Source organism: Crinia signifera, chromosome 6 (assembly GCF_055691185.1).
Source record: "Crinia signifera chromosome 6, ASM5569118v1, whole genome shotgun sequence".
In the NCBI taxonomy this organism is placed as follows: domain Eukaryota; kingdom Metazoa; phylum Chordata; class Amphibia; order Anura; family Myobatrachidae; genus Crinia; species Crinia signifera.
Window position 1 is genome coordinate 37,367,479 of NC_139222.1, and position 72,089 is coordinate 37,439,567.

Sequence of the window (72,089 nt, forward strand, 5' to 3'; positions counted from 1 at the left end):
GGCGTTCGCTCTTATGCGTTATCTGTAGGGGTGGTCTGGAGGTGGCGGTGGCGGCCGCCTGTTTTGTGTCCGAAATGCATGGTGCTTTCGCCAATCAAGCGGTAGTAGCACCGTACATTTTTTGTGCATGCCCATGTTTTGTGTACGCCCATGTTTACGCCCAGTTTCCCTCATTATTTCGTCCGCTCCCCTCAACACACCCATATGCCACTCACAATGACCGTACTCTTGCGGACAGGTTTTTTCGCACGGAAAGACCCATCCGTGAGCATTGTGGAGTCGTCGCGCCTGCGCATTACGGAAGGTACGCATGCGCAGATAAAAAAAAAAGGAACGTACGCTTACGGCCCAGCCGCCCGAACCAGAATAAACTCCTCAATCACTGAAATAATCGTGATCGCTAACAATGCAGTATATGTACACACTAAAAGGCAGCACAAAAATGTATATGCTGAACTTAAACGTGTAAAGAGTGATCAGTAGTGAGATAATCAATAGCACTAATCACAAACTGAAACAGCAGGCAAATTACAAGGCTCATATAACTATTAACCCCATTCTGAGGAAAATAACTTACCATCAGTAGAGATAGACTATTTGAGATAAAATATGTGCAGCTGTAATTGTGCTTAGTGACCACAAGAGGTCAGCAGATCAAAAAAAGACCCCGTATGATATCTGTATATTCTGAATACCCTGCTACATAAACTGTTACAAAATAAACAGTAACAATAATCTCAGGGGAGAAGTATCCAAATGTATGAATAATACAACAGACACAGTTCTGGACATTATGTCATTTATTTGAAACAGTGTATTACTCAATACTAGAAGAAGAGGAACAGAGCTATATTATTATTGTGTAGCTAACAGTAAAGCTGGGTACACATATGTACAATTTCCTTTTTCTTGCGACCGTTCGATCGACCGAATACACGTTCGGCCGTCCAAAACATACGACCGTTCTGCGCGTACACATATGTACAATTTTACTTGCGACGTCCGATGTACTCCCGTCCAAACAATCGCAAGAAGAAGTATATGAGAGACCCTGTAACCCTTTGCCTGCTGTTTTAACTAATGTCTGTTTAATGCCTCACTGCTCAACACTTTAGACGCATCACTTTAAGACATTAATCAATGTTGAAGTTTTAATAGAGTGGGCTGGAAGCTCTTTTCAGGGCACCATAAAACACTATTAAAACTTCAACATTGATTAATGTCTTAAAGTGATGCGTCTAAAGTGTTGAGCAGTGAGACATTAAACACACATTAGTTAAAACAGCAGGCAAAGGGTTACATGGTCTCTCATAATGCAGCATACCACCGTGCTTTGTCAAACTGTCAAGCATATCGATCGAAGGTGTGTACACACTTCACTTTTGTTCCGATATGGAGCCGTCCTGTCGGATGAAATATTAAGCAGCAAAGAACCTTCGACCGACCGACCGTGGACGGCCAAGAGCGTTTTTGGCCGTTTATCGGTCGCACAGCAGCAATTGGGACAGCGTACACACCTATACAATCGAACGGCCGTTTGCCCCCAGATTGGAAGAACGGCCCGACGATTGTATATATGTGTACCCAGCTTTAGACATAGAATTCAAGACCTAGTTTTAATCTTTACACACACCTTTTCATTCTTCATAAAGTGCCGTAACGGCACGTCACATTATATGTATGTTCGTCTTACGTGTGTCCTAATAATTTTAACCCCTTAAAAATTTCACAACAAATAAGGTGGGACATTATCCGTGAACCTATACATTAAAAGAACACGGACAAAACTCCCCCTTATCTTTTAAACGAATTAAACAATAAAGTACCAAATCCTTTAAAAAAATTCTTAGGTGTGCATCCACAGCGCAATTTATTTTCTTCTTCTTCATATACTATACACAGTTTCCACATCTGTCCCCTTTATAAATGGACCCACCTCAAACAGAGGCCCTCTATGCCTCAAAAGGTATCTTTGTATTCCTCCTTAATCGGGATATCACAGACACTCGATGTCAAGACTCCATCTGTAAAAAAAGGTGATTTATTCCACATGAAAAATACATACATGGTACATCAAAACGAGTATATAACATCCAAAAAATTATCAAAAATAAAAAACACCAAATGTTGTAGAGATACTACTGAACTCCACCTGTATCCGGAGAAGCATGAGACAGTCCTAGATGGAAAAAGGTAGGTCTCAAACAACATGTTTTGGGCATTCAAATAGCCCCTTTTCAAGGTGTAGAGGGTGTATCCCAAGTGCTGTTATTTATACCAGATAGCAAACCCATGGGTGTAAGCAGTGCCAGATTAAGCCTACAGGGGGCCCAGAGTACTTTAGACAGGGGGCCCCCTTGCACTTGTCATTACTGGCCGCAAACTGCATGCTGGAATATTACACTGTCAAAACACAGAGTAAAAGGCAGTATAAACTTGGTCAATGGGTAACTGCAGGGGATATACGGTACGGTACGCGTCCTCCGACCTTTTCATACCCCCACTATCCACATCGGCGTGGAGTTGAGAATAGAATAGTGTGGCGAGCGCAGCGAGCCACCGAGCCCGAAGCGTGGCGAGCGCAGCGAGCCCCGCGCGGGGACGCGGATACCTTCACCGGTAAATGCATCCCTTCGCGGGCTTCACAGGTATCCGCTGCGCTCGCCACGCTTCGGGCTCGGTGGCTCGCTGCGCTCGCCACACTAATCTATTCTCAACTCCACGCCGACGTGGATAGTGGGGGTATGAAAAGGTCGGAGGACGCGTACCGCCGCCCCTCGCGGGCTCGCTGCGCTCGACACGCTTTGGGTTGACGTTGATCTTGGGGTGGCGTTAACTATTTTTGGGGGGCCATTTCACTGGTCAGCGGGGTTTTTGGGGTTCTCTGGCCCATTTAACATTGTTCCCTATGTTGATTTGGTTAAATTGAGGCATTTTACATTGTTCCCTATGGGAAATCGCGGGCATCGCGTCGGTACCATCTTATGCTTTTTTTGGCCGCATACGATGCGACCGACGCGATTTTGACTTTTTCAATGCATTTCAATGGGAAATCGCGGGCATCGCGTCAGTCGCATCGTGGACCATTAAAAATTACCCGCGATTGTGGCCGTGCTAGGAAACAAGTACCGAAAACGTTTTTAAAAATGGGTCAGACAGCCTTAACCCCTTTCACACCGCATATCTTAAACGGTATATTACCTGTTTAAGTGCGGTCTGAAAGGGGTATTACCTTTTCAATGCTTTTCTGTCCCATCACATTACACAGGGACACGGAAACGGGTAGGACCCTGCTTTTTAACTGTTTTGAATTACCAGTTTTCTTGAACTGGTAAATTCAAAACGGACCTTTCACACTGCACATATTACCGTTTTGAAATTGTAAAAAAAATGCATTTTATCCGGTAAAAAGTGCGGTCTGAAAGGGGTATGTGTGATTTTATAAAAACATTTAAGTTCAAATCTTTGGGTTCAATGGTTTTTAATTCATTTTTTTCATTTCTGTAGTCTTTTTTTCTCTGTCATTGACCTTCGAGTTGTTTGCTATGGTTCTAATCCCACAGAAATATGAAATATGTTTCATATCACTATCGTGTGATTTTTTAAAGTGACATGACAAATTATGTGACTCCACCCCCTTTTTATGTTGCGACAATGTTTGCCTAGTCAGATTTTCAAAGATCTAATGGTCTTGCCGACATATTGTTTTTTTACACGTGTTCTAAAATATATATATACTAAATTTCATGTGACAAGTCATAAACTCATACTATACACTCTTCCAGTTTGTGCAGACTTATATTGGTGTACCACTGCTTCATCATTTTTACATAGGATTGGATTTTATGGGGTTATGTATAGTGGGTGTGTTTATGGCGCTTCTTACAATCTTACAATCCTGTATAAAAATCTGGGTTTAGTATCCAGATATTTATTAAACGTTGGTGTTTTAATATCCCTCAGTATTTTTTTACTCATCACCCACATTGCCTCCACTAATGACAGTCCCTGGTTGGATCCCCTGGGGATGGTTGTTGCCATCTCTGTTCAGCCGTGACCGGCTCTTGTGCCTCCACCTCTTGTGTCCCTGCCGAGTTGGGCATTACGGCATGCGGCATAATGTGTAATGGGAAATATGGTGTGCTGCAATGTGTTATGGCATTATGTTGTGCAACAATATGTAATGGGCATTATGGTGTGTGTCATAATGTGTAATGGGCAATACAGTGTGCTGCATAATGTGTAATGGGCATTTAGATGTGCGGCATAATGTGTATTGGGCATAAGTTGTGCAACAATATGTAATATGCATTATGGTGTGCGACATAATGGTGTGCAGCATAATTTGCATTGGGCATTACAGTGTGCTGCATAATGTGTAATGGGCACTACAGTGTGTGGCATAATGTATAATGGGTACTGCAGTGTGGGACAATGTGTAATGGGCATTACAGTGTGCATAAACCTGGTGCAGTGTGTCTAAAGAGCTCTTTCAGATCGATAAGCGGGGTTGGACACTTTCACACTAAACCCGTGTCACCCATTTTACGGATTTAACCCTTCTTATAACCTGGGTTGGTCTACCCTGGTTATTCAATTTGGTGCTTTCACATTGCACCTCGACCTGCTAATAACCAAGGTTAAAAATGCGATCTGAAAAGGGTATAAGGGGCTCTACCTGGCGCAATGTGTAAAAATTACACTACTATATGGTGTAATGTGAATAATGGACACTACTGTGACACTATTATGTGTCCACACCACTTTCCAAAAACGCAATGCCCTAAATTTTTGGTGCCCACCTTCAGCGCACACTGCTCCTCTTTTGAGTATGGGGAGGGCCGAAGCATATTATTGTACCTGGGCCCACAACTCGCTAGTTTCGCCTCTGGGTTAATTTCAACCTCATTTCAAGTGAATGCACCACGTATTTATTGCAGTGTCCCACCCAAAGCTTCTTAAGGAATAGCAGTGTTGCTTGACTCAATTGTAACTATATGGAGGAGTAATGGTATTGTCATAATTTATCATTTATGCCAACTGGATTAAGAATCATATAAACCTAAACCTCCTGTGGCTAATACTGGCAGAAGAAAGGAAAGTTGCCATTCAGTGGTATAGTATACTAGCCCATCTGATCCCATGTTACGGTGTCTGAGAAACTAAATCTCATAGGGCGGGATGTACAAAAGGGAAAATGCGGTAAAAGTTGGGAGTCCCCCATGCCACATGCTGAGCAGTGCTAAATAGATGCTATTACCGCAGCCAGAGGGGCCTCTGGGCCATGCCCCCACAGCATCAAAATGGGGGCATGGCCTCACGGGAAGATACGCTTATATAGGCCATGCACCCTAATTTCGGCGATACGTTTGTCCCTTTTCCCTGTACCTGGAAATTGGCAGGTATGCAGATCTGTTGATTCACTGTCTGACATTCACAGTACTTCAGACCGGAAGGTCAATGTTTAAAAGGAACAGAATAAAGCAAAGTGATTAATTACTTTTGTCTTCATTTGGAGTACGAGCACATACCCGATAACAACCTCTCTGCGAAAACATTAAAGGAATCACCAGTAAGAAAGAACTACAGTAAGTAGTGCTTTATTTAAGGGTGTCAAATATGCTTCAAGTTTTTGTTTAAAGTTTAAACCAATTAAAAGTATGATGTGGCCCTAAGGTATGGGGACACTCGTAACAGTGTGTTCTGTAAATAACAGCTGATATCATCACCTGAAATCAATTGTGACAGGTATCTAGGCAATATGGGTAAGACATGTAATAAGGCTGTACTGTTAAATAAGGGGCATACTTTATGTAATAGGGTGCGAGCTGCAGGCTGTACAGGAATCCAAGTTTGATTTGCCTTGTAAATGATTGCAGCTTAAGAAATCTGTCCAGACTCCCAGAATTCCTGCACAGCCTGACCGTACATAGGGGCTCATTCAGACCAACTTTACTCCAACCATCCAACTAGTTGCTTGGATGGAATAAAAATATGGTACTGGATGGGAGAAAATGTAATATTTACTTACAAGATCTGTAAAAGGACAAAAACTGTCGCTCAGACACGGTACTGTAGTTCAACCTGTTTGATTTAAACAAATTGACTGAATGTTTTTGTCCATTTTCCTGGGTTTGTGAGCACATTTCTGATTGTCCTTTGCCCCCATACAGTACTATATTTTTATTCCATCCAAACAACTAGTTGGATGGTTGGAGGAAAGTTGGTCTGATGTATATGTAACCCTTGGTTACCAAGTATATAGAAATATATATAGCGTTATGTATAGCATCACCTGTGTACTAGCTGACTTTATCGGTTTTATGTAATTTTATATATCTTAACGGTTTTTGTAATATAATACAATGCTTATTGCCTGTATTCTCTGTTAATGCTATGGTATATGTTTATGGATTCATTCATATATGGAAGGGCTCATGGAAAGGAGAAGGCTGAGAATAAGAGGATGTAACAGCCCAGAATGTTGTATAGTGTTCATACAGCTGGGACTAATAAAGCTTTGTATCCCCTTGGAAATGGAGCAGCCAGTTTCCCTGAGGGGAGAGTCTGAGGTAACTGTCAGCAAGGCTGGAGCCCACACCATCGGCTCCAGAGTTCCCCCAAATAGTAGGTGCTGGTAAATGGATTGAGTCCCATCAGTATTACCTGGGCAGGAGAGGAAGTGATGCTGATCACAGCAGGAAGCCTTCCCCCATTTCCACAGCAGCCCCAGAGAAGCAGTTCAGGCATACCTCCCAACTTTTGTCCGTATGAAATAGGGACACTCGCGCCCGAAAAGGGGGCGGGGCGTATGCAAATGAGGGTGCGGCTTATGCTAATTAGCCGCGACCTCATTTTCATACGAGAATAGACGCTGTGCGCATGCGTACAGCGTCTACTCTACTAGATTGGGGGTCTCCCAACTGTCACCCCCCGCAGCGGGACAATGCCTGCCACGGGTGGGACAGCGGGACAGTACCCGAAAATCGGGACTGTCCCTCTAAAATCGTGACAGTTGGGAGGTATGGTTCAGGTGACAGCTAGCAGCTGGGGGAGAGGGCCTATGTGGGACTGCAGATCACCCATTCTGTGACAGAGTACAAGTCCAGCTAGTGACACTATCTATGTAAATAAGACAGCAGGGAGTGACTGGAGGGGATTACAAGGAGGTAAAGGAACAGACTGAGGGTGCTGGAAAACATAAAGACTCCAAAGCTAGCGCTTGTGAGTTTGATGAATTCAATGACAGACTTTATTGTACAAAGGAGAAAATATATTTATATATAGTTAGCATCCCAGTGTTACAAAGAAGCAGTTACTGACTGGAGCGGCTATGACCAGGAGTGACAGGCAGCATCCTCACAGTCTGCAGTAGCAGATTAACAAGGCTATAGTCCGTGCAGCGGACCAGACAGTGTATAGCATACCTCAGAGACTATTTATATCTATAAAAGCTCATTCGCTGAGGAACTATAGTGAGGAGTAAATACTGCAGGAGTTCTGGTATTTACACTACAGAGATTGCAGATACTACAGAAACAATTTGTAACAGGTGGACAGATTGGCTAAGAGGACACAAATTATATAACCCTCATTAATCCGGTATCATATAGTAGCCAACCCAACACCTCTCCCTATACCCTTTGAGGAAAGGTTATCTAGGGGAAGAGCACCAGTTATACCCCCTGAGAGTAGAAATTATTATTTTCTCTGTCAAGATTACCATATTACTCAGTACCAAAAGACTGTGGATAGTATTGCTGTGGGCAGAAATTCACTTTCCTCCCTGCCTGAGAGGAAATCTCTATAACCTGTGGTAGACGGTAGCAGATTGAGTATCCCTGCTGCAGCCAGGGCCGGCAACAGAAATCTTGGGGCCCTGTACAATGTTATTTCTGGGGCCCCCCACCTAATCCCAAATCCACACAATGCTCTTCTGCATGAGCCTTAACCTTTCGCTGCTCCAGATCCTGCTTTCAGGTGCGGTCTTCTCTCTTTCTCAGTCCTGCTGGCTCCGGCTGCTGCTGGCCTGTACAGGAGCCAGAGACTGAGGCTTCAGCACCAGCGGTGGGTTAGGCTGTGCGCCTGCGGCACCAGGCCGTGTGCACACACAGAGTAGATGGCTCTGAGCGCCAAGTGGCAGGGCCCACACACAGTAGATGGCAGTGGCACACAGTGATTCAGTCAGACTCAGCCAAAAACAGATGGTAAACAGTAGACGGCCAGCCCGCAAGGGTCACTGACAAGTCAGCTTGTACAGACAGTGGCCGTACCCAGGCATGGAAGCTCTGGGGCCCTTTATATCTCTGGGGCCCGTCACACTTGTCCCCCTTGACCCCCCCCTGTCGCCTGCCCTGGCTGCAGCCACCAGCAAGATTGTATATTCATCTGAAAGAATAAGTACGGTAGCCTGGAGTAACCTGCAGCAGATTTATTCACTACCAAGTGTAGGGCTAGGGAAATAGACTATTAACCCTCTGTGAGCATCATCGGCAGGAGTTGTACACTAAAGTCTTCTTTACCTTATTGGAGCGGATTACAAATACTTTATCCTGACATTTTATATAAAGAGTCACTGTGCTCCCCAGCACACTTAACTTACAGGACTCAGGTCTGAACTGTTGTTGGCAAGGAGCATTACATAGTGGCACTAACAGGAATCCTAAAGAACAAGACACACATACAAGCGCTTTACCTTGACTAGTCAACTTTAGACATATTGTGCACAAGGTTAATGTATATATTATTGCGCAATAATAATTCTGAAAAGAACCCCTTCCTTTTGGTGGGTCTGTAGGGTAATTTATGATAAAAAAGTGAGGAGTTTAAGTTGAGTTGAATTTAATCTATACTATGGTTATTGGTTGCATCCATATACTGTAAGGTGGTATTACTTTTAAAGGCATAAGTATACCCGTCATGACCAACCTTGACATTGTAGTGTGAAATATACTGTGATTATTATCTACTTAGATAAAAATATATTGTTCAAGAGTGTATGTTTAATGAATATCATTACAGGTGATTCCCCAAGCTCACCCATATGGCTCTCATCCGCTATAAATATTAAATTCTAATCCGTTATTTCATTAATTGCTTGGGGTGGAGGCACTGAACCATCATATATTCTGACACGTGGAACCAGACAGCGTTACATATAGCCAGCATAAGTGCCGGTTGGGGACCCATTAAGTGGGCAGCAACATGTCTTTTTGGGGGGCGCATTCAGAAAAAACAGATGCGTGTCTGTCCGGTACTTTTTTTGGGTCAGGTCATGGTGTCTCTGTGTTATCACCTGCAGTGGCTGCAAGGGGAAAAATGGCGGCCCGGTGACTTCCTTCGCAACTAGGCTGCGCAGGCAGGGAGCTTCCCTAAAGAGGCAAGCACTTCTCCGAAGAGGTTGCAACGTTCCGATGCAATTGCAAAATTTTGCAATCATATCGTGGGTTGGGACCCGGCATGTGGGTTGGCCCTGCCCTTTGCTATGAGGCCCCCCCAGCATCCTGGAGGAAGCAGTTTTCCGGTCTCTCGCAAAACTACAGATGAACCTGAATCAGGCCCAATAGTTTCCATATGCATGCAGACAAGTGGATGCACAATCATATTCACATTACACCATATGCCCACAGTAGTAGTGCCCAGAGGCAGAACTCTGGGAGGCAATGAAGTCATCTGCCGCCGGGCTCCTGCTCTCAAGGGGGCACCTCTCTACCACTGCCAGTTTAAATCCATTAATTGAAAGCCATCAAAATCGCTTCTGTGGCTGAGTTCTGAAATATATATATGTGTTCTCCCTCTCTTTCTGTATATACATACAGTATATAATATATTTCATAACAGACTATATATATTTTGAATAACGTTGTGTTTGTGGGGTGGGCACCAATATTCATCTTGCCTCTGGGCAACTGGGACAAACTTACGCCACTGGTAGTGCCGCTTATACACATAATTTCCACAGCAGTAGTATCCATTACACAAAACATCCAGAGTAATAGTGCACCGTATACACCTAATGACTACAGTAGTAGTGCCCCTTATACACATAATGCCACAGTAGTTCCCCTTATACACATCTGTATATTTTACTCCAGCAGCTCATGGCCTTTGTGTCTCCAGCAGCTTCCTCACCTATCTGCGTCCTCTAACCTTGTCTTCAGTATGCGCAGAGCCTGTTCCTCTTAGTGGCACTTTTTCACTTCAGAGGCGGTGATGGCATGACATCACATACGCCGTGGCAGAAAAGGAAGCCACTGGGACAGGCGTTTCTGTTGGAATTACCATGCAGGGCTGTGGTGGAGATGGAGCTAGTTTCCCCTACCATTGAACTCAGGTCCACCCCATTCATTACCCACTTTAACCCCTGGACAGAGGGTATGTCAGAGACAGAGTGGTGTGGTGCATTAGATCAACACGCAAAGGATGGACATGGTAGAAAAGATCAACATGATTTTTCTCCCCTTTTTTTTGGCAATGCCGACAGCTGAGCACGTGGAACCCTAATCAGTGTACCACGTCCCCTCGCATGGCTCACTTCTCTCACCATACTTTGGGCTAATTCTTAGTCCACGTGAATGAAAAAGTAAAAAAAAAAACACACCTCCTGTTGACATTTTCACGTCAACTGTTTGCTTGTGTCGACCTTTTTTGTTTGTGTTGATCATATGCATGTTGAGCATCTTGTGTTGACCTTTTGACCCAAACATTGTAGCCCAACCATCTGGATGCAACAAAAGCTCTACAAGAGGTAATTGTGCTTCTTTATTTAATTGACACCGGGCAATAGGTATCAATAAAATACTACGGACCAGGTACTCTAAGCTTCAAAAGTGATAACATGGACAGTGATAAACAGCCAGCCAATCAGCTTCTGCTTGACATTTTTCAAATGCAGTCTGTGACATGGCAGGTAGGAGCTGATTGGCTGGCTGCTTATCACTCTACATTTTATCACCTTTGAAGCTTAGAGAATCTGGCTCTACATGTGTTATGCAATCTTTACTAATTAACTGCTAATAATACAATGATATAAAATAAGTGGCCACCTGTTAAAAATTTCCCGTGATTATAAATGGACTTTCAGGGATCAAAGTGCACCAATATCATAAACGCTTAAGACAAGAGGTGAGTGTATATAATTGCTCTTGCGTGGATTACTCCCAGCATGTGTGGCTAGATCAGCGGCCCTCTGTCAGTGGCTCCTTCTTGGTACAGACGTGAGGGCGTGTCCGGAGTGCACAGTCTTCGGCCCTCTGGCTGGACCGGTGTCGCACAGCTGCCTCAAATTGGAAATGATAGCTCACCGCACTGGTCGGCTCCTCCCCCTCGTCCCAGGACAGTTGAAATATAGCAAGCCTACAAAGGATGTAGATCTCTGTATTGGTATACCAATGGGTCAAACATAGGATGCTGCAAGAGCAACTGACGCGTTTCGGATTAGCCTCCAGCACTTTAGTTGAATTGTTTTTCCTATTGGTCCCCATAGAGAGACGCAAGTGTCCAATTTCACCACAGATAATTACACATTAATCTAAAATAATGTCTTTATTACTGAGAACCATTCAGGTAAAAATCCCATAATCTGGGTTTTTACCACATTTTGGTATGCAGGAAAACCCGCATGCCAGGTTTTCGCTGCAGGGGTATAGCCAGCAAAAGCTGGCAATACCCCATAGAAGCCTCTGGGCTTCTTTTCACGACCTGCCACCGCCCAGCACGGACCACCCCCCCCTCCACCCCGCACAGACCCTCACTGCTCCTCCCTCACCTGTGTCCGGGAAGCCTCTTCCTGTGTTACCTCCTCCCTAGCCCTGAACATCCCCTTCATGGTGCAGGGAGGAGGAGGAGGAGCAGCCGGGTAGGAGGAGGGAGGAGAGCTGCCCGGGACCCGCTCACCCCCGCTAGCTGCTTCGCAAAGGGCAGCTCTTATCGCAAGTGCTGCCCATTGCGATACTAATCGCATATGATAGAGCATGTGGGATTAGTATCGCTGCGGAGGCCAGCAGAGGGGGGCGGTAATGGCAGCGGTTGTTAGTGCATCCCGCCCATGGTGATATATTGGCTATGGCTGATTGTGACTATGAGATTTCCCCTTGAATTGCACGTCGATTGTGTTTATATGCAGTTGCAATTTTGACTATGTGCGATTTCGGCTATGGCCAAATATATATTGTATGCGATACAGTAATATATTGCTTTGCCCGCACAGTCTATTTTTACTCACCGGCCCCGCAGACCACGCATCGGTAATGCAAGCAGTAAACTGTGTGATTTTGCCTAACTTTTCTCATGATTTAGACTATATAGTCAAAAACGTAAGCCAAAATTGTACCGCATGTATGAAAAACTGTAAAGATTCAAATCAATTACGGAAAAGGTGCAAAAGTGACTGTACGCAAGACTTTGACCTACTGTAAAGTAATAAAACTTCAGTAGTTCAAAGTCTTGCTTTTGACGTTTTTTACATTGTGTTCATATTATATCCTGTTCCGTAAACCCATAAAAGGGGCATAGAGAATGTATACACTCTGTTCCTTATTCTGGTTGCTTCGCAATCGCCTGGCCTTTGCACAGGGACCAGTGGCGTAACTACCGATGGTGCAGGGGGCGCAGCTGCTATCAGGCCCGAGCAGTCCCCAGGGCTGGCAGATTCCCCCCTGCACCCAGTCACACCACTATCAAGACACGATGTCAGTCACTGACCTCAGGCACTTATATGTCAAACTGGCCGGCGGCCGCAGCAGCAGCACAAGTAGAGGAAATGAGTGCTCGGTGCCTTAGGGAGGAGGCACGGCTATATACAAAACATTGCTCATATGCTCAAAGCCCCTCCCATTTGCGTGTTGTCTCATAAGCCCCGCCTACCAGCGGCCCATGAAGCCCCGGCCACCCAATGCCCGTGAAGCCCCGCTTACCTGCCCGTGAAGCCTCACGTCCATGAAGTCCAAGGGCGTAACTACCATAGGTGCAAGGGGTGCAGCTGCTATGGGGCCCAGATCTGCAGGGGGCCCATCTTTGCTGTTTAAGTAATATGTTTTACATAGATTTATCAACATCAGTTGCTAAATAGCCCACACACTGTCCCCATAGCCGCACCCTGTCCCCATAGCCACACACTGTCCCCATAGCCGCACACGCACACTGTCCCCATAGCCCACCCTGTCCCCATAGCCGCACACGCACACTGTCCCCATAGCCACACACTGTCCCCATAGCCACACACTGTCCCCATAGCCGCACACTGTCCCCATAGCTGCACCCTGTCCCCATAGCCGCACACGCACACTGTCCCCATAGCCGCACCCTGTCCCCATAGCCGCACCCGGTCCCCATAGCCACACACTGTCCCCATAGCCGCACACGCACACTGTCCCCATAGCCCACCCTGTCCCCATAGCCGCACACGCACACTGTCCCCATAGCTACACACTGTCCCCATAGCCGCACACTATCCCAATAGCCGCACACGCACACAGTCCCCATAGCCGCAAACTGTCCCCATAAACGCACACTGTCCCCATAGCCTCACACTGTCCACATAGACGCACACTGTACCCAAAGCCGCACACGCACACTGTCCCCATAGCCGCGCACTGTCCCCATAGCCACACACTGTCCACATAGACGCACACTGTCCCCATAGACGCACACAAGGGGGGGGGGTGGCTTTCAATATTTTGCTATGGGGCCCACAAAGAACTAGTTACACCCCTGATGGGGAGCGATGGTCACGCTGTGCATACGGCATATGGGAACGCCCAGCATTCTATGGGCATTCCCATGAGAACGCTGGGTGTTCTCATGCTAATACGGCTGTGATTGACATGCAGGGGGCGGGCAGCTGACATCACTGAAACATTGAACTTTAAGGATTTTTTATCATTTGTTTCCTTATTTTTATGGCCTTTTTTTATTTACATACCTTTATACCTTTACATACCTTTATACTTATGTACTGTACTTGCTCCATTACACATTACAAAGTATAAAAGGGCAGCATTAGTGGTTAGCATTACTGTCTCACAGCACTGAGGTCATGGGTACGATTCCCACCATGGCCGTCTCTGTGTGGCGTTTGTATGTTCTCCCTGTGTTTGCGTGTGTTTCCTCTGGGTACTCCGTTTTCCTCCCATAACCCAAAAATATACATATAGGTTAATTGGCTCCACCCAAAAACTAACTATAGCATGAATACGTGTACATGTGGTAGGGAATATAGATTGTAAGCTCCACTGGGGAATTGTGAAATATTACCTGCAGAATATGTGTGTGCTATATAATAAACTAGTAATAAACAATAATAAAACAAACAGTACCTGCCAAAATGGCCGCATGTGCCCAGAGGCCCCACAACCCCCTGGAGACACTAATTTAAATGCCTGAATTCGTGGCTCTTCAGGGAGGGGGCGGGGTTAATATGATTTGCATCATTTTGCATCATCCGCGTCGTCCGTTCCCGCTCCCCCGATGTGTGGTATCTCGTCTCCTCTCCGCGTGTCTCTCAGAGAGCCACAATCAAAGTTGAGCAACTATGCAATAAAATAAAAGTAATAATACACAGACAAGCGACTTAAGCGGATAGTTATTTCCTTACTGTTGCAAGAGGGAGCGCTACCCACTGTTAGGAAAGACTGTAGTATTATGTAGTATTATGTAATTTGAAAAGGTAATAAAAATGCTGCCACAGTATAAAGGACAGCACTTCATATGAGGGGAACTTCAGGACTTATATCATACTCCAAGCAACCAATAAGATACAGTACTACATATTATCCTTTAGAAGGTGGTAAATAAATAAGAAGTATAATCTGATTGGTTGCTATGTCCAACATCCCATCTTTAATAGAGCGCCCATCTTAATAAATGTACCCGAGTGTCAAATGGTTCACTGCTGTATGGAAACATCTACAGTATCTTAAGCTTGGTACACGCTATATGATATACGGCACTGATGATGTCATTAACGGTATAGGCGGTGCCGCTAAACGAATGCTCTATCGGTCAGTGATGTCACCCAGCACTCTGATGCGGTCGCTGCGGATATAGTCAGATTTGACTGCATGTTCGGATGACAGGGGGGATCGTTAAAGATTGCGCATCATTATCGATATAGTGGGTATAGTGTGACAGAGGCAGCATTGTTCCACATGAATCAAGGACAACAGGATCAAAATTTAAAACAGCAGTGGGACTGATTAGATCCAGTCTGGGTTTCCTAATATCTATTGAGAGTCACTGTCTGCCAATTAACCTGTGGTTTCCTGTTATATGTTTGTTCAGAACAGAGGTTCAGGGTTCCCAATGCCTTTTAGTGGCTGGGCAATAGGCTGGGGGAATGTGGGGATAATGCTAGGGATCGCTGGAGTGTACCCGCATTGTGAAACCTATTTGTTGTCTGCTGGAAAACCTGCCATGCTGTAACCGGAGAATTGCCAAGTTGTTAACCTTGTATGCTGTCTACCTGCTACAAATAAAGAACCAGCATCTATTCCTGCAGGCAGAGGGGCAGCAGTGCAAAAACAGGGGTGTGAAGGCTACGCCCTTTCTCGTGAGGCCACGCCCCCAAATGTTGGGCGAGCAATGGTCCCACTACAGCGGAATACAAATTTGGGAGGTACGCAAACATTAAAGACCCGCGGGACAGCTCATCATTATCAATAAAGTGAGTAATATACAGGTGACTACTACTGATAGCGCCTTTCTGCAGTCAGAGAGAGCACTGCCCACTGGGATGAAAGATTGTAGCAATATGCCAGCTGACGAGGTAATAAAACTATACAATAGCATATAGGACAGGTGTATATGAGGGAAGCTTCAGGCTTAGATCATATACAGAAAGAGTGTCAGAAGGTTCTCACCGTAAGTAACTACCTACATTACTATAACTTATAGGCAATAACATGTCTCTATCTCTGTAGTGTATCCAGCTACATACAGTGCACTGTATTTATGGTCATCTCTAATTGTGTGTCTATAATTCTATTACTATGACAGGTTTGTGTCTAATAGAAGGTTGGTAAATTATACGGTCTGCGGTCTGTAAGTTAAACGATAATTCAGTAAAATCATCTAATCGTAGGTGTGCGCACATTGAGTGTTAGGGGTGCACAGACACCCCCCTAATGCTGTTCCTACCCTTATGAGCACCTCCCTGCCGTTAGCAATACCTTTTACCAAAGACTTTTGCATTTGAGGACTGTATTCCATTCAAAGAAGCGCCCATCAATCAATGTGTGTTTTGCCATGTTACTTGTACTAGACCATTGTCATATACCTGCGTCACCCATATCACTACGTACCTGCGTCACCCATATCACTACACACCTGCATCATCCATATCACTACATACCTGCGTCACCCATATCACTACACACCTGCGTCATCCATATCACTACATACCTGCGTCACCCATATCACTACATACCTGCATCATCCATATCACTACATACCTGCGTCATCCATATCACTACACACCTGCGTCACCCATATCACTACACACCTGCGTCACCCATATTACTACATACCTGCATCACCCGTATCACTACACACCTGCGTCACCCATATCACTACATACCTGCGTCACCCATATCATTACATACCTGCGTCATCCATATCACTACACACCTGCGTCATCCATATCACTACATACCTGCGTCATCCATATCACTACACACCTGCGTCATCCATATCACTACATACCTGCGTCATCCATATCACTACATACCTGCGTCACCCATATCACTACACACCTGCGTCACCCATATCACTACACACCTGCGTCATCCATATCACCACATACCTGCGTCATCCATATTACTACATACCTGCATCACCCGTATCACTACACACCTGCGTCACCCATATCACTACATACCTGCGTCACCCATATCATTACATACCTGCGTCATCCATATCACTACACACCTGCGTCATCCATATCACTACATACCTGCGTCATCCATATCACTACATACCTGCGTCACCCATATCACTACACACCTGCGTCACCCATATCACTACACACCTGCGTCACCCATATCACTACATACCTGCGTCACCCATATCATTACATACCTGCGTCATCCATATCACTACACACCTGCGTCAGCCATATCACTACATACCTGCGTCACCCATATCATTACATACCTGCGTCATCCATATCACTGCATACCTGCGTCACCCATATCGCTACATACCTGCGTCATCCATATCCCTACATACCTGCGTCATCCATATCACTACACACCTGCGTCATCCATATCACTACACACCTGCGTCATCCATATCACTACATACCTGCGTCATCCATATCACTACACACCTGCGTCACCCATATCACTACACACCTGCGTCATCCATATCACCACATACCTGCGTCACCCATATCACCACATACCTGCGTCATCCATATCACTACATACCTGCGTCACCCATATCACTACACACCTGCGTCACCCATATCACCACATACCTGCGTCATCCATATCACCACATACCTGCGTCATCCATATCACCACACACCTGCGTCTCCCATATCACTACACACCTGCGTCATCCATATCACTACACACCTGCGTCTCCCATATCACTACATACCTGCGTCATCCATATCACTACACACCTGTGTCATCCATATCACTACACACCTGCGTCATCCATATCACTACACACCTGCGTCATCCATATCACTACACACCTGCGTCATCCATATCACTACACACCTGCGTCATCCATATCACTACACACCTGCGTCATCCATATCACTACACACCTGCGTCTCCCATATCACTACATACCTGCGTCATCCATATCACTACACACCTGCGTCATCCATATCACTGCATACCTGCGTCACCCATATCACTACATACCTGCGTCATCCATATCACTACATACCTGTGTCACCCATATCACTACACACCTGCATCATCCATATCACTACATACTTGAGTCATCCATATCACTACACACCTGCGTCACCCATATCACTACACACCTGCGTCACCCATATCACTACATACCTGCGTCATCCATATCACTACACACATGCGTCATCCATATCACAACACACCGGCGTCATCCATATCACTACATACCTGCGTCATCCATATCACTACACACCTGCGTCATCCATATCACTACACACCTGCGTCACCCATATCACTACACACCTGCGTCACCCATATCACTACATACCTGCGTCATCCATATCACTACACACCTGCGTCATCCATATCACTACACACCTGCGTCATCCATATCACTACACACCTGCGTCATCCATATCACTACACACCTGCGTCACCCATATCACTACACACCTGCGTCATCCATATCACTACATACCTGCGTCACCCATATCACTACATACCTGCGTCACCCATATCACTACACACCTGCGTCATCCATATCACTACACACCTGCGTCATCCATATCACTACACACCTGCGTCATCCATATCACTACACACCTGCGTCATCCATATCACTACACACCTGCGTCACCCATATCACTACACACCTGCGTCATCCATATCACTACATACCTGCGTCATCCATATCACTACATACCTGTGCCACCCATATCACTACACACCTGCGTCACCCATATCACTACACACCTGCGTTATCCATATCACTACATACCTGCGTCATCCATATAACTACATACCTGCGTCATCCATATCACTACACACCTGCGTCATCCATATCACTGCATACCTGCGTCACCCATATCACTGCATACCTGCGTCATCCATATCACTACATACCTGCGTCACCCATATCACCACATACCTGCGTCATCCATATCACTACATATCTGCGTCACCCATATCACTACACACCTGCGTCACCCATATCACTACACACCTGCGTCATCCATATCACTACACACCTGCGTCACTTATATCACTACACACCTGCGTCATCCATATCACTACATGCCTGCGTCACCCATATCACTACATACCTGCGTCACCCATATCACTACATACCTGCGTCATCCATATCACTACACACCTGCGTCACCCATATCACTACACACCTGCGTCATCCATATCACTACACACCTGCGTCATCCATATCACTACACACCTGCGTCACCCATATCACTACACACCTGCGTCATCCATATCACTACATACCTGCGTCATCCATATCACTACATACCTGTGCCACCCATATCACTACACACCTGCGTCATCCATATCACTACACACCTGCGTCATCCATATCACTACATACCTGCGTCATCCATATCACTACACACCTGCGTCATCCATATCACTACACACCTGCGTCATCCATATCACTGCATACCTGCGTCACGCATATCACTACACACCTGCTTCATCCATATCGCTACATACCTGCGTCACCCATATCACTACACACCTGCGTCACCCATATCACTACATACCTGCGTCACCCATATCACTACATACCTGCGTCACCCATATCACTACACACCTGCGTCATCCATATCACTACATACCTGCGTCACCCATATCACTACACACCTGCGTCACCCATATCACTACACACCTGCATCATCCATATCACTACACACCTGCATCACCCATATCACTACATACCTGCGTCACCCATATCACTACATACCTGCGTAACCCATATCACTACATATCTGCGTCACCCATATCACTACATATCTGCGTCACCCATATCACTACATACCTGCGTCATCCATATCACTACACACCTTCGTAACCCATACTACTACACACCTGCGTCATCCATATCACTACACACCTGCGTCATCCATATCACTACACACCTGTGTCACCCTTATCACTACATACATGTGTCATCCATATCACTACACACCTGCGTCCCCCATATCACTACATACCTGTGTCATCCATATCACTACACACCTGCGTCCCCCATATCACTACACACCTGCGTCACGCATATCACTACACACCTGCTTCATCCATATCGCTACATACCTGCGTCACCCATATCACTACACACCTGCGTCACCCATATCACTACACACCTGCGTCACACATATCACTACACACCTGCGTCATCCATATCACTACACACCTGCGTCATCCATATCACTACACACCTGCGTCATCCATATCACTACACACCTGCGTCATGCATATCACTACACACCTGCGTCATCCATATCACTACACACCTGCGTCATCCATATCACTACACACCTGCGTCATCCATATCACTACATACCTGCATCATCCATATCACTACACACCTGCGTCATCCATATCAATACACACCTGCGTCACCCATATCACTACACACCTGCGTCATCCATATCACTACACACCTGCGTCATCCATATCACTACACACCTGCGTCATGCATATCACTACACACCTGCTTCATCCATATCACTACACACCTGCGTCATCCATATAACTACATACCTGCGTCACCCATATCACTACATACCTGCGTCACCCATATCACTACATACCTGCATCATCCATATCACTACATACCTGCGTCATCCATATCACCACATACCTGCGTCACCCATATCACTACACACCTGCGTCACACATATCACTACACACCTGCGTCATCCATATCACTACACACCTGCGTCATCCATATCACTACACACCTGCGTCATCCATATCACTACACACCTGCGTCATCCATATCACTACACACCTGCGTCACCCATATCACTACACACCTGCGTCATCCATATCACTACATACCTGCGTCATCCATATCACTACATACCTGCGTCATCCATATCACTACACACCTGCGTCATCCATATCACTACACACCTGCGTCATCCATATCACTACATACCTGCATCATCCATATCACTACATACCTGCGTCATCCATATCACTACACACCTGCGTCACCCATATCACTACACACCTGCGTCATCCATATCACTACACACCTGCGTCATGCATATCACTACACACCTGCTTCATCCATATCACTACACACCTGCGTCATCCATATCACTACATACCTGCGTCACCCATATCACTACATACCTGCGTCACCCATATCACTACATACCTGCATCATCCATATCACTACATACCTGCGTCATCCATATCACCACATACCTGCGTCACCCATATCACTACACACCTGCGTCACACATATCACTACACACCTGCGTCATCCATATCACTACACACCTGCGTCATCCATATCACTACACACCTGCGTCATCCATATCACTACACACCTGCGTCATCCATATCACTACACACCTGCGTCACCCATATCACTACACACCTGCGTCATCCATATCACTACACACCTGCGTCATCCATATCACTACACACCTGCGTCATCCATATCACTACACACCTGCGTCATCCATATCACTACACACCTGCGTCATCCATATCACTACATACCTGCATCATCCATATCACTACATACCTGCGTCATCCATATCACTACACACCTGCGTCACCCATATCACTACACACCTGCGTCACTCATATCACTACACACCTGCGTCACCCATATCACTACATACCTGCGTCACCCATATCACTACACACCTGCGTCACCCATATCACTACATACCTGCGTCACCCATATCACTACACACCTGCGTCACCCATATCACTACACACCTGCGTCATCCATATCACTACACACCTGCGTCACCCATATCACTACATACCTGCGTCACCCATATCACTACACACCTGCGTCACCCATATCACTACACACCTGCATCATCCATATCACTACACACCTGCATCACCCATATCACTACATACCTGCGTCACCCATATCACTACATACCTGCGTCACCCATATCACTACATACCTGCGTAACCCATATCACTACATATCTGCGTCACCCATATCACTACATACCTGCGTCATCCATATCACTACACACCTTCGTAACCCATACTACTACACACCTGCGTCATCCATATCACTACACACCTGCGTCATCCATATCACTACACACCTGTGTCACCCTTATCACTACATACATGTGTCATCCATATCACGACACACCTGCGTCCCCCATATCACTACATACCTGTGCCATCCATATCACTACACACCTGCGTCCCCCATATCACTACACACCTGCGTCACGCATATCACTACACACCTGCTTCATCCATATCGCTACATACCTGCGTCACCCATATCACTACACACCTGCGTCACCCATATCACTACACACCTGCGTCACACATATCACTACACACCTGCGTCATCCATATCACTACACACCTGCGTCATCCATATCACTACACACCTGCGTCATCCATATCACTACACACCTGCGTCATGCATATCACTACACACCTGCGTCATCCATATCACTACACACCTGCGTCATCCATATCACTACACACCTGCGTCATCCATATCACTACATACCTGCATCATCCATATCACTACACACCTGCGTCATCCATATCACTACACACCTGCGTCACCCATATCACTACACACCTGCGTCATCCATATCACTACACACCTGCGTCATCCATATCACTACACACCTGCGTCATGCATATCACTACACACCTGCTTCATCCATATCACTACACACCTGCGTCATCCATATCACTACATACCTGCGTCACCCATATCACTACATACCTGCGTCACCCATATCACTACATACCTGCATCATCCATATCACTACATACCTGCGTCATCCATATCACCACATACCTGCGTCACCCATATCACTACACACCTGCGTCACACATATCACTACACACCTGCGTCATCCATATCACTACACACCTGCGTCATCCATATCACTACACACCTGCGTCATCCATATCACTACACACCTGCGTCATCCATATCACTACACACCTGCGTCACCCATATCACTACACACCTGCGTCATCCATATCACTACATACCTGCGTCATCCATATCACTACATACCTGCGTCATCCATATCACTACACACCTGCGTCATCCATATCACTACACACCTGCGTCATCCATATCACTACATACCTGCATCATCCATATCACTACATACCTGCGTCATCCATATCACTACACACCTGCGTCACCCATATCACTACACACCTGCGTCATCCATATCACTACACACCTGCGTCATGCATATCACTACACACCTGCTTCATCCATATCACTACACACCTGCGTCATCCATATCACTACATACCTGCGTCACCCATATCACTACATACCTGCGTCACCCATATCACTACATACCTGCATCATCCATATCACCACATACCTGCGTCACCCATATCACTACACACCTGCGTCACACATATCACTACACACCTGCGTCATCCATATCACTACACACCTGCGTCATCCATATCACTACACACCTGCGTCATCCATATCACTACACACCTGCGTCATCCATATCACTACACACCTGCGTCACCCATATCACTACACACCTGCGTCATCCATATCACTACATACCTGCGTCATCCATATCACTACATACCTGCGTCATCCATATCACTACACACCTGCGTCATCCATATCACTACACACCTGCGTCATCCATATCACTACATACCTGCATCATCCATATCACTACATACCTGCGTCATCCATATCACTACACACCTGCGTCACCCATATCACTACACACCTGCGTCACTCATATCACTACACACCTGCGTCACCCATATCACTACATACCTGCGTCACCCATATCACTACACACCTGCGTCACCCATATCACTACACACCTGCGTCACCCATATCACTACACACCTGCGTCATCCATATCACTACACACCTGCGTCATCCATATCACTACACACCTGCGTCACCCATATCACTACACACCTGCGTCATCCATATCACTACACACCTGCGTCATCCATATCACTACATACCTGCGTCATCCATATCACTACACACCTGCGTCATCCATATCACTACACACCTGCGTCATCCATATCACTACACACCTGCGTCATCCATATCACTACACACCTGCGTCATCCATATCACTACACACCTGCGTCATCCATATCACTACACACCTGCGTCACCCATATCACTACACACCTGCGTCATCCATATCACTACATACCTGCGTCATCCATATCACTACATACCTGCGTCATCCATATCACTACACACCTGCGTCATCCATATCACTACACACCTGCGTCATCCATATCACTACATACCTGCGTCATCCATATCACTACATACCTGCGTCATCCATATCACTACACACCTGCGTCACCCATATCACTACACACCTGCGTCATCCATATCACTACACACCTGCGTCATGCATATCACTACACACCTGCTTCATCCATATCACTACACACCTGCGTCATCCATATCACTACATACCTGCGTCACCCATATCACTACATACCTGCGTCACCCATATCACTACATACCTGCATCATCCATATCACCACATACCTGCGTCACCCATATCACTACACACCTGCGTCACACATATCACTACACACCTGCGTCATCCATATCACTACACACCTGCGTCATCCATATCACTACACACCTGCGTCATCCATATCACTACACACCTGCGTCATCCATATCACTACACACCTGCGTCACCCATATCACTACACACCTGCGTCATCCATATCACTACATACCTGCGTCATCCATATCACTACATACCTGCGTCATCCATATCACTACACACCTGCGTCATCCATATCACTACACACCTGCGTCATCCATATCACTACATACCTGCATCATCCATATCACTACATACCTGCGTCATCCATATCACTACACACCTGCGTCACCCATATCACTACACACCTGCGTCACTCATATCACTACACACCTGCGTCACCCATATCACTACATACCTGCGTCACCCATATCACTACACACCTGCGTCACCCATATCACTACATACCTGCGTCACCCATATCACTACATACCTGCGTCACCCATATCACTACACACCTGCGTCATCCATATCACTACACACCTGCGTCACCCATATCACTACATACCTGCGTCACCCATATCACTACACACCTGCGTCACCCATATCACTACACACCTGCATCATCCATATCACTACACACCTGCATCACCCATATCACTACATACCTGCGTCACCCATATCACTACATACCTGCGTCACCCATATCACTACATACCTGCGTAACCCATATCACTACATATCTGCGTCACCCATATCACTACATACCTGCGTCATCCATATCACTACACACCTTCGTAACCCATACTACTACACACCTGCGTCATCCATATCACTACACACCTGCGTCATCCATATCACTACACACCTGTGTCACCCTTATCACTACATACATGTGTCATCCATATCACTACACACCTGCGTCCCCCATATCACTACATACCTGTGTCATCCATATCACTACACACCTGCGTCCCCCATATCACTACACACCTGCGTCACGCATATCACTACACACCTGCTTCATCCATATCGCTACATACCTGCGTCACCCATATCGCTACACACCTGCGTCACCCATATCACTACACACCTGCGTCACACATATCACTACACACCTGCGTCATCCATATCACTACACACCTGCGTCATCCATATCACTACACACCTGCGTCATCCATATCACTACACACCTGCGTCATGCATATCACTACACACCTGCGTCATCCATATCACTACACACCTGCGTCATCCATATCACTACACACCTGCGTCATCCATATCACTACATACCTGCATCATCCATATCACTACACACCTGCGTCATCCATATCACTACATACCTGCATCATCCATATCACTACACACCTGCGTCATCCATATCACTACACACCTGCGTCATCCATATCACTACACACCTGCGTCATGCATATCACTACACACCTGCTTCATCCATATCACTACACACCTGCGTCATCCATATCACTACATACCTGCGTCACCCATATCACTACATACCTGCGTCACCCATATCACTACATACCTGCATCATCCATATCACCACATACCTGCGTCATCCATATCACCACATACCTGCGTCACCCATATCACTACACACCTGCGTCACACATATCACTACACACCTGCGTCATCCATATCACTACACACCTGCGTCATCCATATCACTACACACCTGCGTCATCCATATCACTACACACCTGCGTCATCCATATCACTACACACCTGCGTCACCCATATCACTACACACCTGCGTCATCCATATCACTACATACCTGCGTCATCCATATCACTACATACCTGCGTCATCCATATCACTACACACCTGCGTCACCCATATCACTACACACCTGCGTCATCCATATCACTACATACCTGCGTCATCCATATCACTACACACCTGCGTCATCCATATCACTACACACCTGCGTCACCCATATCACTACACACCTGCGTCATCCATATCACTACATACCTGCGTCATCCATATCACTACATACCTGCGTCATCCATATCACTACACACCTGCGTCATCCATATCACTACACACCTGCGTCATCCATATCACTACATACCTGCATCATCCATATCACTACATACCTGCGTCATCCATATCACTACACACCTGCGTCACCCATATCACTACACACCTGCGTCACTCATATCACTACACACCTGCGTCACCCATATCACTACATACCTGCGTCACCCATATCACTACACACCTGCGTCACCCATATCACTACATACCTGCGTAACCCATATCACTACATATCTGCGTCACCCATATCACTACATACCTGCGTCATCCATATCACTACACACCTTCGTAACCCATACTACTACACACCTGCGTCATCCATATCACTACACACCTGCGTCACCCATATCACTACACACCTGCGTCACCCTTATCACTACACACCTGCGTCATCCATATCACTACACACCTGCGTCATCCATATCACTACACACCTGCGTCATCCATATCACTACACACCTGCGTCACCCATATCACTACACACCTGCGTCATCCATATCACTACATACCTGCGTCATCCATATCACTACATACCTGCGTCATCCATATCACTACACACCTGCGTCACCCATATCACTACACACCTGCGTCATCCATATCAATACATACCTGCGTCATCCATATCACTACACACCTGCGTCATCCATATCACTACACACCTGCGTCACCCATATCACTACACACCTGCGTCATCCATATCACTACATACCTGCGTCATCCATATCACTACATACCTGCGTCATCCATATCACTACACACCTGCGTCATCCATATCACTACACACCTGCGTCATCCATATCACTACACACCTGCGTCATCCATATCACTACATACCTGCATCATCCATATCACTACATACCTGCGTCATCCATATCACTACACACCTGCGTCACCCATATCACTACACACCTGCGTCACTCATATCACTACACACCTGCGTCACCCATATCACTACACACCTGCGTCATCCATATCACTACACACCTGCGTCACCCATATCACTACACAACCTGCGTCATCCATATCACTACATACCTGTGTCATCCATATCACTACATACCTGCGTCATCCATATCACTACATACCTGCGTCATCCATATCACTACACACCTGCGTCATCCATATCACTACATACCTGTGTCATCCATATCACTACATACCTGTGTCATCCATATCACTACATACCCGTGTCATCCATATCACTACATACCTGCGTCATCCATATCACTACATACCTGCGTCACCCATATCACTACACACCTGTGTCATCCATATCACTACATACCCGTGTCATCCATATCACTACATACCTGCGTCATCCATATCACTACATACCTGCGTCACCCATATCACTACACACCTGCGTCACCCATATCACTACATACCTGCGTCACCCATATCACTACATACCTGCGTCACCCATATCACTACACACCTGCGTCATCCATATCACTACACACCTGCGTCACCCATATCACTACATACCTGCGTCACCCATATCACTACACACCTGCGTCACCCATATCACTACACACCTGCATCATCCATATCACTACACACCTGCGTCACCCATATCACTACATACCTGCGTCACCCATATCACTACACACCTGCGTCACCCATATCACTACACACCTGCGTCATCCATATCAATACATACCTGCGTCATCCATATCACTACACACCTGCGTCATCCATATCACTACACACCTGCGTCACCCATATCACTACACACCTGCGTCATCCATATCACTACATACCTGCGTCATCCATATCACTACATACCTGCGTCATCCATATCACTACACACCTGCGTCATCCATATCACTACACACCTGCGTCATCCATATCACTACATACCTGCATCATCCATATCACTACATACCTGCGTCATCCATATCACTACACACCTGCGTCACCCATATCACTACACACCTGCGTCACTCATATCACTACACACCTGCGTCACCCATATCACTACATACCTGCGTCACCCATATCACTACACACCTGCGTCACCCATATCACTACATACCTGCGTCACCCATATCACTACATACCTGCGTCACCCATATCACTACACACCTGCGTCATCCATATCACTACACACCTGCGTCACCCATATCACTACATACCTGCGTCACCCATATCACTACACACCTGCGTCACCCATATCACTACACACCTGCATCATCCATATCACTACACACCTGCGTCACCCATATCACTACATACCTGCGTCACCCATATCACTACATACCTGCGTCACCCATATCACTACATACCTGCGTAACCCATATCACTACATATCTGCGTCACCCATATCACTACATACCTGCGTCATCCATATCACTACACACCTTCGTAACCCATACTACTACACACCTGCGTCATCCATATCACTACACACCTGCGTCATCCATATCACTACACACCTGTGTCACCCTTATCACTACATACATGTGTCATCCATATCACTACACACCTGCGTCCCCCATATCACTACATACCTGTGTCATCCATATCACTACACACCTGCGTCCCCCATATCACTACACACCTGCGTCACGCATATCACTACACACCTGCTTCATCCATATCGCTACATACCTGCGTCACCCATATCACTACACACCTGCGTCACCCATATCACTACACACCTGCGTCACACATATCACTACACACCTGCGTCATCCATATCACTACACACCTGCGTCATCCATATCACTACACACCTGCGTCATCCATATCACTACACACCTGCGTCATGCATATCACTACATACCTGCGTCATCCATATCACTACACACCTGCGTCATCCATATCACTACACACCTGCGTCATCCATATCACTACACACCTGCGTCATCCATATCACTACATACCTGCATCATCCATATCACTACACACCTGCGTCATCCATATCACTACACACCTGCGTCACCCATATCACTACACACCTGCGTCATCCATATCACTACACACCTGCGTCATCCATATCACTACACACCTGCGTCATGCATATCACTACACACCTGCTTCATCCATATCACTACACACCTGCGTCATCCATATCACTACATACCTGCGTCACCCATATCACTACATACCTGCGTCACCCATATCACTACATACCTGCATCATCCATATCACTACATACCTGCGTCATCCATATCACCACATACCTGCGTCACCCATATCACTACACACCTGCGTCACACATATCACTACACACCTGCGTCATCCATATCACTACACACCTGCGTCATCCATATCACTACACACCTGCGTCATCCATATCACTACACACCTGCGTCATCCATATCACTACACACCTGCGTCACCCATATCACTACACACCTGCGTCATCCATATCACTACATACCTGCGTCATCCATATCACTACATACCTGCGTCATCCATATCACTACACACCTGCGTCATCCATATCACTACACACCTGCGTCATCCATATCACTACATACCTGCGTCATCCATATCACTACACACCTGCGTCACCCATATCACTACACACCTGCGTCATCCATATCACTACATACCTGCGTCATCCATATCACTACATACCTGCGTCATCCATATCACTACACACCTGCGTCATCCATATCACTACACACCTGCGTCATCCATATCACTACATACCTGCATCATCCATATCACTACATACCTGCGTCATCCATATCACTACATACCTGCGTCTTCCATATCACTACACACCTGCGTCATCCATATCACTACATACCTGCGTCATCCATATCACTACATACCTGCGTCATCCATATCACTACACACCTGCGTCATCCATATCACTACACACCTGCGTCATCCATATCACTACATACCTGCATCATCCATATCACTACATACCTGCGTCATCCATATCACTACACACCTGCGTCATCCATATCACTACACACCTGCGTCATCCATATCACTACATACCTGCATCATCCATATCACTACATACCTGCGTCATCCATATCACTACACACCTGTGTCATCCATGTATGTTGTTTACTTTATTTGCATTTACTGTTACACCGAGTAATTAGAAGATTAGAACTGAAATAGGCCGGAGATTATGTTCTGGCTGAGAAATATTTATATTGTAGTGAGTACCAATTAATGATGGTAAACACACCCGATTGGCGGTGTTAGACACACTTAGGGCCAGATGCACTAAGCTTCAAAAGTGATAAAATGAAGAGTGATAAACAACCAACCAATCAGCTCCTGCCTGACATTTTTCAAACACAGCCTGTGACATGGCAGGTAGGAGCTGATTGGCTGGCTGTTTATCACTCTCCATTTTAGCAGCTTAGTACATCTGGCCTCCAATGTGTTAGACATGTCCAATAGGTGGTGCTAGGCACACTCCTTCAACTGTGCACCCCCTAATAAATGTGCTGCGCACGTCTATACATCTAATGTACTATATAATATTCTGGGGGAGATTCTCTAAAGCAGAAATGCGGTAAAACCCCCGTTATCGGGTTTTTACCGCATTTCTGTATGCTCCAATGGCCCTTCGCAGTAACAGCTTTTGCTGGCGATTCCCTGTTGAAGCATATGGGCTTCTTACCGCAGCTCTACTGTGAGGGATCCTTCACGGATCCCTCCCAGAATGCCCCCCGCCGTCCCCATCACTCTGCGCATGCACAGATGGACTCCCGGGTCTCAGACCCGGAAGTTCAGTGCCGGCACCGCACCGCAAGGGGCAGCTCTTATCGCAAGCGCTGTCCCTTGCGTTAATAATCACATATGTTAGAGCATATGCCGTTATTAAGAATGAGGTGGCCGGCAAAGGGGGGCAATAATGGGCAGCGGATGTTAGAGCCCAATGTCAATAAATATGAGGCAGTGAAGTCCTATATAATACACTGTTGACAAATGCAGGAAGGTCAACATTCATTAGATTGACCACTGAAGGTCGATAGGCCTTAAAAGGTCAACATGGGTTTAGGTCAACGGGGTCGACAAAAGCATTAATTCGACATGAGGAAGGTCGACAGTCAAAAGGTCAACGTGGGTTTTTCATGTGTTTTCCCAGAAGGTCGACACAGTCGACATGGACACCGTATCGGTGCACCGCGCCCCCCTCGCATGGCACGCTGTGCTCGCCATGCTTTGGGCACGGTGCCTTGGCGCACTATTTTATTCTGCCTCCATGCCCTAGTGGATGGTAGCACGTGAATACTGTACAAATAGCATGCCCCTTCACATAATTAAAAGAACGCATTCCAGTTCACCTTAAAAAGATGTCGAATGCACACTGGTGAATCACGGTGAAAATCATGGTGAAACCAGTTCTCCACCCTAGCATTGAATACACTCTCGGCAAATGCCAGTGAAAACCCAATTGAAATACACCAGCAACTTGCAGCCAGCATCAGGGCCGGTGCTAGGGTGTCCGGCGCCCTCCTGCAAACCATACATTTTGCGCCCTTTCACATTGCCATTGCAACAAGCTGCAGCCCGATTGTAAAAGCGTATGCAACATGCAATCCTATTTAGGATCTCGGGTGCATGTACATGTATGCATACACCATCTCAGTGCTGTGTCCGCAAAATGTTGCAGGCACTAAAGGTGCCCATACACGCTGCGAGAATCGCATATGTTATGGGCTAGATCGCATTGCACGGCATGCATGCAATGCGTGTGTGATGCGATCCAAAAGCAGTACAAAAAGTATTTGCAGCACATACTTTTTGTACTGTGCGATGCCCGCAGGAGCGCACATCGCATCGCACGCTGCTATTGCAGCGTGTATGGCCACCTTTAGGCACATAACCCAGCCCATTATTTAAAAAATGTCTAAATTAATATAAAAAAAATCTACAATTATTAAAAAATTTGTTATAAACATGTATAATAAAAGACTCACTGTTCTTTTGCTGTTTAACTCTTGTGCAGTCCCTCCTCTTCTATCTGCGTAGGCAGGGCGCTGAGGATTCCATTACACCCCTCTCGTGACTGAGGGGAAAGGAGGGGAGAGAAGGAGGAGATGGAAGAAGAGGGGAGGAGATAGAGGGGGCGTAGTGTTGAGGACTGGCACTGACACAGCACACTGAGAAGAGGGAAGGAAGGGCGGCGCTGCTGCCTGTTCATCATTTGATTGACAGCTAACAGGCACAGGGAGCAATGGGTAGGAGGTGGATCCGGACATGTCATGTCATCCAGGCATTCACAGACAGTGCTACATGCCTCAGCGCAAGTGTCCGTGAGGAAGAGGGGGCAGGTCACAGGAGGAGTACAGTGTGTGCGCGGTGCAGGGAGCAGCTCCGCCTCTCCATACTACTGCCCGCTGTCAGAAAAGCACTAGGGGCGGCTTGCAGGCTGTGTGCACTTGCGGTGCAGGGAGCAGCTCTTTATACTGCCGCCTGCCCGCTGTCAGACAGGCGCTGCGGGCAGCGTGCAGAAGGCAGTGACAGTGAGGGCTGAGCCAGCTTTAGCAGAGCATGGAGAGAGACAGCGCCTTTTCAGCATGGCGCCTCCCTGCTTTGCAGGAGCTGCTGAGTGGGTAGCGCCGGCCCTGGCCAGCATGAAACGGAGAACTGGCCGGCATTCACTCATCGCTTTCGGCGAACAGTAAACATTGAATAGGGTGAATCAGATTTTTAGTGAAAAAGATTCACCGTAGAGAGTGAAAACAGCCCGATTTCCCCCAAAAAACGGTGAATCGGGAGCACTGAATACTGCCCAATGCCTAATACTGTAGCTATAATAAAATTGCACAATTCTTCTTAAATAGGTCCCCATTGAAGGCTGTAGCTGGCTAAAGGGCAGATGTATTAATCCTGGTGAAGAGATAAAGTGGATATAAAGTAGAGATAAAGTAGAAGGTGACAACATAAGGTAGAAGGTGACAACACACCTTGAAACTCTGCTGATTGGCTGGTGCATTATCACCTTCTACTTTATTGCTTTTATATATTTTTCTACTTTATTTTCTCATTTAAAGACATCACAAAAAGAGTGAAGAGTAAATTATTACTACTCTTTCTCTTACAGGGAAGTAAATAACAAAGACATTTATCATGACGACAAAAAGAAGGAAATACATTACATAAATTATGAACACACAGACTATGGGGGGTATGCAATCCCGGATCAATCCCATTTGGGGTTTGCCCGACAGCAAATCAGCAGGCGGGATTCAATGTTCCGCTTGCCGATCAGCCGAAAAGGGGGCGTGTCCGAGTAAACGGCCTTGGATTGTCGATATACAGCCGTGACCGTGAAAATCCACTGCCGTTATCGGCAGAACGGGCCCAACAGCTTTTAAAGTCGGGCTCGTTCTGCCGTGATGCCTCTTCAATGCTATCGGTAAAGGCAGCATTGAATAGGGCCCCGTTGCTATTTCCTCCGTTGGAAATAGTAGCGGAGGATTGCATGCCCCCAGAAACTCCATTCATACCTACATTCAACTCAACATTAAAATCTTCTTATGAATATATTTTATGTGAAGAGTCAATATAATCAAATATATTTTATGTTTTGTTTTTTTCCAAAAAGCCACAAAAAATATATTTTAACCATTGGGCTAGTATATACCTTTTTTCCTTATATCCCCAGAAGAGGGAAAGAAAATAAAAAAGTTAGTAGAAAATTCCATTTCCCCCTCTAGCCGACCAGTTCGATATATATCTTAAATCTTTCTAACCAGACTGAGCCCACAATTGCCAATTCTTAACCAATTTCCTATTATAACTATTATATTTTATGACTCATCATTGCGATGTGTGGACTCTGCTCCTGCTTCCAAAGTTGTGCAATATAAGATTCAGCTGCCATTAATATGTTTGAAACAAATATATTGCTGCAATTTTTCTTTTTCTACTTGGAATGGATGGAGCAATATCAACTTGGGGATACGCATCAGACCTGATATCGGTAAACCTACTTCATCCCATAGAGGCTTTAATTTCCTACGAGTCCAAAACATATGTATCATGTCCCCAAGCTCTTGTCTACTACATCTCCAACATAAGTCAGTAGCATCTGGCCAGGCTCTACATATCTTCCCCGGGGTCCAATACATATGATAGTAGATTCTGGTGTATCTCTCAAAATGTGTACTAGATTTAGGTGTCTTATACAATGTGTCAAACAATTGTGCCGCCCACTCGGTAATGTCCATGGAGATGTCTAGATCCTCCTCCCATTTCTTTTTGCCATTAAGTTTTTCTACATTTTTTATGTCTCCCATTTCTTTGTAGACTATTGAGATTCCCCCCCCCCCTTCCCCCCCATGGTATTGAGATGATTGAAGATCTTTTCTGGAGTACTCAACAGTATCGTAGGGTCTTTAGGGAAAGAGCCAATCTAGTGCCTAATTTGAAGATATTTATCAAATTCAAAATTAGGTAAATCAAATCTCTCTCTTGAGTGAGTAAAGGATATAAGATCATAATCTATGTATAAGGGGCAGATTTATTAAGCTTGGAGAAGAGATAAACTGGAGATAAAGCGGAGAAAAGGTAAAAGGAGATAAAGCACCAGCCAATCAGCTGTGTTTAAAAAAGACAGTTGGGAGATGATTGGCTGGTGCTTTATCTCCTTTTACCTTTTCTCCGCTTTATCTCCAGTTTATCTCTCCTCCAAGCTTAATAAATCTGCCCCCTAAGTCCTTTAGAGCTTTATTGCCCTTCTGCGACCAGATGGTTCATTTTTCCAACCCTCCCGGCTTTTTTGACATAATCAGGAACTTTCTTGCCAGTTTGGGCCTCTTATTCCCGCAGATATATCTATTCGTTGTCCTATTAAATCTATAAATCCAAAATTTAGGTAACGTTCTGGGGATAGCTCTGAACAAATAAAGTAGTTTTGGCAAGAAAAACATTTTAATCATTGCTATCCGACCGACCCATGATACTTCATAATCCATCCAGTCATCGACCTGTCTTTCAATTGTTTCGCTAACTTGCCATAGTTGCGGTCTAACAGGTGTATCTCTGTTGTTGTTAGATAAATCCCCAGATATTTCAAAGCGTCATCTTTCCATTTCAATTTATATGTATTTTTAAGCACAGTTAGTAACCACGGATCCACATTTATGGTGAGTGCCTCGGTTTTATCTTTAATTTTTAATAAGAAACTAGGGAGAACTCTTCTATGATCCTTAATACAGATCGAGCGCCTCTCACTTAGCTCCAGGGCTCGTCACAATGCCCCCGCTTGCGATCGCTGGCGGGGGCTGGCGGTTGGCGATCCGACCCCCAGGCCCTCGCTGAATGACAGTAGCTCCATATGTACCTACAGAAAATCATCTGCATACAAAAGGATTTTGTGTTGCATCTCTCCAACCTTAAATCCCTTTATATTGTATGTTTGTCTAATAGTTCCCGCAAATGTTTCAGTTGCCAGTGTATATATTATAGGAGACATGGGACATCCCTGCCTAGTTCCATTTGTAATAGCCAATCTTTTTGATGAAAAGCCATTGCGGGAGATATGTGGGGTGGCAGTATAGGGTGTCACCCATGGGGATGCCCAGCATTTCATGACGTCCCCATAAAAACCCTGGGCATTCTCATGGGATTGTGGGCAAGAGTGGGTGGCTGACATCATATTTCATCAGTCGGCTGCCCATGTCCACATATTAGGAGCATTTCTTTATCTATATTATGGTATTATATGCCACATATCGCTCTTAAAGACCAACATTCTCCATCTCTGATTTTGGGAATAATTATTTCCTTGAAAAATTATCTCTTTTAAGTTATCTGAATAGATCCCATTACCCCTGATGAAGTCCGTTCTGAACGAAACGCGCAGGGTTTCGCTTATGATTTGAAGTCATTTAGATGTTGGATCAGAAATTTGAATTCTCCTGAAATATCGACTATTTAACTTACCTGTTGAATACTGAATAAATTATTTTATTTGACTACGTTTTTATTGTTATTTCGGTTTTATGGTAAATATATAGAGCGCACGTCTATAACTTTCTCTTCTCTCTATGGGGCAGATTTATTAAGCCTTAACAAGAGATAAATGCAAGGGTGATAAAGAGAGATAAACGTCCAGCCAATCAGCTCCTTACTGACTTTTTTCAAACTCAGCCTGTAACATGGCAGTTAGCAGGTGATTGGCTAGACGTTTATCTCTCTTTATCACCCTTGCATTTATCTCTTGTTAAGGCTTAATACATCTGCCCCTATCTGCTTTATCCTCATTAACAGCGAAGCTCCATAGAAGTGCTGCTGTTTCTATAGCGCAACATAAAGGGCCACATTTTTCTGTGTGATATACTGTATTATATTTAATATTAATATTAATATTTATATATATATATATATATATATATATGGGCAAGAAAGGAAAAAGCACTCCCTCGGTCTTCCGCTACTAGCAATAATCAGCCAAACACACTCGTTGGTAGTGCTAACGTTTCGGGGTTTGATCCCCTTTATCAAAGCAAAAAACCGTGCATAAACACAAACAGTGTACAAAGCTTACCTATATGGTGAACTGGGGGTCTACCCCTCCCGGGTGTACGCCACGCATTGGCCGCCCGCAGCCCGAGCCGCCGTGCCGTCCTGGACCGGAAGTCAGCGCCTGTCAGCTCTGCGTCACCTCCGTCCTCTCGTGCTGCTCGGCCGGCTCTTGCTGTGATTGGTCCGCCGCATGCAGCGCGTCCCGTTGCTAGGAGACCCTGAAAAACAACATATACACAATTTAGATTAGTGGACGTGTGCCCGGATGATGCCACCCTGTGCCATGCCCAAAATAAGTAACATCATGTTGGAGGGTGAGGCTACCTCATTAGAACATTTCCAGTTGCTGAGCACCTCTACCAACCAATGTCATGTGCCAAGAGCATCCATTGCATGATACAGATAAAGCTGCACTTATCCATCCAAAAAGTGGCCCAAATGGGACACAGGTGCGTGAGAGCTGCTTGTGCGACCCATTTGCGGCACTGGGACACACGTGCGTGTGAGATGCTCATGCAATTATTGGCTCAGCAAACGGCATGCCAAGACATACCACTCTGGCGGTCCGGCAGGGTGTGGTATGGGACTCCGACAGTCGGGATCCCGACAGTCATTATCCCGACTGGCCAGAGTTAGACAGCATGGCGAGTGCAAAAAAGCCCCTTGCGGGCTCGCTGCGCTCGCCACGCTCGCCACGCTGGCTCGCTACGCGAGCCACCTATTCTATTCTCCCTCTATGGGGGTCGTGGACCCCCACGAGCGAAAATAGCGGGTGGCCGTCGGGCACCCGGCTGTCAGCATTTTGACAGTCGGGATCCCGACGTCGGGTAAATGATTGTCGGGAACCCGTCCGGCACCCGTCCGGCAGGCTGGATCTGTATATGCAGCACATTGCCATTCTAGGTACTGTATTAACAGCAATGTAGGCCCTGAGCAAAGCAATGCACTGGGCTTCTAACCCACCAATTCACAGGAACACAAAAAAAGAAAATGTCTGCAAGACTCTGATTGGTGGATAATACTGCATGGCTGCTCTGATTGGATGGAATTCACAATGAGCGGCTGGCTAGCATTCTATACCTGCTTCCCCAATAACTTCTAGATGAACCAACCAGGGGAGCAGATGCCCCCCATCCCCCCCAGGGGGGACATCTCATCCCTGTTTGTAGGGTCCTACAATGATGCGGCCATGGGAAGCTACCCAGTCTGCCCCCATATGTAAATAATAGATGACCATGGCAACCTTCTGGAGCTGGTGGACACTGGCCTGCAAATATGCCCACGGTGATACATTCAGAGTATATATAAGAATTTACTGTACCATACATGCAATGTGGGACTTTTTGCAGCTAGGGATGCCAATCCCGGGGCATTTTTTCAATCCCGGGATTAAAAAATGCTCAATCCCAGGAATCCCGGGATCCCGGGATTGGCATCCCTAATACAGTTCTGCTCCACACATACCCACCCCCACAACGGCCGACCCGCACATTTACTTACATTAGCGGGCGGGGGGCCGGGAGTGGGTTTGGAGGTGCACGGTGCCTCCAGGCTCGAGCACCTCCTTCTTATTAGGCAGGCCGGAGAATGAAGAGGCAGGGCAGGCCCGGAAAGGAGGCGGGCGGGCAGAGGCAGGCGGGCGTGCGGAGGAGACTGGAAGGGGGGGGCACAGCAGAAGGCTGGGCAGCATGACCTCTAATGTCAGGCTACGCAGCGCCGCACACAGGGGTCAGGATTCGGGAGCTGGGCAGCGTCTGAGCGAGTGCTCAGACGCTGCCCGGCATTAGACTGCATTGGATACTCCAATCCCGGGATTGAAATTCCTGACTTTTTTAGGCCAAATCCCGGGATCCCGCCGATCCCGATCCCGAGATTGCCCACCCTAATTGCCTGATACACCACATGGTGTTTATTTATCTTCTACAGTACATTTGCACCAGATGTTTCATGTCATCCTTATAATACATCAAATCCCCTTAGAAATGAGAGTGACATATTTTTTTGTCTTTCTTCCGCAGTAATCTCCACTCATGTCCTCACCAGGGAATGGCATCGCCTACCGCAGCAATGATTGCGATGGGAACCCACCTCCTGAGTATTCTATCTCTACTGTTTCACAGATGTGTCATTGTCGTGATAACCCACCGGAACATTACCCACCTCCCCCTGCTTATGGTTCCCTTACTGATTTACCACCATGGGTTGTTATCCCATCCGCTCCCCAAATCGATATAACCCCGCCTAGTCAGCAGACACACACACCTGCCCATAATGTCCCACCCACCCCCCAGACACTGAATGCCCCTCCTGCTGACCTACAACACACTTCATTTTTTGTGGTACCTCAAGAAACAAGTTCCTCAGCTACTGCACAACAATTTCGAATGGGGAAAACAGGGGGTATAGGGGTAAGTAAAACAAACTTTATAGGGTTGAAACTTTACATAACCGTAAGAATTATTATAGTTAAGTTTATATTACTGTCTGGGGGCTGCCAAGATAATGGAGGAGATATAGCACATCTTGGTGAGAGATAAAGTTTAGAAAGATGGTAACCAGATTTACAGGCTGTTTTTGAAAAATGACTGCAGCTGTCTGTTACTTTATCTCTCCATGTGGGCAGTAAAGTGCTGAATTTGCATGAGATGCACTAAGATTTGTAAAGTGATAACATGGAGAGTAATAACCAGCCAGTCAATCAGATCCTATCTGTCATTTTCCAAACCCAGCCTATGGCATGAGAGCTGGAGCTGATTGGCTGGTGATTTTATCCCTTTTAAAGCTTAGTACATCTGGCCTTTTGTGTTTTATATTTGTATGTATATCAGAGTTGCCTACCCTGATATAGGGTTGCCTGCCCTGGTCCCCCTTCCGGCCCCCCGGAAAGGGGGGCAAGCCTCCTGGAATGTTAGCAGTCTCCTGCGACCCCCCCCCCGGCAGGCGGTCCGTGGGAGCAAATTACGCAAATCGCGTCTTTGTAGCCATGCCCCTCACTGCCCAATGCCTGAAATACCGGCACTGCACGGCGGGGGGATTGGCTGCGAGGAAGCAATGGTGCTGACCACACCCCCACTCTTGATAATCACCCCACCCCTTTCCCACCCCATCAGTGGCCCTGCCCTCATGCCTCCCCAAACTGGCTGCCCTCTCCCAGAGGGGTAAGTCGGGATCCCGACTGTCGGGAACCCGTCTGGCACCCATGATGCCGATAATGTTGCAGTATACTGTATTAAATGGTTAGGTTGTTAAAGAATAATAATACATCATCTTTTTTCCATGGAAAAAGCATTAACGGTGGGATGCCGCCCCTTACCGCTCCCCCCCACCCCCTTGCCTTACCTCTTCTTGATGGTCTGTGGCCGGGAGTCGGGGCACTGACCTGCCGCCGCATCTGCTGTGGCCGGGACCCGGGACCACAGATTTAGGTCCGGCGCTCCTCCTGGCTGTCTCTCCTTATGAAAAATATCCCTTACAAAATGGCCGCCCCGTTAAAGTAGACAGTTTTTGAGGATGCTAGAGGAGGCTGCGGCCTCCTCTAGCATCCTCAAAAACTGCCGGCTTTAAGGGGGCGGCCATTTTGTAAGGTTTTTTTTTCATAAGGAGACAGCCAGGAGGAGCGCCGGACCAGGTTAGTAAACTTGCGGGTTCACTCCCGACTTCCGCCCGCAAGCAGCATAGCAATAGCTCCCGCAGACCCCCGGCACCAGGTGCCCACACTTGGTCAGTGCTTCCCCGCCGTTGTGGGGTCTGCAGCGCTATTGTTACACCACTGCATGAGGGGCCACGGGGTCTGTGCGGGGCTGCGGTAAGAAGCCCACATGGCTTCTGTGGGGTATAGCCAGCTTTTGGCATATCCGGGCTCAAGCTGAGATCACACACCCTCGCTTAAAATGCTTGGGCACGTCTAGCGTTTTCCCGGAAACTCCCAGCGTTTTCCTCGGCACCCCTGCATTGTTCTTAACACTCCTACTAAATGACCGGTGACCACCACCAGTGTCTACTTCCTGTCAATCACCTTGCGTATGGCCAGCGATCACAAAAGCAGCAGGCTTCATCGCAGGACAACCCCGCGCATGTGTACGCCCTGTAATATCAATAATAGGTCGCGGTGCGATCAGGTCTGAATGACCCCATTGTGTTACACTGTCACACCTATTATATTGTGAATCATTTACCAGAGTTATCACTAGCTTGCACTGATATATGTGTGTGACAATAAACCTGACTGGCTCACTCATAAATGGGGTTATATCATTGTGGTAAATCCCCATTCACAAGGGTTTTTTTTCAGTGAACCATGACAAGGTCAGGTTGAACTCAACCATCCCACTGGACTTATCGATCTGAGCACCATAATGCTGCCACAATTCCTCTCCCCTTCGTACATAAGTTTTAGAAAACACCCTGTCTGTTTTGTCATTTATCAGTTCTGATATCACAAACAAATAAATTCTGGCCTACACAAAGGAGGTCATTCAGACTGATTCGGTCCCCCACGCGGTCACATGGGATGTTTCTGTTGTGCGTTTGTACATGTGCAGGGTCCAGGGGCAAACGGCTACGGCACAGTCACCAAGCCATTCACACTGAGCACTGCGGGCAGGGGGCGTGGGGCGGCGGAGTATAGTGTCGAGCGTTCCCATGTAGATGCGGCCATGGCAGATTGTGCTGGGGGCGGGTGGCTGAGGTCACATGACGTCAGCTGCCTGCCCTGTCTTAGGCCGGAAGCCCGCAAATATAAGTCAGACTCCATTGACTTATATTTGTGAGCCCTGGAGAGATCATTCGGTGGTCTTGTGTATAAGAAGGGGTATGGAGACTAGGGATGCAGATGTAATTATGCCACTGTACAAAGCACATTTCTGGGCCCCGCACTATAAATAGGACAGAACAGCGACAAAGCTCATAAAGGGGTTGGAGAATTTGAGCTACAGTATGAAGACAGATTGAACAAATTGGGATGATTTACACTAGAAAAGAGACATTTAAAGGGATACATGCTAAACAGGATGCTGTCAAATTCCTGGCGGTCGGAATCCCGGTGGTTAGTTCCACCGCTGATATTAATAAGAACATTTATATGGCTTCTCTCCTATGTGACTCCTCCAGGGTTGCCGACTTTGTAATGCTCCTCTCCGGGAGAAGCCCGGAGAGGAGACTTTCATTACCCGTTCGGGAGGGGGCAGGGCTTGACTGTGATGTCATTAAGCCCCGCCCCCATTACAGAAAATAGCCGCAATCACTGATCTCCACGGAGGGGGCGGGGCTAAAAGACACGAGTGTGTCATTTTAGCTCCGCCCCCTCTTCTGAGACCCGCGGATTGCGGCATTTAAATGCCGTGATCGGGGGGCTCAGTGGGGGTCCCCCTGATTCCGGGAGGGTTGCCCACCCTTCCAGGGGGCCGGGAGGGGGTCCCGATTTTCGGGAGACTCCCGGTAATTCCGGGAGGGTCGGCAACCCTGGACTCCTCTGATGTACAACAAGATTACTTTTTTCTGTAAAACATTTGCTAAGTTGTAAAATGGCACGAAATCAGCAAAGAAAACTGTGGATCCATAATGTAGGTTCCACTAGAGTAAGGGCACTGCTGTCCATGCCTCTCATCACTTGTTAAACACTGATTTACGATACAGTAGGAATGTCATGCAGGCCAGACTTGAGCACTGATGTGGGTTGATAAAATGGCTCCCGGGTTTCAGGCAGGATGGAGCTATCGATGGCATAGGTGACGTTGTGTAAGGGCACGGCTGTACATGCATCTCATTATGCTACACTGGTTAAACCCAAAAATGTTCTTCAGTATGAATGACATACAGTACAAGCAGGCCAGACTCGTCCAGGTTCAGGCGCACCTGCTGTGCAACAGGGAGCTGAGCACCTGAGCGCAGGATTGCTCACTGTCACCTCCCTGCAGTCCGCAGGACAGCCGAGAGGGGGGGGGGGGGCAGGTACTAATTACCCAGGCCCAGGCTTGCTGGAGTGGCCCTGCAGGGGCCCTGGTCCAACCCCTTCCTTCCCCCTCCGTCCCTCCCTAGTAGCAACAGCAGCACACACTTCTACGCATGTGCTGTGCTGACAGCACAGCATGAGTGTCTCACTGACAGAAACCCCTGCAGGCTGGGTGGACAATTGGAGGGGACCACACCCACGGTTGCTTGCTGCTTCCCTTCCCAGTGCCACATAAACTAATAGTAAGAGTGCCAAGAGTCTCCTCTTTGATATGACACCAGTCTTGAGTCTCTAGGGCACCTAAAACTGAAGATATCATGGTGCAATCTGGACACATTATCCCCATAGACTATAATGGGCCCATTCATTCAAACCCATCATGGGTTCTGATGTTTGCCGTTAGCCTTGTGGGGGTCCCAGAAATATGGGGTTCCTATCCTCTGGTAGCTAAACATCTCCCCTTCCATAAGATTGGACAACCAAAATGAGAGAAATTGAACTTTAAGCTCATTTTAATTTATCCATAGGGTACAGCTAGCACCGTGCTTTGACAGATAGAAGCTCCTCCTTAAGTTCCTGGAGGCCAAAATATTGTGCTTATCGTCTCTATGTTTTATTTCCTATATGTGTACTCAGTAGCACTTTGCGTACTAAGTTGTCCACCTAGAACCCTGTCTACTTGCTGCCTGTTGACCCAATGGTGTCGACCTAATGACTGTCGACCTAAGTCCATGATCCACACCCATCGGTATTTGTGTAATAGCATGGCGCCCGTTACGTTGCGTAGCGTCCCTGTCAGAATCAGCGTAGTGTTCGCGTGGCCAGTGTAGTTAGCATCCCTGTCAGAAGTAGCGTAGTGTTCCCGCGGCCAGCGTAGTCAGCGTCCCTGTCAGATATGTGTTCCTGAAATACCCCCACTATCCACGCCAGCCCGAAGCATCCGCCAGCGCTGGGGATCTGGCGGTTACCAACGCTGTTTGAGAGGCACTCACTAGGCTTGCCATGGACGCCGGGGACAGAGCCACGGACACCGGGGACAGAGCCAGGCTGCCGTAGAGTCACTACGCTAAGTACGCTAGGCAGCCATTGGGCTACACTGAAAATGTAGCGTAGCCGGGCGCCGTGCTATTACACAAGTACCGTGATATCTTTATAAGTATAATGGGGAGAGACGGAAGCTCCTCCCTCAGTTCCTGGATACCCGAACACTGTTTAGCGTCTCTATACATTATTTCCTATTTGCGTACTAAGTAGCAATTTATCCATAGGGTTAAGCTATAGCAATTCATCGACAAGGGAAGCGGTAAGCAACCGCGTGTAGGTTCCCCTCCAATCATCTGCCCTGCCTGCAGGCGGTTCTGACTAGGGGAATGTTTAATAAAGCTTCTAAAAATTAAAAAAAGGTGATGTTGCCTGTAGCAACCAATCAGATTCTGTCTAATTTCTCTATTGCACCACGGTCAACATCACCTCTTTTCATTTTTAGAAGCTTTAGTAAATTTAACACTACTACTACACTAATAATAATAATAATAATAATAATAATAATAATAATAATACTGTGACAGTACCCAATCAGTTTGCTTTGTTTAGGGATGTATAGATTTACTGCTAAAATCTTTTTTTTGCCTATAGGTCTTCCTTGGTGTATTAGCCATTGCACAGATGGGAGTAGGTGGAATACTGGCATTGAACGTCAATCACAACAGATATTTTTTTGATTCAAAAGTGCTGTCAATTAGTATTCCTTTCTGGGCCGCAGCGTTTGTAAGTATTGAAATGATAAAGTGCAACGCTCTTATACTGCTTTCACATCACAAAGCCAGGTCAGGGTCCCATATGGACCCAACCCGGGTCTGACCCTTTCACATTAAACCCGGGTCAATCAACCCTGGAAAGTAGACCCAGGTTGAGTGGTGGGATTTTCTGGGGCAGGGCAACCCTACCAGGGCAGGTTTTTCCTGCCCCAGCAGTACTCACCACTCAAGGGCAGCAGACAGTCCCGACTCCCCCCTCCTGTCGCCCCCCCTCCACCGTTCCTGACCTCCATCCCCCTGCGATGCCAGAGCTCCCCGCCGCCATTAGCACTGCAGCAGTGACCAGGTGGCAGGCCAAGTTCGGGGTGGCTCAGGGGGGACTAAGGCGCCCGAACTCCCGTGCGCTCCCGAGTCCCCCCTGAACCTACCTGAGTGGGGCCTGCCACCTGGTCACTGATGTAGTGCTAATGGCGGTGGGAGAAGTGGCAGGGGAGCTCCGGCTTACGATCGCCGGAGCACGGAGGTCAGGGGGGAGTGACATGAGGGGGGGAGCAACGGGAGGGTGCCGCTAGAGGTGGTGCGCCAGTGGTGCACAGTTGGAGGCGCCACTGGCACACATGTACCTACTGGTGGTATGCCCAGACGCATACCACTGAAGTGGTTAAATCCGAATCGAATTGTCAGGTTGGTCTACCCAGGTTTTTAGGTTTGGTGCACCTCGACCCTGAAACAACCCGGCAATATTTCCATTTGCCTTCAGTTTTCCACACCCGTAGTACACCTAATTCATGTTACGCTACAAAGTAGTACACCTTATTCATGTTATGCCACAGAGTAGCACACCTTATTTGTGTTGTGCCACAAAGTAACACACCTTATTCATGCTATGCCATACAGTAGAGCCCATTCATGTTATGTCACACAGTAGAGCCCATTCCCATCATGCACCACGGTAGTACCCCTTATAACACATTATGCTATGCAGTAGTAATGCCACTTGCATATTATACAATACACACAGTAATGCCCTTTACACATTATGTGGGATATGGTCATTAGGTCTACAAGCATTGGGTCGACAGTCATTAGGTCGACATGCAGGAAGTTTGACATGACTGAAGGTTGACATGGGTTAGGTCGACACAAGCATTAGGTCGACACAAGCATTGGAGACCTAATGATCCATACCCCATTATGCCATGCACAGTAAATAAACATGGCAGCCTCATACTTGCCAGGCTTACATGAAAGTTTGGTCGCATTGAAGGAGCGGGGGGTAGGTTTTTGCGGTGCTGTGGGTGTTTCTTGCCTGCAGCTGTCCTTCATTTGACCACTAGTGGTTTCGCCAATAACAAGGCCCACCAGCGCTCACATGTAATGTTGCCTGCACCAGAAAAGCTGCAACACTGTGGCTGCTCAATATGACGTCAACTATGAAGTAAAAGGCATTGGGACAAAAATTAGGGGGCGTGGCCTCATGGTCAGGGGGCATGGTCTATAATGCACGCCCTGTTTTTGCCACTGTGGGGGGCATGGCCAGCATTCTGTAAGCTGCTGGCCACGTCCCCAGTCCCTTTCTTCAGTCAATAGATGATGTGCACTTGTGCGCCGCATCTATCCACTGCTGCCCTGCTTAGCACCACCGATGCCCTGCTAAGCACCACCTCTGCCCTGCTAAGCACCACCGCTGCCCTGCTAAACTCCCGGCCCTGGGTGGGATGCAGTACAGTTACCAAAAATTTGTCACTGTACCGCGAAAATTAGGACAGTTAAGAGGTATGCCTGTGTGATGGTGAACTACTGTATATACTGCTAACATTAGTTTACTCTTAAAAGTAACATTGGGGCAGATGTATTAAGCCTTAACAAGAGATAAATGCACGGGTGATAAGGAGAGATAAACATCCAGCCAATCACCTGCTAACTGTCATGTTACAGGCTGTGTTTGAAAAAAGTCAGTAAGGAGCTGATTGGCTGGACGTTTATCTCTCCTTATCACCCCATCTTCCCCATAAATCTTCCCCATAAATCTTTATTCTGATGCATATATTATATCGGCAGATTAAAAAATACACTTTCTCTTTCCAGTACATAACAACAGGAATTATGGCGATTACAGCTTTTTCTAAACCATCTAAATGCTTGGTGAGTTCAGAAAGTATTATTTAACGTATTAGTGTTTGTCATCTTGGCCTAAAAAGTAAGTGCTACACAATACAAAAGTATGATGCTGTCTGCTTAGGTCTCTACAACTGCTTTACTTCAAATGGCACCTTAAAAATATATGGGATAGATTTCATAATCTCAAACCCTGCAACATGACCCATTCCGTTATGTACAATATGCTCCGCTCCTGGATTTCCCTTGTACTGTATGTTTGCCGTCACCACTCACCCTTCTCATCAATTAACTAGTTTAACACAGGTGATGGCAATCATACACTAAGTGGGAAGTCCAGGAGCAGAGCATTCAAGTGGCGGGGCGGGGGGGGGTGCAGGCAGAGATGCTGGCGGGAAGGTGAGTGGGGGTGCGGGCGGAGATGCTGCCGGGAGGGGGGGGCAGAGATGCTGCCGGGAGATGCTGCCAGGGGAGATTATAGTTGTACCAGGGATGGTAGGGTGTGTGCGGAGATGTGCATGGGGAGATTCTGGTGGGGGATGGGGGGGGGGGGTGGAGATGCTGCCTGGATTGCAGGTTGAGATGCTGCCTTTCGGTGCGGGTGAAGATGCTGCCAGGCGGGGGTGCAGGTGGAGATTCTGCCGGGATGGGTGGGTGGGGGGTGGAGATGCTGCCAGGGTGGGGTGCGTGTGGAGATGCTGCCGAGCCGGTGGGGATGGGGTGGGTGGAGATGCATCTCCCACGCTCTGCACCTCACCCATGTTCCAGCTAAGAAGCGGCTTCCCAGCACCGACTGACTGTCCGGGCAGCGGGTGGAGATGTAGATTATGGGCCATACTTTTGAAAACTAGTTTCAGGAAGATTTTAGCTGCTAGAAAAATGCGCCATGCCGCTGAGAGGGTGTGTCATGCTCCGCCCAGAGGGCGTGTCTAACTTCGCCTATGGGCGTACCTATCGCCATTGAGGGTTGTTTCCTCCAGTGGCAGAAGAAAAGTCTGACACAGGGAATGAGCCGAAATTCACATTCTGACACACGGAATAAGCCGGAATTTACATTCTGACACAGGGAATGAGCGTAAATTTAAGTCGTGACGTCACCCGCGTACTGCATCATTGGGAACGCTGAAGCCGTCCGGTACGATCGTCCGCTAGATCACGATTAATGTTTGGCCAGCCCAGCAGGGTACACACCACTATAATACATTAAACACAGCCTCCCAGTATACACAGCACTCACCTGGCTCACCTGGCTGTGTTGCTCCACCCTGGGGGTGCAGGAAGACCCGGCAGTGTGGTGGAGGAAGTAGCTCACCGCAGGCTCAGGAGCAGGAAGAGTAGGGAGAGCTGGCCTCATGGAGCATGCGCACTCTGGAATTCTATCAAGGGGTCCCAAAAACTGGGAGGAAAGAGAGGATTTGTGGGGCAGCGGGATGCTCCTATAAAAATCGGGAGGGTACAAAGCTGCTATTTGCCTGATTCATGTTTGTAATACCCCTTTTACATCATACAGTGGTTGCCTACCTTCCTGCATTCTGCAGGAGGCTCCCTGAAATATCAGCCATCTCCCTGACTCCCTGTCAGTCCAGCAATCTCCCTGATAGCACCTAACTTATATTATTCAGCTATTACATTTTTTTTAAACAAAAAAGAGATCAGATATATATATATATATATATATATATATATATATATATATATATATATAATCAAATGAAGCCATCAGTGGCATTTCCCGGCATTGTTTTATGGCTACAGCATTTTAAATAAGATTTCTCGGGGCCACTTATATAGAAACACGTGTCCAACACGTGAACAAGACCTGACCAGTGTCTTTTCTTTAACTAGTACAGTAGATCTTACTGACTGCTTTGGGGCACATCTACATTTAGATGGCAGTTATTTTGTGATGCACCGGTCTAATGTAGCAATACACGTCCGTGCCTCTAGGTGTCACCTTCCTTATCTCCCTAACATGCGTTTTCAAAAGTAGGCAAGTATGGTTCAATTACATTTGCAATTTATTGCATAGGCATCACATTGTATTATATTATCATGTATATGATGCTGAGAGAAAATAAATTAAATATCACATATGGACCTAGGCGCGCCTATTGGGTGGAGCAGGACACGTCCCCTCAATGGGGTCTGTGCAAAATTCTATACCAACTATAATCTCCCTAAAACTAGTTTTCTAAATGAGATCAGTATGTTTTATACTGCAAGTTCCCGGTCCCACCCTGGATTTTCTCCCCGGTTCCAATCAGGGTGAGACCCATCTTCAGAACCCTTTCAGACTGGAGGCCCTACCCTCCTTATTGCCAGGTTGGTAATGTCACCATAGGAGGGACCTGAGCCAGTACTTTGGGGTGAGATCATTTTCTGCAGAGTAAATACTGGCTGCTTTCGCATGTAGCCAACAAATACTGGACAGCTTTATATTTACTCTGCAATTTAGCCTTTCATTTGACCATACACTCACCCAAATCTAACTCTCTTCCCTTAACATCTGTCCAACCTACAAAACACGTCAACCTTTTCACGCGTCAACCTTTACTGTTTTTCACTTTTTGCTTATCTAGGCCTATTGTCCATGTCGACCTATTGACTGTTGACCCAAAGTCTGGATCCCGACTCAGGGGTTTATTTACTAAGATGGGAGTTCTATTGAAGATAGGATGTTGCTATGGGCAACCAATCAGATTCTATCTATTATCTACTAGAAGGTGCTTAATACGTAACAAGTAAATTGTAATTGGTTGCTATGGGCAACATCCCATCTTCAATAGGACTCCTATCTTAGCAAATCTACCCATCAGTTTACACAAACTTTGTTCATTGCACTAAATTATATAAATATTGTAGAAAATTACCTCCAGGCTGTGTGTGTATAATGTGTATATGACACATGCACGTAGGCCCTGACGACATCATCAGCCTACCCGCCCCCGGCACACCTCCTCCTGCCCGACTTCCCATTGGATGCCCATAAAATGCTGGGCGTTCCAATGGGCAACACCCGGGCCCACCACCCCACGCCCTCCACTATGTAAGTCGCCGAGTCTGTTCGCCCAGTGACACACCTAATATATATATATATATATGAGTGATATCTAATGGAACATCCCAACAGTTAGCTTTTTAAATCTAATAAAAACTATTGTTTTTCCATAGGTGGCAGGTTCCTTTTTATGCAATATCATAACATTGGCTTTAGCCTCTACTGTTCTGGCTTATACCTCTTATGACCTTGAAAGTCTTCAGACCCTTAAATGTTATTCCATCGGCATAGGTGGCATTCTGGGGACAGAGAACATATGCAGCTCCTTTATTGTAAGTATTGTCTTTATTTCATTCTTTATATACTGTAACTCTATTGATAGCATTCTACAGATGAGTCTTCCTATCCGGAAATTACACTAACCAGCCAGCGGTGTAACTATAATTTGGGCACCCCCCGCCGATAATAAAGCACCCAACCACCAAGACCACCCTGGCCGCCCATGCCCCTACCCCCGCCCCCATCGCTGCAGTGGTCCCGGCTCCCCTCCTGGCTTCATTCTGATGTTATGAAAAACGGACCATCACAAAATGTCCGCCCCCATACAGCAGACAGTTTCAGAGAACATTGTGCTATATGGGGGTGGACATTTTATGATAGCCCGTCTCCATAACATCAAAATGAAGCCAGGAGGGGAGCCGGGACCACCGTAGCGAATACAGGTAAAGCTGCGGGGGATGGGGGGGGGCATTATTTATTTATTTATTAACAGTTTCTTATATAGCGCATACATATTCCATACCCTCCAACTGTACCGATTTAGCCGGTACAGTACCGTTTTTTAACGGTCTGTACCGGCTAAAAATGGATGTACCGATTGTACCGGTTTTCTGCCGGAGGCAATGGAGTCGCCATTTCTCCATTGTCTCCGGAGTCTGGCTCCATGTGTTTGGGGTCAAAGGAGGAGCGGAGCTTAACAGCGTGCGCTGTAACCCCGCTCCGTGGCTCTTACTGTAGGTGCCGGTGCTCTAGTTTGTGGTCGCGGGTGTGATGTGTCATACGTCCGCGACCACAGAGGGGCTGGTTGGCAGTAACGCTGCCTGTGAGGGCTCTAGTTTCTGGTCACGGACCTGACATGTCATCCGTCCGCGACCACAGAGGGGCCGGGTGGCAGGAGCCTTCTTCCAGAAGGAGTTCATATTCGGGGAAGGGGGAGCGGTCATGGGTCTGCAGTGGCGAAGCACTTTCCTCCTCCAGACATCCACCGGTAAGCAGTGGTGAATGTGGAGGGTGGGGAGTGCCAAGAGGCATCTTGCAAAAAGTACACATTTGGAAAGGGGATGTGACCACGCCCACTTCATGTGGCCACACCCACTTTACCCGTGTCCACTCCCCCTTCCCCGAATATGTACCAATTTATGCCCTACAAATGTTGGAGGGTATGATATTCCATAGCGCTTTACAAAGCATAGTTATGGGCAAAAACACATAACGAATTACAGCACAAGACAGTTTAGGACAAGTACATGGTTAATATTGATAGTTACATCAGGGGACAGGACACTGAAGCAATCATCAGGGTGGCAGAGGTTTATATAGTCTAAGAAAGGCACCTGATGAGAGAGGGCCCTGCTCGTGAGAGCTTACATTCTAAAGCATTACAATAGCCCCGCAGCCCCCGGCGCCCGCACTTACACAGCACCTCCCCGCAACTGCGGGGGCTGCGGTGCTATTGTTACGCCACTGTAACCAACCCATATGGTGGAAATGTCCTCCCTGCCCAAGTTTTGTATGATCGCTATGACATTCCACACAGGCACACTATACTCTATCTGTGCCCAGTCATCCTCCCGCTCCATCCTCTGACCCTATACACAAGTTGTTATCCTTTATTTTGATACATCCCTATAAGACAAAATGGGGGAAATTTACTAAGCCAAATAAGGCTAAAATATTCCTATTCGTATTAGTAAATACAAATATTTTGGGCATATTCGCATTTTTTGGCATTTACTATGCCAAAAATACATCAATTCGTATTCATATTCATGGCACATTCGTATTCATATTTATGAATATGAATGCATACGCCATCGACAGAATAGGAATCACCATTCAAAAAATGGTGATTCCTATTTTACTAAGCGGCTGGTAATTAGTGGGATATGGCCGCTAATTGCCGTAAAATAAAGATCAGTCAGATCCGTACAGGCTTCAGTGTAAAATAAAAAATAGAAAATTAAAGAAATAATTAACGGCCGTAACCAGCCCCTGGCTCAAAGAGCTGGTCCTGGTTTTAAAATATCAGCTTCTCTGCAGGCTACTCTTTGTTCTCGGTGTGACAGGACAGGATGCTGGCGTGTGGAGGTTGGCAGGCTGCGGCAGCGGACAATCCGAAGCCCACTGCTATCAAATCAAGGAGGCTGGTGAGCGGTGTGCGGTGGGCTGCGGCTCCAGATGACCCACGGCCCGCTGCTGTAAATGTAGGTGGCTGTCAGGAAAAGGGCACAGGCGACCATCGGCCGGAAGGGGTGCAACATAATGGCCGGGGCCCTCACCCCCTTTGCCACAGTGGCAGGGCCCGGGACAGTTGTACCCTCATCACGCCTCTGATGGGTGATGTCCAAGTAGGCATCCAGGCAAAAAAACAAACCGACACGCGACACCAATATGGACTGAGAAGTGAGCCGCAAGATGTCTTTGTTTACACCCTGTGGCTCCTCCTCCCGACTACCACTATTGGCCGACTAGTGGCATCTCAGGAGTCACTAAGCCACTAGGACAGTAACTAGCAGTATTCGGGAGGAGGAGCAGCAGGATGTCAGCAAAAACATCTTGCGGCTCACTTCTCAGTCTGTATTGGTGTCGCTTGTTGATTTGTTTATTTGCCAAGTCCCTAGATGCCTACTTGGACCGAAGAGGACACAATCTACACCGGAGGACCCCCGTATGTATGGATTGCTTCCAAAAGTACCCCATATGGACAGGGCCGAAACTAGGGTTTCGGCGCCCGGGTCAAGGCAGTCATTTGGTGCCCCCCCCTCTGACGGGACAGGCCGGGGGGGGGGACCAAATGACCGCCTTGACCCTGGCGCCGGAGACCCCACTCCCGTTCACTGCCCCGCTGACAACATAAATTACCTCCTGTGTGCAGCCAGCGGGGTCCGGTGACAGGCAGCAGGGTTCTGGGTAGCCGCTGTAGTGGCAGCTTGACTCCGTCCGTCTCTGCTACTCTCTCCTACTAGCGCAGCGGCGGGAAACGCTGGTGATGACTTTGAAAAGACTTGCGGCAAGTCTTACAGCCAATAAGCGTACGGCAAGTCTTTTCAAAGTCATCACCAGCGCTTCCCGCCGCCACGCTAGTAGGAGAGAGTAGAGACAGATGGAGTCAAGCCGCGGCGGCGGGAAGCGCTGGTGATGACTTTGAAAAGACTTGCCGGACGCTGATTGGCTGAAATCAGCCAATCAGCATCCGGCAAGTCTTTTCAAAGTCATCACCAGCGCTTCCCACCGCCGCGCTCGTAGGAGAGGCTCCCCGTCCGGCCGGTGACAGCTGCCACACAGAGACACCGCAAGGCGGGCGCAAACATGTATGTAAACTTTGGGAACCAGAGACCAGGAGATAGAGCCTCTCTCTATCTCCTGGTCTCTAGCTTTTTAAAGTTTACATACACGTTTGCGCCCACCTTGCGGTGGAAGCGGCTACTACCTAACATTGTGCGTGAACCTGACAGCACCCCCCCTCCAGCGCTCGGTGCGCGTTCCCCCCCAGCCCCCCTCTAGTTACGGCCCTGATATGGATTACTTCAGGACCAGCGGATGGACGGAGGTAGACCTCACCTGCATTTTTTGTCCAGCTGCCAATCATCTTGCGACTGGCCAGCGATGTCTAGCTATTGCTGGCTTCATTCGCAGGGGGACATTGCGCAGGCACACAGCGTAACGTGTGCATCGATAATTGGCAGCCCTGGGAAAAGGCCTGCCCATAATCCCAGTCATCCTTTCTTTCCCAAAATATAAATTCTTCTTGGCAAACTAAAGTCAACAAGTGTTTTGGATAGGTTTATAAATGGTTAATAATATAAAGTGTTTCCAGTTCCCATTACTTATCTGCAGTACATTATCATGTTGTATTCATTATATTTACATAATCCTACAACATGTTGCTGGTATCTATTCACAGACGACTGCATCTGCACTGTGTTACGCCCTTATTGGTGTCAATGTGCTGGTCTTGATTCTGTTAATTTCCCCCTCCTGCTTGGGATGTCGTAGTCTTTGGCGCGCATCAAAATCCTGAGGTAAGAACCTAATGAAAACAAAATGAAGTTTCTGAGTAAGGTCAGAGTGGTAAATCCAGCCAGCCCAGTCTTTCCCACTGGGCTGGGAATATCACCCTACCCAGTGATTGGCTGGGAAAATCACCCTACCCAGTGATTGGCTGGGAAAATCACCCTACCCAGTGATTGGCTGGGAAAATCACCCTACCCAGTGATTGGCTGGGAAAATCACCCTACCCAGTGATTGGCTGGGAAAATCACCCTACCCAGTGATTGGAGGGGAGCGGGCCTAGATGTATATGCAGCAACACAGTCACTGGACTGCAATTCCTTCCTGCCATCCCAAACAAGATGGAGATAGGCGTGGGGAAAATTCACAGGAAAGAAGCAGAGCCCTATCTAGCACTTTAGGGTTAGGTTGCAGAGTTGAATGGTTAGGGTTAGGCGTCAGGGGAGGGCTAGGATTAGGGGTTAGTGTTATTGACCACAGGAACTCTGGATCAGCTGACCACCAGACCCAGAAGACACTGCTTCCTCACTGCAGTCGCCACTAGCTAATTGATCACTGCATGGCTAGGACACACAATTTTGTTGATATTCTATTCATGTTGACATTTCATCAGTGTCAACGTGATGAATGTCAATATGGTCAATGTCAACATGCTGCATGTCTACATTATCACCATGTTGAGATTATGAATATCGGTATATGGTCATTAGATCGACATCCATCATCATGTGCCGACAGGCGGTATTTCATGCCCTACCATCCACTAGAATAGAATAGTGTGCCCGAAGCATGGCGAACACAGCAAGCCATGCGAGGGGACGTGGTACACTAATACGGTGTCCATGTTGACCATGTTTGAGACAAACATTTTTGAAAAACTTATGTTGACCTTTTGACTGTTGACCTCCCCATTGTCGACCTAATGTTTGTGTCAACCTTTTGACCTTAGCCATGTTTACCTTTTTTCATGTGCCAACTTAAGCCCTTTCAACCTTCTGTGGTCAACCCAATGCATGTCAACCTTAATTTGGTCAACCCAATGACTCAGACCCATAAATGTCGACATGACAAATTCAACCTGTTTGGCATCTCACCCCTGATGAAGTCTCCCTGTGGGATGAAACGCATAGGGTATTGGTTCCAACTTTGAAAAAGATCACAAGAAATCACTGTGAAATACGTATATATATATATATATATATATATATATATATATATATATATATATATATATATATTTTAATACATGTTTTATTACATATGAATCTATTTTTCAGGTGTATAGAAAGACATTGATGTACCAAATGGTATAAGTATTTGGGCGAAAAATAGAGAGAGAGAGAGAAACACAAAAATCTCTTTTTCCAGCTTAAGGGGGTATTTAATCTTTGATTCCGACAGTCAGAATCCTGGCATGTTTTCGGCTGGCGCGACAGTTTCCCGACAGGAGGAATTCAATGTTCCGCCTGTCGAGTGTCGAAAAAAAACATTCCAGTGAAAACAGCCATGGATTGTGGAGAAACGGCCGTGAATTCGACACTCCACATCCGATTCTGACAAAACAGATCCGACTGGTTTTAATGCTGGAATCTGTTTTGTCGAGATCCGCCTTCAATGCTGTCGGAAACGGCAGCATTGAATAGGTGGAAGGAGCTACAAATGGTAGAGAAAAGCATTATTTAGCTTACTGTACAGAGCCCTTAGTAGTATTTGATGTTTTGATTACTATAAAAATATTTTAATTGTTTCATATTTTGTTTTTGTAGGTGTTTGTGATTAAGAATAACTCTGATGCTCAAGAATGGAATGTTCCACTGCCATATTTTGCAGTTCCAGACAGATTCCAATGACTAATTTATTAACAATTATTTGTATAGAGTACATACTGTACCCGTTCCTCTTTAAGTTTCCTAACACATGGACCTGCATACTCAGGAAACCCTAACAAAAATGGGAAGAACATACAAACTCTCCACAGATAGGACACTGGTTGGAAGTAAACCCATGACCCCAATGCTGTGAGACTGCAGAGCTAACCTGTGGGCCACAATGCTGCCACTGAATGAATTATTTTATTTTATTATTATCCCAATAAATACAGTGTTTCCAAACAAAACAGACTGTATAATAATGGGGGTTATTCAGATCTGATCGCAAAACTGCTTTTTTTTTTTCAAATGGTCAAAGCCATTCTGCACTGTGGGTGGGGCAGATGTAACATGTGCAGAGAGAGTTAGATTTGGGTGAGTTATTTTGTTATAATACTGGCTGCTTTATTTTTACACTGCTATTTTGATTTCAGTTTGAACACACCTCACCAAAATCTAACTCTCTGCACCTGTTACATCTGCCCCACCTGCAGTGCACATGGTTTTGTCCATTTGAAACAAAAAGCAGCACTACGATCAGGTCTGAGTAACCCTTAATGTAAGAAATGTATTGTGTTTATCCTGTTTATATTTATTGCCATGTGTTATACTGTATACATATAAACTCCATTGGTCTGTTTGTTTGCCTGCCCAGTTATGTATTTGGATACCCGTGTACCAACTTGGATTACACCGACAGAAGATGGTCCAGTTGGATTCTGTCCAGGTTTAAAATGAGATGGGGAGGTTCGCAAATTGGTGTATGCTGACCAGAACTCTGACCATGGAAGTCGGTTCTGAGCCTTCCACTGGATGGATTTGAGTGAGAACTTTACTGAACTAACAGGAAAAGATAAAAAAAAAATATTAAAATGTAACTTTTATTACTATACAATAAAAAATAATTCAATCCGGGACAACAAGACAAACAATTATATCACATTTATGTTTATCAAATGTGATATGAGAGTACTGGTGTGTGTTTGACCATTTTCATATGTAAATGTTGTTTTACAACCTCTCAGACACTGGCCCTTATTCTGATCGGTGCGGTAATATCCACGTGCGTTCGTGCCGCCGATGTTTTGTGTCTGCGCATGTGCAGAGGCGTCTCTGCGCATGTGCGAGCGGGGCGTACGGCCAAATCCTGCATGAAATGTGAACACTCCGAACAGGGGGTGGAGAGGGGCGTGAAGGGCTATTTGGGCTCATTACCATATGCATACGCCCCGCGTTTCATGGGCGTTCCCATGCAAACGCTGGGCGTACGTATGGTAATGCGGCCGTGACGCACATGTAGGGGGCGGACATATGACATCGCCGGATGTCAGCTGCCCGCCCAGATCCCTGCTTTTGCACGGAAAAATGTCCATGTGGTCTGAGGTTGCGGGAGCTGGTGGACCACTCGGTCCTGCATTTGATGGTCTGCGACCATCGAATGATGGGGGAGGTTCCCTAAGATGGAGGAGGCGTATTCCATGAAAAATACACGTGCGGTCTGTTTGGCCAGCTTCTTACCGCGTACGGACGGAGTTGGCGATCCGTATGGAAGGCGGGGTTTAGGACGCACGGTGCTGGCCGCATATTCGGATCCGGCCGCACCGATCAGAATAAGGGCCACTGTGAAAAGAGATGTCTTTAGAAGCAGCTCCACGGCTGTACATGAAGTAATTGCAAGGTAGTCGCTAGGGGTAACGTGAAAGGGTAACTGTGAGTGAGGTTAAGGAAACAGCGTAACTATTTAATTGTCCACTGGTTTTATTAAAAATCAGGTATTCATAGAACACAGGGATTATCTGGAACAGTGTTACCAATTAGTGTATCATGCAACAATTGTAACTGTTCAATAACATGTATCACATCATGCGAACAGTAACAATTAATCAATTCAAAAATAAAAAGGTACTGTAGGTAGGCCGATAGAGCAGACAAAAGGGGCCGATTCAGACACAAATTCAGCCTCTTAGCCGATGGCGAGGGGTTTTCACTTGTGGTTGTTTGACTATGCATGCTCAAGCCGTGGGAGCGTATGACTTTGGCGAGTTTGTCTGATAATTTAAGGTTGATTTCTATTTGATACTCGTCTCTACTTAGTATAACTATCCCACCGACTTTATCGGTTCAAGGCACTCCAATTGGACATATTAATAGTGCAACATTGTCTTGAAAACAAATTCTTCAGACATAAAAGTGCCTCATACAGTAGTGGTGAAGAGAGAGATGTATATATATATATTTTTTTGGAATCAATATATTAAAACAATTGAGGTGAACTGATATCACATCTCCACATTTCCAATAATACAGTCATTGAAGTACATTAAAGACCACACACAAACAGACAGCTTTATTTTAAAATTTATTGTTACACTTTAACACACATTATTCCACTTTTTCAAGATAAATGATTATTTTAAGCAAATTTCACAGCTCTTTTAATTCGATATTCAATAAAAGTTACATTTTATTAGAATCTTTTTCTTGGGACACTCTATTGAAAGTAAACATGTCAAAAAATGCTCAATAGCAAAATAAGCCAGTTTTGAGTGCCCCTTGTAGGAATCCTTTTTTTTTTTCTTTTTTGTTATACATTCATACTGATTCCTGGGAAGCACCTCCTTGTGCAAGAAATACGGAATTTGTAGTAACCTTATATCACAGGGATTATCTGGCAGTTACATCATCAGACTGTGCGGATGAATTCTCCTGCTCCACTCCAATTGGACCTGAGGAAACATGTGACCACACCTTCCAGAGCCAAATTCTGACCTACAGTATTTGTCTCTGGAGCAGCAGGATAGCTAATTTTCCGAAACACGTTGAAGCTGCTCTGCTAAAGGCGGGACCAGGAGAGATTTTTAAACGGACAAGCTGCGCCGTATGTTTCAACAGCTCTAGGACTGCAGTGCAGAGGAGCCGCTCAGCATTCAGGACCATCTAAGAACTGTACGCACGCCTTCTGCCGCCCTTTATTGAAAGACTTTTGCATCTTTTAATTTATTGTTTTTTCACGTGAATAAATCATATACTCCTTTTTACACATCACACTCGGGTCCTACGTGTACCTAAGGGTGTTAACACTTTGCGCTAATGGTGTAATTAATGCTCTGGTAGATATTGGCGAACAATATGAAAACTGGACACACCTCTGAATTTAGCATATATTATTTATTAAATACAAAATAAAGGAAAAGGTAAAAAAAGACAATAAAATAAGCAAATAGAGCTTATAATTATAATAAAACATGCAGTAAATAGCAGAATATATTGCACAAATTTATGAAAGCTATATATAGCGATAGCAAAGCTTAATTGACTTTTCCTCACGCATGCAGATTGTTGCTCCGTATAAATGAAGTAATTAGTAGCACAAAAGCTCAGGCCAGGCCGAAAAGTTAGTAGAAAACAAGCTAAAAGTGAAGGAACCCCTTTTTTAATTGGTTAGCATGTATAATAACACGCACAAGGCAGTCCAACGGGGTATCACTGGGGCTTATAATAACTGACTTTAGAATAATTATCTCACCCTTCCGTAGTTGTAGGAAAGGAGGCGGGGAGCCTGATGTTTCTGCGGCTCAACCCGCTGGAGTGAATGAGTAGCCGGCTCACCCTTCCGTAGTTGTAGGAAAGGAGGCGGGGAGCCTGATGTTTCTGCGGCTCGACCCGCTGGAATGAATGAGTAGCCGGCTCAGATGTTAATGCCGGAGAGCGGGGAGTAAAACTCAGTCCGCCTGGTTTGAAGTCGAAGGAAGGCAGAAGTACAGCGCTGGCGTCCGTGCCTGTCAAATCAGGTGGATGAAAAAGGAGTCGGTGGTAGCGTCTCGCTGTATCAGGGACGTGTCGGTCCGGGCAAGCTAAGTTGAGCCAGGCTGGAGTAGCGGAGGGTGCTAGCGTGAGGACGTCACGTGGAAGTAGTGGGTGTCAACGCGTTTCGTCTCTATGGTAACAAGAGACTTTCTCTTCGTCTTGAGAAAGTCTCTTGTTACCATAGAGACGAAACGCGTTGACACCCACTACTTCCACGTGACGTCCTCACGCTAGCACCCTCCGCTACTCCAGCCTGGCTCAACTTAGCTTGCCCGGACCGACACGTCCCTGATACAGCGAGACGCTACCACCGACTCCTTTTTCATCCACCTGATTTGACAGGCACGGACGCCAGCGCTGTACTTCTGCCTTCCTTCGACTTCAAACCAGGCGGACTGAGTTTTACTCCCCGCTCTCCGGCATTAACATCTGAGCCGGCTACTCATTCATTCCAGCGGGTCGAGCCGCAGAAACATCAGGCTCCCCGCCTCCTTTCCTACAACTACGGAAGGGTGAGCCGGCTACTCATTCACTCCAGCGGGTTGAGCCGCAGAAACATCAGGCTCCCCGCCTCCTTTCCTACAACTACGGAAGGGTGAGATAATTATTCTAAAGTCAGTTATTATAAGCCACAGTGATACCCCGTTGGACTGCCTTGTGCGTGTTATTATACATGCTAACCAATTAAAAAAGGGGTTCCTTCACTTTTAGCTTGTTTTCTACTAACTTTTCGGCCTGGCCTGAGCTTTTGTGCTACTAATTACTTCATTTATACGGAGCAACAATCTGCATGCGTGAGGAAAAGTCAATTAAGCTTTGCTATCGCTATATATAGCTTTCATAAATTTGTGCAATATATTCTGCTATTTACTGCATGTTTTATTATAATTATAAGCTCTATTTGCCTATTTTATTGTCTTTTTTTACCTTTTCCTTTATTTTGTATTTAATAAATAATATATGCTAAATTCAGAGGTGTGTCCAGTTTTCATATTGTTCGCCAATATCTACCAGAGCATTAATTACACCATTAGCGCAAAGTGTTAACACCCTTTTCTACATTTCTACTTTTGAGTTTAGTCAAACTCATTTAACACCTGCAGCAATTGGTGTTTATATATATATTTATACTACAATTACATAAATATTATAAACGATTATTTTAGCGCCGGAAATTTGCAGGTCTGTGATTGGCAAGTAGCCACTCACCCCTGACAATACCCCCCTTTTTTCCTACGTGTACCTGTAAAGGGATTATATCAAACTCACATAGGGGGTAATTCTGGCCTGATCCCATAGATGTGAATCTACAGCGGCCAGCGATCAGTTAGATGCCAGACCGCTATAGGGAAATTCTTGGCTCACCATCAAAGGTTTTTTTTCCTCTGGTCACAAGTCATCGCAAGCTAGCAGTAGCCAGAGAATTTCCCAGCAGTGCGATGGAAATATGCATAACTGACTTGAAGCTGACATTATACACCCTCCCCTAAAACACTCAGATACACCAGGCATTTTTCCTGACATTCCCATGTTTTTTCCGAGGCACTCCTGAGTTATTCTTAGCACTCCCACTAAGCGGCCAGTTCCCATTCCCAGACGCCTACTTCCTGTCAGTCACCTTGCGGATGGCTAGTGAACAGGGCAGCCGAGAGGGGGGGGGGGGGGGGGAAGCAGGTACTAATTACCCGTTCCCAGGCTTGCTGTAGGGGCCCCGCAGGAGCCCTGGTCCGACCCCTCCCTTCCCCCTCCGTCCCTCCCGGGTAGCAACAGCAGCACACACTTCTACAGCATGAGTGTCTCACTAACAGAGTGAGAGGCCATGCTGAGCCTGCTGTCAGCACAGCACATGTAGGTGTGCGCTGCTGCTAGGATTACAGTTTTTAAAATTTTCTTTCACCATCCTCTAAACATTTTGAGGGCGTGGTCTAAGTGAGGGAGGTGCCCAAACCCCTACACTTAGGCCATGCCCCCAAAATTTTACCGGCGCCCGGCATTCCTCTCGGCTGCCCTGCTAGGGAATAGATAAAGCAGGATTTCATTACAGGGCAGCCTCGCACATGTGTACTATGGGCCGTAAGCATGCACAGTTCATTGATATGAATTCAAGATTGTGGGATCAGGTCTGAATTAGCCCATTAATATGCCCCTGGATGAGCAGCTCATGTGAGGTAAAAGCCACGTGTGATGATAACCTTTGTTTTTACCTGACAGATGACCTACACAAATGGCCAAACTATTCGAAAGCAGCCAATTCATTGACATTATAACTTTAACTTCTGTGGTCAACTGAGTCTAAAGCCGGCCATACATCAGGATGACCTGCATGTGAATTGATTGTATGCAGGTGGTGAAGCGGTCAAACAAGCGAGCGTACAGTATGAGTTATGATAATCTGGGATGAACTCAGAGTTAATCCTTAGCTCTGACTGGCAGGTACAGATGGAGCCAGCTTTAACTTTGCCGGCGCTCACCGGAGACTCCTCTCTGGCATACACCGGCGATAGGGACTGGGATGCACGTGCGTCTCATGCGCACGCGCGTCCCAGTATCACGGCGGTTGGGTAGTGTCTCCCTGCCCGTCTCCGCTTCAGGGAGACGCTGCCCAGTTTGGGGGGGGGTTGGGGCGTTGAGGGGGACCAGCGGTGACGGCGGGGGAGGTGGCAGAGACCCACGTCAGGCTCCGTTGCCATGGGGCGCCATCCCCTGCAAGGACGGCAGCAGCTACATCTGTATGCTTGGTGTTGATTACAGCCTGAATTGTGCTTCTGAGGCCGAGGTTTTGAAGCCACAGCAGCAACTGAGCCTGACCATGACTCTTACTATACCCTGAGTCGACTGGAACCTTAGTCTTAGACTTTGTCACTAAGAGCCGCCTTTCCAGGGCAGCCTAGCTCCAACCTGTACTCGGATGCCACCTGGTCTTTCAAGGTGACACAAAGTTCCAACCGAATCAGGGTACTAGTAAGAGGATACACTGACTAGACAACACAAAGATAAACTGGGCTCTGCACATGGACGTAAACATGCTCTAATGCAACCTCACAGACAAGGACTGAACACAGGATCTGCGGCCATTACCGCTATAATGCAAATCCGTCACAATAAACAAAACAAGAACTATAACCAGGTATTGCGGATAGGTGTGCAACCTAACCGCCCATGCAACACAGTCCAAGGCCAGACCAAAGCTAGACCAATGTCTCTGGCATCTGCCATGAGACAAACAAACAAGAAACACAAACAAGACAAGTGGCAGGCCTGGGCCCTAACCGCCTCCGTGACAAGAGCAATGGCTCCAGCTGACGCTGTGAGAATACCAATGGCAGAAAGTAATGAAAGGTGTGACCTCCTCCACAATGTATGCTGAAGCCTCTGGTACTCACAGAAGCTGGACACAGGCAAGATCTCACACACTGGATGTAATGGTTCTCTGACACAGGCAGGATCTCCCAGGATGCATGGCAGGTGTGCTTGCTGGAATACTCAGACACATGGCTGGAGCCATCTAGGACACAGCTGCTGCACTGAGGTCCTAGATACACAGGCTGGAGTACACTGAACTCTGGAATAATCTCAGACAGGAGTTTGCTAGGAATTCTGAGAATCTCTGGGAACATAGAAATCACCAGGAACAAGGAATATAATAGGATTATCAAAGGAATAAAACCGTCAGGGTTTAGGGCGAGCTGTATCAAATGGAAAATGCGGTAAAACCCCGGTTTTACCGCATTTTCCAATGTATCAAAAATGATACTGCAGTGTAGGGTATCGCCACCTTTGGGTGGCAATACCCTATAGAAGCCTATGGGCTTCTTTTCGCCGCCCGTCGACGCAAACCCGCCGCCTCGCTTACCTTCCTGAAGGGTCCTCCTGGACCCTGGACGGTAAACCCCCCTCCCCCTAGTGACGCAGCCGGACGTCCTTCCGGCTGCAGGGGGGAGGAGGAGGCGCGCTGTTCCCAGCGTGAGGGATGCAGGAGCCGGCTGGGAGGTGACGGAGACCCCCCCCCCACACCACATTCCAGGTATCGCGGGGGGCCTCCGTCACCGCATCGCGATGCCAGCTGCATATGTTAGTATATATGTGGCGGCATCGCGGCAGGGGGCCGCGAAGGGCGGCGATGTATTTTAATACATCTCGCCCTTAGTGCTTAGAGCATACCTACAGGATATACCAGCACATCTGATCAGAGGACCAACCACTGGAGTGCACGATGTGCACACAATCCGTCGCACGACCAGTCGAGATTGGACGGTGGGATCCAATCTTATTCTGATGTATGGGGGACTTAAGCTACGACACCAACCTATAAAATTAACAATATTTTCATTTATTTATATATTGTAGAATATCCATATATTTAATTGGCTAAGCTATTTTTTTGTGAGCGCAGCTACTTGCAATGACAACACTGATGTTTATGGTTCGGATGTCATGCGATAGGGTGTGTGACGCTGAAGTTTGAGAAGTGGTCAGGCTGTTGAGGAATAACGCATCAAAGTTAGAATTGTTTACTATAGAAAAGCATTGAGTAGGGGCCAGAGTCAGACCTCTGGGAGGCAATGGTGTCATCTGCCACCGGGCTCCTGCTCCCAAGGGGGCACCTCTCCTCCACTGCAAGTTTGAATCAGTAATCGCTTTTGTGGCTGACTCCTCCTCCTAGCAGAACCATAAACATTACACTCTTTATTTTAAACATAAAATACATACTGTAACATACATACAGTTATACACACATGCATACATACATTTATATAAGGTGGTGTGTGTGTGTGGGGGGGGGTCACCAATATTTATCTTGTCTCTGGGCAACTGGGACGCACTAACGCCACTGGTGGGGGGCACTTTTTCCCTTTGGTTTGTAAATTGTAACAAATTTTCAGCCCTAAATGCAGTTAATATAATGAATTTGGCAATTAAAAAAGAATCAAAGTGATAAAGGATTACAGTATGATATATACCCACAAAATTTACCCCACCCTGTTTGTTTTCCTCATCCAACAATTTGATTTCTTTTAACCTGGGTCACGGTAGACAATATTATAAATCAGTGGTGCCAAACCCATGGCCCCCAGCTGTTATGGAACTACATGTCCCAGCATGCCCTGCCACAGATTTTATATAATGGATGGCTAAAACTGTGGCACGGCATGCTGGGACGTGTAGTGTCACAACAGCTGGAGGGCCATGAGTTTGACACCACTGTTTTAAATGATATGCAAGATAATCGTAACAATATTTTCTTGTATATCATTCAGTGTGTATGCACTGTATTGTTAATGATGCACCCTCCCACGCCACAGCCAGTGGCGGATTCAGGGGGGGTGGCACATGAGCGCCCCCATAGTTTCTAACATTTCAGAAGGGCTCCGCAGTGACATTAGTCAGTAGTACTAACAGTAGCCTGCAGCTGGCTTTAGACTGTCACAAAGCAGGAGGTGGTACAGACCCTCCTCTCGCGCTTTCTCCTCCTCTCCGCTTTCTCCTCCTCCTCCTCTCTTGTTGCTGTTTCCAGTGCTCAATGTCATGGAGCCGATGAGGGGAACCGGCTGTTTCCGGAGCTGAAGAGGGGAACCCACTGCAAACTTCATTAATGAGGGGGACCTGCAGTTGCCTTAGGCACGCATTACCACCTGTATTGTGAAAGGGAGGGGCGAATGGAGATTTAGTGGGACACAGTGGTACCTGCCTGAGGGGATGAGGGAGTTGAGATTCAGTAAAACAGTGATTCCTGTACTAAAAGAGGGAGGTCGAGGGGGTACACAGTGGTACCTGTATTGGCACGTGGTCATCTAGGTGCCTACAGTAAATACAGCAGTACTGTAGGTGAAAAATGTAACTAAGAGTCCTGAAATGACTGCAAAGTACACTTGGAACTCCCCCGGCGGGTGCGATGATGTGAAGGGGTGGAGGCGTGTCTGCAAAATCACATCATTGTGGCCTATCCACCATTACACAATTAGATAACCTGCACTGTGGGGTGGCACCTGTTAACGCAATTCAGTGTCATTCACGTTATTGACCATTTCAGAAGGTTATGTGTGGTTGTGGTGGGCGGGAAGGAGGATTTGCCCACTTCTCCAGGGGGCTGGGAGAGCCACCTGATTTTCGGGATCCTTCCGGGACAATGAGAGTAGGCAAGTATGTTTATTGTCAGTGTCCTTAAGTTCACAGATGCTTTTACCTCCATTGCTTCCTTTTAATAGGCACCAAAGTGTAAAGATGTTTTTTATGATCCTATTCTTATTGCTATTGGCTGTTTTATTTACATACTTTTCATGCCTTTTTATGTATATACTTGTTTTATTACACATACATATGTAGTTATTTTGTGTAAAACAGACTACCGATAGCACCTTCCTTTTTGCAGTCAGAGAGAGCACTGCCCTCTGGGATATAAGACCGTAGCAATAGGCCATCTGACGGGGTAATAAAACTATACAATAGCATATAGGACAGTGCTTTATATGAGGGAAACTTCAGGCATAGATCATATTCAGAAAGAGTGTCAGAAGGTTCTCAACGTAAGTAACTACCTATATAACTTATAGGCAATTATATGTCTCTATATCGGTAGTTTATCCAGCTACATACAGTGCACTGTGTTTATAGTCATCTCTAATTTTGTGTCTGTATTTATATTAATATTAGAGAATTTGGGACTCTGCTTCTGATCCTCCACATTACTTACTTGTGGGGGAATGCTGACACTGCCACACTATCCACCTGATTACAAACAGCCATTTAGTTAAATTTATGACATTAACCTCTCTCCCTTTATTCTAAATTAAGATTTAAATTTGTTTAGAAAATGTAATTATTTTATATTGTTATTACAGAACGTGCAAGTTTATGACATTGTGTGCAGTGGCGTAACTATAGCCCCGTGGCGGGGAGGCGCTGAGAAAGTGTGGGCACCATGTGGTCTGCGGGGCTATTGTTACCCACTGCAGTCTCTGCCGGTACCTGGCCAGCCGCAGCTGTCTGCGGTCACGGTCCCATCTCTCCCAGGTCCTGCTGCAGCTATAATGAAAAGTGACCCTTAGAAAATGGCTGCCCCCAAACGGCATACAGATTTTGAGGATGCTAGAGGAGGCGGCGGTCTCCTCTAGCATCCTTAAAAATGGTCTGCTCTATGGGGGCAGAATTTTCGGTACTCTTTACTTAGCACGGCGCCAGCGATCAAAATCGTGGTCATCGCGGGTAAAAATCGCGGTGATCGCGGTAATCGCGGGCATCGCGGGTAAAATTGGATGGTCGCGATGCCCGCGATGACCGCGATCACCGCGATTTTCCCATAGGGAACAATGTTAAAAAAGGCTGATTGACCGCGATTTCACTGTTAAATGGCTCAATTGACCCGATTTGGCCATATTAACCCTGAATTAGGCCCAATTAACCCTTAAATGTCCCCAAAAAATTTTAACGCCACCCCACGATCCACGCGAACCCGAAGCGTGGCGAGCGCAGCGAGCCCGCGAGGGGCGGCGGTACGCGTCCTCCGACCTTTTCATGCCCTACTATCCACGTCGGCGTGGTGTGAGAATATAATAGTGTGGCGAGCGCAGCGAGCCACCGAGCCCGAAGCGTGGCGAGCGCAGCGAGCCCCGCGAGGGGACGCGGATACCTTCACAGGTAGACGCGTCCCCTCGCGGGCTTCACAGGTGTCCGGGTCGCCACGGACACCTGTGAAGCCCGCGAGGGGACGCGTCTACCTGTGAAGGTATCCGCGTCCCCTCGCGGGGCTCGCTGCGCTCGCCACGCTTCGGGCTCGGTGGCTCGCTGCGCTCGCCACACTATTATATTCTCACACCACGCCGACGTGGATAGTAGGGCATGAAAAGGTCGGAGGACGCGTACCGCCGCCCCTCGCGGGCTCGCTGCGCTCGCCACGCTTCGGGTTCGCGTGGATCGTGGGGTGGCGTTAAAATTTTTTGGGGACATTTAAGGGTTAATGGGCTCTGTGGCCCATTTAACATTGATTCCTATGGCCAAATCGGGTTGATTGAGCCATTTAACACTAAAATCGGGTCCATCGCGACTTTTAACATTGTTCCCTATGGGAAATCGTGAGCATCGCGTCGCGGGCATCGCGGGTACGTTTATGGCCGGCCGCGACGCGACCGACACGATTTTTATGTTTTACATTGATTTCAATGGCAAATCGCGGGCATCGCGTCGGTCGCGTCGCGGCCATACATTAATGTACCCGCGATGCCCGCGACGGGCGCCGCACTAAGTAAAGAGTACCGAATTTTCAATACTTAAGCCACTGATTGTGTGTTTTTTTTTTTTTTTACCAAATATGTTTTTGATTTCTAGAGGGAAGATTTAAAAACGAATGACGTTCTTATTTCTCATTCCGGATAATAAACATGCTTCAGCCAATCTGTTCCTAACAGTCATTTTTTAATTCATGACTTTTAAGAGCTGATTGGCTGAAGCACCATTTATCGGGAGTTATTAAGTAAGGTTCTCAAAAGCAGAATGTTTCCCTAATGGACAAAACCATGTGCACTGCAGGTGCGGCAGATGTAACGTGTAAAATCTACCCACAGATCCTCGCTTTGACCTTTTATTATCTACTAGGTGATTCATCGCGCCCTATGGGCGCTCTTCACACCGTCGTAAGGGGCTGCGCCCCCTTAATTTGTGAACGTTTGTATATGAGAAATATGGTTAGAATTGTATGAAAGATGCCCTGTATTGCAACTTAGGTGTCCGCGAATCGCGGGAGGGGGGGTCGCGGAGGGTGCCGCGAATTGCAGGAGGGGGGGTCGTGGGGGGTGCCGCGAATTGCAGGAGGGGGGGTTGTGGGGGGGTGGATGCTGCGAATCGCGGGAGGGGAGGGATTGCAGAGAATCGCGGGAGGGGGGTCGCGGGGTGGGTTGCCGCAAATCGCGGGAGGGGGGTTACGGGGGCGGGGGTTGCGGCGAATCATGGTAGGGGGGGTCGCTGGGGGTGTGCCGTGAATCACGGGAGGGGGGTCACGGGGTGGGGTGCCGAGAATCGCGGGGGGGTGTGTGTGTGCCGTGAATCGCGGGAGTGGGGGTTGCGGGGGGGGGTGTGACGCGAATCGCCACAAGAAAATAAACACAGAAAGGTCAACACATGTAAATGTTGACATAAGTGTGGCACTTCATTGGTGTCCATGTCGACACATGAGAATGAATATGAAAACATTCAAAAAATGAAAAAAAAAACCTTCAAAAACTCATGTCAACCTTTTTCATTGTCGACCATAGCCATGTCAGTATTTTCCATGTGCAATTTAATTCTGGAGCTGCCGCGAATCGCGGGGGGGTGCCGTGAATTGCGGGAGGGGGGGTCGCGGGGGTGGGTGCCGCGAATCGCGGGAGGGGGGGTTACGGGGCGGGGGTTGCGGCGAATCATGGGAGGGGGGGTCGTGGGGGTGTGCCGTGAATCACGGGAGGGGGGGTCACGGGGTGGGGTGCCGAGAATCGCGGGGGAGGTGTGTGTGTGTGTGCCGTGAATCGCGGGAGTGGGGGTTGTGGGGGGGGGGGGTGGGGGGGGTGTGACGCGAATCGCCACAAGAAAAAATCAACACAGAAAGGTCAACACATGTAAATGTTGACATAAGTGTGCCACTTTATTGGTGTCCATGTTGACACATGACAATGAATATGAAAACATTCAAAAAATGAAATAAATCTTCAAAAACTCATGTCAACCTTTTTCTTTGTCGACCATAGCCGTGCCAGTGTTTTGCATGTGCCATTTAATCCTGGGGCTGCCGCGAATCGCGGGGGGTGCCGCGATTTGCGGGAGGGGGGGGTTGCGGGGGGTGGGTGCCGCGAATCGCGGGAGAGCGGGGTTCATGGGGGTTCCGGTGGGGGGTTGCCGCGAATTGCGGGAAGGGGGGGGTCGCGGGGGGGGGGGTGCCGGGGTGCCGCGAATCGCCGGAGGGGGGGTTGCGGGGGGTGTGACGCAAATCGCCACAAGAAAAAAATCAACACAGAAAGGTCAACACATGTAAATGTTGACATAAGTGTGGCACTTCATTGGTGTCCATGTCGACACATGAGAATGAATATGAAAATATTCAAAAAATGACAAAAAAACTTAAAAAACTCATGTGAACCTTTTTCATTGTCGACCATAGCCATGTCAGTGTTTTCCATGTGCAATTTAATTCTGGAGCTGCCGCGAATCACGGGGGGGGGGTGCCGCGAATTGCGGGAGGGGGGGTCGCGGGGGTGGGTGCCGCGAATCGCGGGAGGGCGGGGTTCACAGGGGTTCCGGTGGGGGGTTGCCGTGAATTGCGGGAGGTGGGGGGTCACGGGGGGTGCCGCGAATCGCGGGAGGGGGGGTTGCGGGGGGGTATGACGCGAATCGCCACAAGAAAAAATCAACACAGAAAGGTCAACACATGTAAATGTTGACATAAGTGTGCCACTTCATTGGTGTCCATGTCGACACATGACAATGAATATGAAAAAATTTAAAAAATTTAAAATAAATCTTCAAAAACTCATGTCAACCTTTTTCATTGTCGACCATAGCCATGTCAGTGTTTTGCATGTGCCATTTAATCCTGGGGCTGCTGCGAATTGCGGGGGGGGGGGGGTGCCGCGAATCGCGGGAGGGGGGTCGCAGGGGGAGTGCCGCCAATCGTGCAAGGGGGGGTCGCGGGGGGGTTCTTTTTGCCGCGAATCGTGGGAGGGAGGTCGCGTGGGGTGTTTTTTTCCGCGAATCGGGGGGGGGGGGGGGGTCACGGGGGAGGGTTTGCCGCGATTCGCGGGAGGGGGGGGTCGCGGGGTGGTGGTTATGCCGCGAATTGCGGGAGGGGTCGTGGGGGGGGTTCTTTTTGCAGCGAATCGCGGGAGGGGGGGTCGCGGGGGTGTTTTTGCTGCGAATCGCGGTGGAGGGGTCGCGGGGGAGCTGGTGTTTTTGCCGCGAATCGCGGGAGGGGGGGGGGGGGCGCGCGGGGGGGAGGTTTTGCCGCAAATCGCGGGGGGGGGGGGGCGCTCACCTGGTGGCTGTGGAGTAGCAGTGCTGGGCAACATGGGAAGTCAGTGGGTGTCTGGCACTGTCTGTGGGCTCACTGGGCTGGTTCTCTGTCACATACCTCCCAACATGACCCTCTCCAGGAGGGACACAATGCTCTGTTTCTAGACTTCCCCTTAATGTATGATTGCCATCACCTGTTTTAAACAGGTTAATTTCTCAGAAAGGTGTTCAGCACAGATGAAGGCAATCACACATTAAGAGGAAAGTCCAGGAACAGAGTGTTATAGACACAGACACCCACTTTGAGTGACAGATGTAGCCAAATATATAGGAGACTAGGTGATTCATCGCGCCCTACGGGCGCTCTTCACACCGTCGTAAGGGGCTGCGCCCCCTTAATTTGTGAACGTTTGTATATGAGAAATATGGTTAGAATTGTATGAAAGATGCCCTGTATTGCAACTTAGGTGTCCGCGAATCGCGGGAGGGGGGGTCGCGGAGGGTGCCGCGAATTGCAGGAGGGGGGGTCGCGGGGGGTGCCGCGAATTGCAGGAGGGGGGGTTGTGGGGGGTGGATGCTGCGAATCGCGGGAGGGGAGGGATTGCAGAGAATCGCGGGAGGGGGGTCGCGAATTGCGGGAGGGGGGGTCGCGGGGGTGGGTGCCGCGAATCGCGGGAGGTGGGGTTACGGGGCGGGGGTTGCGGCGAATCATGGGAAGGGGGGTCGAGGGGGTGTGCCGTGAATCACGGGAGGGGGGGTCATGGGGTGGGGTGCCGAGAATCGCGGGGGAGGTGTGTGTGTGTGTGCCGTGAATCGCGGGAGTGGGGGTTGTGGGGGGGGGTGGGGGGGGTGTGACGCAAATCGCCACAAGAAAAAATCAACACAGAAAGGTCAACACATGTAAATGTTGACATAAGTGTGCCACTTCATTGGTGTCCATGTTGACACATGACAATGAATATGAAAACATTCAAAAAATGAAATAAATCTTCAAAAACTCATGTCAACCTTTTTCATTGTCGACCATAGCCGTGCCAGTATTTTGCATGTGCCATTTAATCCTGGGGCTGCCGCGAATCGCGGGGGGTGCCGCGATTTGCGGGAGGGGGGGGTTGCGGGGGGTGGGTGCCGCGAATCGCGGGAGAGCGGGGTTCATGGGGGTTCCGGTGGGGGGTTGCCGCGAATTGCGGGAGGGGGGGGGTCGCAGGGGGGTGCCGGGGTGCCGCGAATCGCCGGAGGGGGGGTTGCGGGGGGTGTGACGCGAATCGCCACAAGAAAAAAATCAACACAGAAAGGTCAACACATGTAAATGTTGACATAAGTGTGGCACTTCATTGGTGTCCATGTCGACACATGAGAATGAATATGAAAATATTCAAAAAA

The 72,089-nt window shown here is 47.3% G+C and overlaps 1 long non-coding RNA gene across 1 annotated transcript; it reads left to right on the plus strand.

Annotated features, from left to right (window-relative positions):
• Nucleotides 1-6,567: 6,567 nt before the first annotated feature.
• On the plus strand, nucleotides 6,568-56,321 carry LOC146006922 (uncharacterized). The gene is made up of 7 exons (XR_014444126.1): nucleotides 6,568-6,627; nucleotides 38,966-39,355; nucleotides 44,533-44,664; nucleotides 46,743-46,799; nucleotides 49,944-50,102; nucleotides 53,954-54,071; nucleotides 55,827-56,321. It is a non-coding gene; the product is annotated as an uncharacterized LOC146006922 (long non-coding RNA).
• Nucleotides 56,322-72,089: the final 15,768 nt, after the last annotated feature.